Consider the following 72089-nt stretch of genomic DNA (forward strand, 5'->3'; position numbering starts at 1 on the left):
CCAGTCCTCTGCGCATCAAGGGGACTTATGCATAAATCCTAATAGAGAGGGTGGATGGTAGATTGGTTCTTAAAACAGTCAGTAGCTAACAAATTATCATCCTGGATGAAAAATGAGGTCATGAAGATTTAAATGTGGCAAGAAAGAAGAAGGTGCTGTCTGTGTAGGATAGATAGTGTGAACCCATCTGTGGTAATAGATTAATTGCCTTCATTAACAGAGATGTATAACTTACACCAACCATCAATAAATGTTTCAGATCTACTCAGGAGTGATTGCTCTGTTGATAAAAAAGATAAAGCTTATTCCCAAACAAAGGTAAAAGTAAATATATTTCTAAAATTTTCTGTGATATGAAACATAATTCTATAATAAAGAATAATTATGTATCAAGTAAAAAAATGGATGACAACAGAATTGCCTTAATAAACTACATCACCTCTAATGAATACTTTTTATCTAGCTCTACAGTAGTATAGGAGGTATTTCTGGTTGGCAAAAACTATCTTTACTGACCAGAGTTTTTGCTTTGGCCTTTAAGATAATCAGACTATTTTAAAAAATCATTTAATGCAGTTATTCTCCATTTTAGCTCATAGTATTTTTGCCTCGTGTTCAAAGAGATGACTCCTGCCTTTCATTCTTCCATTAGTGTATCATTATTATGTATGATTTGTCATAGGAAATAATACCTTATAAACACTTTAAAAACTTTAATTTTTCCTTAAATGATGCAAAAGTAGGTAGTAGTGGATTTGGAAATTAATTAGGGAATAATATCCATATAGTGTGTAGAATATTTTACATAATTATTGATATATAATAGCAATCTAAAGCAGTCAGAGGGAGAAGGCTATCAGGACTCCAGGTTAACTATAATTGAATTCATTTGTGCCTTTGCTAACTGCAAACATTTCATATCTCATAGACTTTTATTATAACCCAACAGATACTTTGTAGTCAAGAAAAAGAATCTGTCTTCAGTAGTTGAAGTGTTAACTATAATAGAATAAGAACATGAAGTATCATCAATTCTTTTTTTTTTTTTTTTTTTTGAGAGAGAGAGTGCACATATATGCAAGTGAGGGAGGGGCAGAGAGAGCGGGGAGACAGAGGATCCAAAGTGGGCCTCACACTGACAGCAGAGAGCCAGATGCGGGGCTCAACCTCACAAACTGTGAGAACATGACCTGAGGCAAAGTTGTATGCTTAACTGACTTAGCCACCCTGGCACCCCATGAACATGAAGTATCATCTTAAATCATAACATACACAAGTCTCCATGATTCATTCATTCATTCAAAAATATTTATTGAGCACTTAGAACGTTGCAGGCAAAGCAGTTTCTGGAGATAAATTGATGAACAAAAGATACAAAACATTACTTTTGTAATAGAATTTACATTCTAGTTGGAGAAAAGTTAAAAAGTAAGTTGTATATGGGCCACCTAGGTGGTGCAGTTGGTTGAGCATCCGACTCTTAACTTCAGCTCAGGTCATGATCAGACAGGTCATGGGATTGGGCCCTGCGTCAGGCTCCTAGCTGAGTATGGAGCCTGCTTAAGACTTTTTTTCTCTATTCCTCTGACCCTGTCCCCCATTCACGTTCTCTCTCTCTCTCTCATTCTCTCTCAAAATAAAATAAAAGTTTAAAAGTAAAAAGTAACTTGCATAAAATACTTGAAAGCATTAAGTGTGATGGGGGAAAATTAGCAGTGTTAGGGAGACTGAGAATATGGTGGTAGTGAGTGGCAATTTAAGTGGGCTGACCCTTGTGAATCTCCCTAAAAAATGCTTGAATAAAAACTTGGTAGAGGTGAGGAAGGGTGCCACATGGGTATATGAGCGAAGACCATTCTAAAAAGAAGGAACAACCAATGCAAAGACCAGGAAGTAGGACTATACTAGTCATGGCCAATTTGCAGTAAAGCCACTCTGGGTAGACCAGAGTTAATTATGGAAAGAGTAGAAAGAGATATGATCTGGACTTTGTACTATTGAACTTATGAATAGATTCACACATAAATGCATACATGTATAATATACACATTGCTGGATTTTAATTACTTTACAGTTAAATAAATATCCTATTGGAGCACCTGAATGGCTCAGTCAGTTAAGTGTCCAACTCTTGGTTTCTGTTCTCATCATGATCTCAAGGTAATGAGTTGGAGCCCTGCATCGGGCTCCGCGCTGACAGCGCAGATCCTGGTTGAGATTCTCTGTCTGCCTCTCTCTCTGCCCCTCCCTTACACTCACTTGCTCTCTCTCAAAATTAATTAATTAATTAATTAATTAAAATTATCCTATCATTTAAAATGACATTAAAACAAGCCTTACTCATTTTGTTCTTGCTTTAAAAGAAAGGAAAAGGAAATGGAAATGAAGATAATTTTCAATGAATGTGAATGTACAGGACTTGTTTTTACGATGGCAGATTTCCTTTAAACTATTATTTTAATTGTTTTTCAAAAACCATTGCTTTAATAATTTGATTTTACGACTTTTTAGAATTTCATCTCACCATTTCTTCTGTGTTGTTTTGAAAATCACAAGTACATTTCTCTTTCAGAAATGTCAAAAAGTCACTCCGTATATGAAACACTGTTCCTATCTTATTCTGTCTCAGAGGGTCTAAAATGACCAATGTCTGTCTGTATTTTGTGTTAAGGCATTGAAACCTCCTATCATATGCATATATTCTCTGGAAATGGTGAGACATTAAGTAATCATTAGTATAATAGGTTGAATTTATCAGAGAGCAACATTTTACATTTTACAGCACTTTATAGCACTTTAAAGCATTTTCACATAATTAAATTATTTCAGTCCTTTGGCATATTATCATACCTGTTTTGCAGATCAAGAAAGTAAAGCTTATAGAAGTTAGTGACATGAACTTAATCATTTTAGTTAGTAAATAGGAAAACCCAACCCACATTTCAGATATTCTGATTCCAAGTGAACTTCCTTATTTTACGAAATATAATGGGAGGAAAAAAGTAATTCACAAGGATTCCCTCCTTGCCTAAACTTCAGTCAGATTCCTTTTTAGGCAGGTTTTATCTTCTCTGACCGCAAATATTTAAATTAAGTCTTGCCCATTAATCTTTACCACAATACCCTGACTGCTGCTTGTTGATTAGTGTCAGTAATAATTCATTTACTCATTTTGGTCTGCCTCTTTAATTAGAATACAAATGCCACTAGGTCAGAGACTGTGTTGTCTTATTTACCACCTAGTGTTATCTAGAGCTCTCAGCACAATGCAGGTAGCTAGTCTGCACTCAGATGACTGTTGAATGAATGAGTCCTGTGAGATGCTAACTGGGACATGTTGACTTGCTAAAAATGCATCAAGCTGTGATTTAGGACTTTTGATTAGAGGGTTGGGACTTTGTCCCCACCCCCAGACCTCCATGCTGGGAAGAGGGGCTGGAGGTTGAATTTAGTCACCAAATGGCCAGTTTTTAATCAATCATGCCTATTTAATGAAGCTTCCATAAAAATTCCTAGCTTTGGAGACCTGGGTTGGCGAACAGGTAGAGGTGCTGAGAGGCTGGCACACTTGGAGACGGCGTGGAAGCTCCACTCCCCTTCCCACATACCTTGCCTTGTGCCTCTCTCCTGCGTAGCTATTCCTGAGTTGTGTCATTTTATACATAATAACCCAGTAATGTAGAAAGTCAACTGTTTTCCTGAGTTTGGGGAGCTGCTCTCCCAAATTATCGAAACCTAAGAAAGGTTCACAGGGAGTCTCTGATTCAGAGTTGGTCATTCAGAAGTACTGGTGACAACCTTCACTGATGGTTGGCATCTGAAGTAGAGGCGGCCGGGAGCAGTTTTATGGAAATGAGTACTCAGGTAAATAGCGTCCGAATTAAATTGAATTACAATTCTCTAGCTGGTGTTAGAGATCACCCACACATGTGGTGATCAGAAGTGAAATATTGAGAGGAGACACAGGAGAGTTTATTCTTTTTTTTTTTTTTTTTTTTTTTTTTTTTGTTTTTTATTTTTTTTATTTTTTTATTTTTTAATATATGAAATTTACTGTCAAATTTGTTTCCATACAACACCCAGTGCTCATCCCAAAAGGTGCCCTCCTCAATACCCATCACCCACCCTGCCCTCCCTCCCACCCTGCCCTCCCTCCCACCCCCCATCAACCCTCAGTTTGTTCTCAGTTTTTAACAGTCTCTAATGCTTTGGCTCTCTCCCACTCTAACCTCTTTTTTTTTTTTTTCCTTCCCCTCCCCCATGGGTTTCTGTTATGTTTCTCAGGATCCACATAAGAGTGAAACCATATGGTATCTGTCTTTCTCTGTATGGCTTATTTCACTTAGCATCACACTCTCCAGTTCCATCCATGTTGCTACAAAAGGCCATATTTCATTTTTTCTCATTGCCACGTAGTATTCCATTGTGTATATAAACCACAATTTCTTTATCCATTCATCAGTTGATGGACATTTAGGCTCTTTCCATAATTTGGCTATTGTTGAGAGTGCCGCTATAAACATTGGGGTACAGGTGCCCCTATGCATCAGTACTCCTGTATCCCTTGGATAAATTCCTAGCAGTGCTATTGCTGGGTCATAGGGTAGGTCTATTTTTAATTTTCTGAGGAACCTCCACACTGCTTTCCAGAGCGGCTGCACCAATTTGCATTCCCACCAACAGTGCAAGAGGGTTCCTGTTTCTCCACATCCTCTCCAGCATCTATAGTCTCCTGATTTCTTCATTTTGGCCACTCTGACTGGCGTGAGGTGGTATCTGAGTGTGGTTTTGATTTGTATTTCCCTGATAAGGAGCGACGTTGAACATCTTTTCATGTGCCTGTTGGCCATCCGGATGTCTTCTTTAGAGAAGTGTCTATTCATGTTTTCTGCCCATTTCTTCACTGGGTTATTTGTTTTTCGGGTGTGGAGTTTGATGAGCTCTTTATAGATTTTGGATACTAGCCCTTTGTCCGATGTGTCATTTGCAAATATCTTTTCCCATTCCGTTGGTTGCCTTTTAGTTTTGTTGGTTGTTTCCTTTGCTGTGCAGAAGCTTTTTATCTTCATAAGGTCCCAGTAATTCACTTTTGCTTTTAATTCCCTTGCCTTTGGGGATGTGCCGAGTAAGAGATTGCTACGGCTGAGGTCAGAGAGGTCTTTTCCTGCTTTCTCCTCTAAGGTTTTGATGGTTTTCTGTCTCACATTCAGGTCCTTTATCCATTTTGAGTTTATTTTTGTGAATGGTGTGAGAAAGTGGTCTAGTTTCAACCTTCTGCATGTTGCTGTCCAGTTCTCCCAGCACCATTTGTTAAAGAGACTGTCTTTTTTCCATTGGATGTTCTTTCCTGCTTTGTCAAAGATGAGTTGGCCATACGTTTGTGGGTCTAGTTCTGGGGTTTCTAGTCTATTCCATTGGTCTATGTGTCTGTTTTTATGCCAATACCATGCTGTCTTGATGATGACAGCTTTGTAGTAGAGGCTAAAGTCTGGGATTGTGATGCCTCCTGCTTTGGTCTTCTTCTTCAAAATTACTTTGGCTATTCGGGGCCTTTTGTGGTTCCATATGAATTTTAGGATTGCTTGTTCTAGTTTCGAGAAGAATGCTGGTGCAATTTTGATTGGGATTGCATTGAATGTGTAGATAGCTTTGGGTAGTATTGACATTTTGACAATATTTATTCTTCCAATCCATGAGCAGGGAATGTCTTTCCATTTCTTTATATCTTCTTCAATTACCTGCATAAGCTTTCTATAGTTTTCAGCATACAGATCTTTTACATCTTTGGTTAGATTTATTCCTAGGTATTTTATGCTTCTTGGTGCAATTGTGAATGGGATCAGTTTCTTCATTTGTCTTTCTGTTGCTTCATTGTTAGTGTATAAGAATGCAACTGATTTCTGCACATTGATTTTGTATCCTGCAACTTTGCTGAATTCATGTATCAGTTCTAGCAGACTTTTGGTGGAGTCTATCGGATTTTCCATGTATAATATCATGTCATCTGCAAAAAGCGAAAGCTTGACTTCATCTTTGCCAATTTTGATGCCTTTGATTTCCTTTTGTTGTCTGATTGCTGATGCTAGAACTTCCAGCACTATATTGAACAGCAGCGGTGACAGTGGGCATCCCTGTCGTGTTCCTGATCTCAGGGAAAAAGCTCTCAGTTTTTCCCCGTTGAGGATGATGTTAGCTGTGGGCTTTTCATAAATGGCCTTTATGATCTTTAAGTATGTTCCTTCTATCCCGACTTTCTCAAGGGTTTTTATTAAGAAAGGGTGCTGGATTTTGTCAAAGGCCTTTTCTGCATCGATTGACAGGATCATATGGTTCTTCTCTTTTTTTTTGTTAATGTGATGTATCACGTTGATCGATTTGCGAATGTTGAACCAGCCCTGCATCCCAGGAATGAATCCCACTTGATCATGGTGAATAATTCTTTTTATATGCTGTTGAATTCGATTTGCTAGTATCTTATTAAGAATTTTTGCATCCATATTCATCAGGGATATTGGCCTGTAGTTCTCTTTTTTTACTGGGTCTCTGTCTGGTTTAGGAATCAAAGTAATACTGGCTTCATAGAATGAGTCTGGAAGTTTTCCTTCCCTTTCTATTTCTTGGAATAGCTTGAGAAGGATAGGTATTATCTCTGCTTTAAATGTCTGGTAGAACTCCCCTGGGAAGCCATCTGGTCCTGGACTCTTATTTGTTGGGAGATTTTTGATAACCGATTCAATTTCTTCGCTGGTTATGGGTCTGTTCAAGCTTTCTATTTCCTCCTGATTGAGTTTTGGAAGAGTGTGGGTGTTTAGAAATTTGTCCATTTCTTCCAGGTTGTCCAATTTGCTGGCATATAATTTTTCATAGTATTCCCTGATAATTGTTTGTATCTCTGAGGGATTGGTTGTAATCATTCCATTTTCATTCATGATTTTATCTATTTGGGTCATCTCCCTTTTCTTTTTGAGAAGCCTGGCTAGAGGTTTGTCAATTTTGTTTATTTTTTCAAAAAACCAACTCTTGGTTTCGTTGATCTGCTCTACAGTTTTTTTAGATTCTATATTGTTTATTTCTGCTCTGATCTTTATTATTTCTCTTCTTCTGCTGGGTTTAGGCTGCCTTTGCTGTTCTGCTTCTATTTCCTTTAGGTGTGCTGTTAGATTTTGTATTTGGGATTTTTCTTGTTTCTTGAGATAGGCCTGGATTGCAATGTATTTTCCTCTCAGGACTGCCTTCGCTGCATCCCAAAGCGTTTGGATTGTTGTATTTTCATTTTCGTTTGTTTCCATATATGTTTTAATTTCTTCTCTAATTGCCTGGTTGACCCACTCATTCGTTAGTAGGGTGTTCTTTAACCTCCATGCTTTTGGAGGTTTTCCAGACTTTTTCCTGTGGTTGATTTCAAGCTTCATAGCATTGTGGTCTGAAAGTATGCATGGTATAATTTCAATTCTTGTAAACTTATGAAGGGCTGTTTTGTGACCCAGTATATGATCTATCTTGGAGAATGTTCCATGTGCACTCGAGAAGAAAGTATATTCTGTTGCTTTGGGATGCAGAGTTCTAAATATATCTGTCAAGTCCATCTGATCCAATGTATCATTCAGGGCCCTTGTTTCTTTATTGACTGTGTGTCTAGATGATCTATCCATTTCTGTAAGTGGGGTGTTAAAGTCCCCTGCAATGACCACATTCTTATCAATAAGGTTGCTTATGTTTATGAGTAATTGTTTTATATATCTGGGGGCTCGGGTATTTGGCGCATAGACATTTATAATAGTTAGCTCTTCCTGGTGGATAGACCCTGTGATTATTATATAATGCCCTTCTTCATCTCTTGTTACAGCCTTTAATTTAAAGTCTAGTTTGTCTGATATAAGTATGGCTACTCCAGCTTTCTTTTGGCTTCCAGGAGCATGATAAATAGTTCTCCATCCCCTCACTTTCAATCTAAAGGTGTCCTCAGATCTAAAATGAGTCTCTTGTAGACAGCAAATAGATGGGTCTTGTTTTTTTATCCATTCTGATACCCTATGTCTTTTAGTTGGCGCATTTAATCCATTTACATTCAGTGTTATTATAGAAAGATATGGGTTTAGAGTCATTGTGATGTCTGTATGTTTTATGCTTGTAGTGATGTCTCTGGTACTTTGTCTCACAGGATCCCCCTTAGGATCTCTTGTAGGGCTGGTTTCGTGGTGACAAATTCCTTCAGTTTTTGTTTGTTTGGGAAGACCTTTATCTCTCCTTCTATTCTAAATGACAGACTTGCTGGATAAAGGATTCTCGGCTGCATATTTTTGCTGTTTAGCACACTGTAGATATCGTGCCAAGCCTTTCTGGCCTGCCAAGTTTCAAAGGAGAGATCAGTCACGAGTCTTATAGGTCTCCCTTTATATGTGAGGGCACGTTTATCCCTTGCTGCTTTCAGAATTTTCTCTTTATCCTTGTATTTTGCCAGTTTCACTATGATATGTCGTGCAGAAGATCGATTCAAGTTACGTCTGAAGGGAGTTCTCTGTGCCTCTTGGATTTCAATGCCTTTTTCCTTCCCCAGTTCAGGGAAGTTCTCAGCTATAATTTGTTCAAGTACCCCTTCAGCACCCTTCCCTCTCTCTTCCTCCTCTGGGATACCAATTATGCGTATATTATTTTTTTTTAGTGTATCACTTAGTTCTCTAATTTTCCCCTCATACTCCTGGATTTTTTTATCTCTCTTTCTTTCAGCTTCCTCTTTCTCCATAACTTTATCTTCTAGTTCACCTATTCTCTCCTCTGCCTCTTCAAGCCGAGCCATCGTGGATTCCATTTTGTTTTGCAATTCGTTTAAAGCGTTTTTCAACTCCTCGTGACTGTTCCTTAGTCCCTCGATCTTTGTGGCAAGAGATTCTCTGCTGTCCTGTATACTGTTTTCAAGCCCAGCGATTAATTTTATGACTATTATTCTAAATTCACTTTCTGTTATATTATTTAAATCCTTTTTGATCAGTTCATTAGCTGTTGTTATTTCCTGGAGATTCTTCTGAGGGGAATTCTTCCGTTTGGTCATTTTGGAGAGTCCCTGGCGTGGTGAGGACCTGCAGTGCACTTCCCCTGTGCTGTGGTGTATAACTGGAGTTGGTGGGCGGGGCCGCAGTCCGACCCGATGTCTGCCCCCAGCCCACCGCTGGGGCCACAGTCAGACTGGTGTGTGCCTTCTCTTCCCCTCTCGTAGGGGCGGATTCACTGTGGGGAGGCGTGTCCCGTCTGGGCTACTTGCACACTGCCAGGCTTGTGTTGCTGGGGATCTGGCGTATTAGCTGGGGTGGGTAGGCAAGGTGCACGGGGGGTGGAGGGGCAGGCTTAGCTCGCTTCTCCTTAGGTGATCCACTTCAGGAGGAGCCCTGTGGCAGCGGGAGGGAGTCAGATCCGCTGCCGGAGGTTTGGCTCCGCAGAAGCACAGAGTTGGGTGTTTGCGCGGAGCGAGCAAGTTCCCTGGCAGGAACTGGTTCCCTTTGGGATTTTGGCTGGGGGATAGGCGGGGGAGATGGCGCTGGCGCCTTTGTTCCCCGCCAAGCTGAGCTCTGCCGTCAGGGGGCTCAGCAGCTCTCCCTCCCTTTGTCCTCCAGCCTTCCCGCTTTCCGAGCAGAGCTGTTAACTTATGACCTCCCAGACGCTAAGTTGCGCTTGCTGTCGGAACACAGTCTGTCCGGCCCCTCCGCTTTTGCCAGCCAGACTCGGGGGCTCTGCTTGGCCGGCGAGCCGCCCCTCCGCCCCGGCTCCCTCCCGCCAGTCCGTGGAGCGCGCACCGCCTCACCGCCCTTCCTACCCTCTACCGTGGGCCTCTCGTCTGCGCTTGACTCCGGAGACTCCCTTCTGCTAATCCTCTGGCGGTTTTCTGGGTTCTTTAGGCAGGTGTAGGTGGAATCTAAGTGATCGGCAGGACGCGCTGTGAGCCCCGCGTCCTCCTACGCCGCCATCTTCCGGACTCTCCCAGGAGAGTTTATTCTTTTCATGATTAAATGGGTAGCATATTTAAACTGCCTAGTGTAATTTTTGGCCCATGGTAGGAATTCAATAAAAGATGGAGAGGCACCCTTTTTATTCTCTTTTCCTATTAATAGCCAATTCCAGCATGTTTTCTTCAAACACCAAATATAGCTGAATTGTTAGCCAGAATCAAGCCCACACTAATGACAATATGTTGCATAATGAAGGCCCTATTTCAGAATAAGGTGAAATCATTTAATATATATGCTGTAATTCACCAAAGTGACTGCATGTACCATTAATTAGTAGTGATTTTTATTGAATCTCTCCAACACTTTTTCATTTTAGTTAAGAATGTACAATTTAGTGTAAAATGAGAGAACACATTTGAGACTTTTCCTAATGGGTATTAGGACTTATACAAAAATGTTCTGTGAACTAAAAATATGTAAACATTTTGAACTTGAATCTCTGAGAAATTAAACAAATTCAAAATTTTTAGAGTTTAAATATAATATTCCACCCCTTATAGCCTTTTTGCCATGAAATAGTGAACTGTACTGAGTCATGACCATGTTTATAGCTGTGGAATAATGGAGCCGTCTTAGTAGAGTACTGTACAGAAAACACAAAAATCTAAAATTCACCAATAGGAATTTAGAGAATAAATCAGGATAAAATATCCTAGTATTATTATGTAGGCAGTACTTATTAAAAACCATAAGGAAATGAATGAGCTGAATAATGCAGGTGTCTGGGAATGGAGTATTCTCAACAGAGGCATAAGCAAATGCAGCACAAGCTTGCTTGGGTTGTTTGTGATTAAGAAAGTAGCAAAGAGCCAGTGTGTTTGGCACAGAATGATGTCAGAGTGGGGGGAGTGGTAGGAATTGAGAAGAACATCTGTGCCTGCTCTTTCCATCCTATCCTCCTTCATGGGCAGATTTGGTCTTCTCTGACCGCAAGTATTTAAGTTTTGCCTGTTAATCTGTATCATGGTACCCTGACTATTTCTTATTTATTAAGATCATTAATAATTTGTTTGTTTTGGTACATCTCTTTAAAATACACAAAGCCAGAGACTGTGGTGTCTTATTTATCGTGTCAGTTTTATCTTTAGCACTCAGCACAGTGCCAGGTACCTAGATGACACTCAAATAGCTATTGAATGAATGAGTGACTGTTCTGTGAGGTGGTAACTGGGACATGCTGACTTGCTAAAAATGTATGAAGCTGTGATTTAGGATTTGTGAACTTTTCTATAGGCACATTGTATTTCAGTAAAAATCCCTCCAATAGTGCAGAATAAAAATATACACAATGAAAATTTAACAAACTTGGGGAAGTGATGATAAAAACAAAAAAGAACAAACCCAGAAACAGATAGTGAACTGGACCAGAACAGTATGCAGCAATCTATAGCTGTTTGGGTAGCCTTATACCCATGTCCCTAAAATGACTTTGAAGTAGCTAGGAACTTCCCACTCCATCTGGACCCTTTCTCTTGCTTCTGAAGAATTAAAATCCTACTCTAGTTTTTTACCAAAACAGCAGATACCATTTTAATTGGTATATCGAGCACTGCTATAGTTCAGTTATGTTTTCACTTAAATCACCTTTTGGCAACATATGGGGAACTAATACCATTTAATTGACTGGAAACAGTAAAAGCAGAAGGCATAATTCCACATCACTGACTCTTCCTAAGTCCAACTATTGCATATAATAAATGTTTAAAATAAGTATTTTAAAAGTAAGGTATTTTAATTAATTCATTCAATGTTAAATATTGGTCAGAACAAAGATGTGCCTTCCGACCCCACTGAAGTTACAGGTATATTCCAGAAGCCAACTTCTTCCCTCTTGCTTGTGTTTAATCCATGCACAGCAGGTTTTAATAAATTAATAGTATACAACATATGGAAAAACTCGGTTCCTTCAAAATAAATAAAGCAACAATTAGGTTGCCCATTTGAAGAATTCCAAGAGGCACACTGAAATTTCATATGTACACAAGTTTTATATAAAACTTTTTCATCTCATACAATTCCATTTACTGGACAACCTCCTTGTTCTAATCAATAAAAATAATTTGAAAATTTATTATAATTAAATATTAAAATTCTTCTCCAAGTTACATAACAAGTGGTTTAAAAACATTTTCAATAGAGGTCTTGTCTGGAAACCATTGTTGAGATATTTGGGCTCTCCTTCAGGAGGATAGAAAATCCAGTGGCTTATGACTCCTGGGAAATACATAAAACCTTCCTTTCCTCTTCACCTCATTCTCCAGTAATATACCATCAAGTATCTTTAGACTTGGATAACCTTAGTATGATAGGCAGTATGATGGTATGATAGGCAGATAGGTAGATAAATGCATCACTATCTTTTTTTCTGATCCCATTAATTAAAAAAAAAAATGGAAAGGTGATTACCTCAGAGAAAGTATATACATTTTTTATTAGCATCAGCCCTTCTTGTTGACTGATTATTTGGACCCTGTTATTGACTTATATAATTCAAATGGTATGGGGGAGATACAGAACTTGAATTAACATGTTTACTCTCTGTTTATGTGAGAGAGGATAGCTTTTGTTCCAAGGGCTGAGCTTTTATCTTGGAGAGCTTACGTGTCCATTACCATTTGTTGATTAATTTGCAAAATAGACTTATCTTTCGTACAGATCTCAGTCATTAAAGGTTTAATTGACTTGTTACTTGGCAATTGGACCAGACTTGTCCTTCACACCCTAAACTTGAAGGATGGAGTGGTCTTCCTAGACAACTGTCACACTGTGGTATGACAAGCAAGTGGCAACAACCTTAGACAAAATTTTGAGCCTTCACAAATTAATCTTTCTACTAAAATTACATTTTCTGCATTTAAAATTATTATTGGGAATATTTTTATTGATCATTGTGTCTCCTTAGGTACTATGGTATGATAGTCATTCCATGGCTTCTCTAAAATACCCTGATTGTAAAATGGACAACTGGGGGGCACCTGGGTGGCTCAGTTGGTTAAGCATCCAACTCTTGATTTTGGCTCAGGCCATGATCTCATGGTTCATGCGATTGAGCCATACATCAGCCTCTGCACTGATGGCATGGAAACTTGCTTGGGATTCTCTCTCCTCTCTCTTTGCTCCTCCCCCAGCTCATGCACACACACACACACACACACACACACACACACACACACACACTCTCTCTCTCTCTCTCTTTCTTTCTGTCTCAAAATTAAGGTAGATTAAACAAAGTTGCATGTCCTCTAATTCCACATATTCATTCATTTACTTATTCCTTCATTTATTCATCCATCTAATATTTATTTAATATCACCTTGTTTTTAAGGTCAGCAATCAGGTATTGGAAATGCAGCCATAAAAAAAGAGGTGGCTCTAGGCATCCATGAGTTTATCACTTAATGGGAAGAGACATCATGCAAAGTGCAGGTCATAGGGCTATAAAAGCAGCCCATAAAAGGCAAAATTTTATTTAATTTATAGGAAATATTAATGCTAGAGATTTGTAGCTTTGGTAAAAATTCAACCTAGTATAATTTTAATATAGTTCATGTTCTTTATTATAAAAATATTACCTTCTGCATTCCTTTTACTGTAAGTCTGGTAGTCATCCTACAAAATAAAACAGATTTCGATTAAAATACATTTGAAAAACTTGAAGGAGAGCAATTGTGTGAATAACCTTTATGCTATTAGTGCCCTGGGCTCCTTTGACAGCAATAGCAGGAAAATTATTTTAATTAGATTTTCTCAGGTTCTATAGAATGATTTGCTTCTGAAAAATTGTAACATGGAGACAAGGAGAGAAGTCCATTTCCTGAACTTCATATCAGCTGATATTGTGGTTGCCAAGTGTCTGCAACTAACCACAATAAAAGTGCTAAAGTAAATATATATATTTATGCTAATGGGGTGAGGCAGAATTAGAGTTTTACTGATCTGCTGTCTGCATATTTTTATGTAGTACTTAGGTGTCTATGACTTTTCTATTGATAGTATTTTATTGCCTTTTATACAAAAACAAATCTTACAATGTTTAATTCATTAAAATATTCAAATTAGAAATATATACAGTATAAATAAATAGAGAACTGAATTTTCATTGTTAAACAGAAACATAGTTGGGGGCACCTGGGTGGCTTATTTGGTTGAGCATCTGACTCTTGATTTTGGCTCTGGTCATGATTTCACAGTACAGAGCTTCACATCATGCTCTGTACTGACAGTGTGAGGCTGCTTGGGATCGTGTCTCTCTCTGCCCCTCACCTGCTCACACACACACACACACACACACACACACACACACTCTCTCTCTCTCTCTCTCTCTCTCTCAGATAAATAAATAAACATTAAAAAAAGAAACATAGTTTTACTGACTTTAGTTTTGTATAGAAAATGTTTCATATATTTTAATCTGTAAAATCTACCTTCAAGAGAAATTTTTATGTAAACCTGAAAATTCAGCAGATCCCAAACCTTGTATCCATTTTGTACAAATAACCTCAACCTCACACATGTAATCTCTTCAGGAGTACTAAACTCCACAATTTAAGGACATAATCAAAGCATTGTTGTCAAAGTATTCATTGTTGTTGTCAGAGCACTCATTGCCTCTGAGGGCTACAATAGGTGGCTGAAGGAAACAGGATCCTGGAGCCACGAAACATGTTAAGATTGGCTGCCCAATGAGTCTGGCTCATTGAGTCAGAAAAATCAGAGTACACCCATGGCAGAGGGCATAAGTTTTATGGCTAACTTCCATTAAAAAGAACTTGTCTTGTCCCCATGCTTCCTTCAAAGGACGTTGCCCTACCAGTAGTTTCATTGCTTGGATGCCACAGGAACTTAGTACCCAATTTTCTACAGAAACTCCCACCAAAGTCCTGACATCTCAGGAATACGATGTGGAAAACTCTCCCAGTTTTTGCCACTCCTGTAACACTATAAACTCACCTACTCCTTGTATCAATGAACATATTTTCCAAAGCCACCACCCTCATCACCAAGAAGTGGCATCTCCATCATCTCTCTTTTTTTGAAATCTCAGTCCTTCCAAAGCAAAGGCTTATAAATATGATTTTAAGGGAGGCTATATCCCTAATTGGAATGTCTCTTATTGAGATGGAAAGAATGTCATCTTTTTTTCTTCTTTACCAAAGGGACACCAGAAAGTAAAAATAAGAAAGGCCTAGACAAATACATGTCTCAATCATCTTCCTAAAAAATAATGCCATTGTCAAATGTGGTGTGTGTGTGGGGGGTGCGTATTCTCTGAATATTATAGCCAAGGCATCTGAACAAGTTGAGATACTATACTTTCAGTTGTAATACCGACCGACTTTCCTCCCTAGATCTCTTGGCATAAACCTCCAGGTCTTTTGACTCATAGACTTTCTAGCTGCTGTGTTCTGAGCAGGACCCATGCTATCAAGGACAAAGAAATCAGGCAAATGCCCAGGATAACCTATCTTTGAAGGGTGGATCTAATTCTCCATAATTCCCGGGTAATGTGCTGCTCCTAGCCTAGGCTGCCATAGGACTCTGGCAAGTCCCTTGATTACAAGTTGTATATTCTGTAATTCTTGAAAACCCACTTCATTTCTGAAGACTTTTAGCCAGTTTGTTGCCCACTTATCATGAGATGAGCATATAGGCAATTCACTAAGAAGTTTTGATGAACCTGGAAGTTAGTGAAGTTTATTTTCCTGAGAATAGAAGCTTTTTCTTAGGCAAAGCTGAGATATACATCACTGGGTAACACGGTGAACCCTATAAAAATAAGACTTTTTACAGGTAATAATTAAATGTTCAAGGGTTAGGAATTCTGCCTTCCTTTTTTGCAGTGGCCAACCTTTGACTTTTATCCCAGTTCTAGAAACTAGGACCCCTGTCTTAATATGTCACACATGGGTTCTCATCTTGTTTTTTGTGTTTTCCTGGGATTGTAAAGTAAGATTTTCTTTTGTTTATAGACTTAGTTAATGTACTTCATGGAGTCTAGAGTGCAATCTCTGAACATTTCTTGTAGTTGGAATAACATTAGACCTCCTGGATATTATTTTTATTTTATTTTATTTTATTTTATTTTATTTTATTTTACTCTTGGTTTGGTTTGGTTCCTTGAATTAGCTGACAGATTTTTGTCGGATAAAGATCTATACTATAATGGATTTGCTGCCCTACATGGAAAGTTTATCTCAGTTCTTAGTTTTCCCTGGTCTAGCCTGTTCTGATCTCAGGCAGGTGCCATTTCTGGTGATTTGAAGAAACAGATGACTGATGTTTTCCTGTTGGCAAGAATCTCAACTTGTAGGCCTTAATTCTTGTGACTAGAGAATAAGAGAAAAGAAGGAGGCTAGTATAGGGAACGCTTTTTATGTACTAGATTTATGCTAGGTAACTGTGTATATGTATTATCCTTTGGATGTTCAATTTCTTGGGATCTGGAAACAAGGCTTTTTTTTAAAATGCAGAATCTAGCAAAGGATCTGGCATCTCATTAATAAATACTTCATAATATAGGCTCATATTTTCCTTTCACATATAATTTACAAGAAAGATTTCATGACCATATTACAGATACAAAATTGACATTCGGAGAAATTAGGCAATTTGCCCAATAACATTAAAAAAAAAATTTTAATCTTTATTTATTTTTGAGAGAAAGACAGAGCATGAACAGGGGAGGAGCAGAGAGAGAGGGAGACAGAATTCGAAGCAGGCTCCAGGCCCTGAGCTGTCAGCACAGAGCCTGACGTGTGGCTCAAACTCATGCTCAACCGATTGAGCCACCCAGGCACTGCTGCCCAATAACATTTTAAATGACATCCAGCATTCTAATCTGGGATCACTCTAAAATATATATTCTTTAGTCTATTTGATTATTACTATATGATTTCACTATGTATATAAATTATAAAAACTTACTTAAAAAGAGTTGAGGCAACTTGAATATTAACAGGTATATAAAGATAGATTTTTAAAATTTCAGAAACTTACTGAAGTACTAATTATATATTAAATATATATAATTATTATACGTTAACTAATTATATATTAAAATAACAAAATTATATATTAAAAAAATTGAAATAAGCTATTTGTTTTCATAAAGGGAGCTGTCCAGAAGAACAGGTACAGGAGGATGCAATGAATTATAGAGTTTTATTTTTTTAACAAATGAAAGTCCATGTTGTTTTTACTAGTATAAATGTTTCTCATGATGAACATAAAAGGAGAAAAAAGTGAGACTAAACTTTCCTTGGAACTAACTGGACCTCTAGCATTAATAGAAAGGTTAGGTAATTAATAGTAAGTAAAAGTTGTGTTAGTTTTGCTTATGATTCCATTGATAAGCTAGTGGAATCATCCAAATGACAGTAACAATGCTAAGGGTTCACTTGACCACTCATTTTATATATTTGTAGAGCTCCTGATATAGGAATTCGTGAATATACAGTAGTCATCAGGGAAAGAAACCTTACATTCTTGAATTTATGTATTCAATTTTCTTAAGATATTATTTTCTGATATCACTGTAAAGAAGTTCATCCCAAAGGAGACAGATTCCAAAATGTTATAAGCAGCTGTTTTAAGATAATTATCAGTTGTGAAAACTACCTAAGAAGCAATAATTATTGCAAATACATAGGATGTGCACTAACTGGCACATACATGCTAAATATTTCACAGAGAGTAAATTCTCTGAACCTCCCCACAACCTGTGAAGTAGATACTATTACTATCCCTACTTTCCGGATAACTAAACTTGGATAAAGAAAGATGAAGTCATTTTCCCAGAGTTACAGGGCTATTAGGCAGTAGAAGTAGGATTTGACACCAGAGAGATCAGCAAAAGAATTTACAAACCTAACCCATATACCATGTTTAAATAATGAAAGCTTCATTTGGTCAAGTAATCTTTGTTTTAGTCTCTGACTTATTCCAAATGCAGGAATAGTGTGTAACTCATTGTGGACTTTCAAAAAATGTTTGCAAAATTCATGCTTCCACTTTCTTTTTGTCAAATATATACCATTATATCTGTGTTTTTTTCCAAAATCCAGTTCCTTAATAATCCTGTTGATTATTATTATTTATAATTCTTATACAAAGCCACTGATCACTGTTTACTGAATAATCTGACATGACTCTAAGAAAGTCCACACTATTTCCTCTCCATAAAATTTTAGTTATATTCCTGAAAACCTTCACAGTAAAGTAATTTGCATCTGAAGAATATTAAGGTTTATGAAAAAAGTATGCTAAAATGCTTAAGGTCACAAATGAATTATAAAACCTTGTATAAATATTTTGTTTATTAAAATAAAACAAATCCAATTAATTTTCATTAATAGTCTTTCAAGATACTTATCCTCCTCAATATTAAGATTCTTGAGAATCTGTTGTTTTGTTGTAGATAATGTAAGTATGCATAGAAAGAGTCTTTTAACCCCCATACCTAATCCTCATGAATTCAGTTCTGATTTTGTGGTTTGGAATTTTATACTCTGATTTCAGAAAACTCATCTGAGGATCTTGGGATTCAGAATATTTTTATAGCTGAACAGCAATGTAAGAAAAGGTGAATATTTCCTCAAATCAATACAACCAAGAACTTATGTTGAAACTCTCTCCATATACACTGTTACCGAGCCTTAGTACTATTTGTGATGACTTAATTCCAGCACACGTAAGCATGACGGTACACTAAAACACTCTAGCTCGAATTTTTAAATAACTACAAAATTTCACAAACTGAGCACCTTCATTTAAACAGTACCCAGATAGGGGCGCCTGGGTGGCTCAGTCGGTTAAGCGTCCGACTTCGGCTCAGGTCATGATCTCACGGTCCGTGAGTTCAAGCCCCGCGTCAGGCTCTGTGCTGACTGCTCAGAGCCTGGAGCCTGTTTCAGATTCTGTGTCTTCCTCTCTCTCTGTCCCTCCCCCATTTATGCTCTGTCTCTCTCTGTCTCAAAAATAAATAAACGTTAAAAAAATTAAAAAAAAAAATAAACAGTACCCAGATCAAGAAACAGAAAAATACCAGCAGCCTGGATCTCCTCCTTCCCTTGCTACCTTTTTTTTATTTCTATTACCACCCTACCCCTGTAACAGTAACTGGTACCCACATCTCTTACAGTGTAGGTTAGCCTTACTTGTCTTGGTACTTTATATATAGAATCATATAGTACAAACTTTTTTATTTAAGTCTGACTTCTTTCTCTCAATATAAAGCTTGTGAGAGCCACACGTAATGTAGTATCTATAGAAATATTCATTATCCTTCATGTGCATGTCTTTTGATCAATACTTGTTTATATTTTTGTCAAATGTGTACCTGTAACAATCCTGCATCATGTTTAAGTTTTTTTTTCAATATTTAATTTTGAGACAGAGATAGAGTGCAAGCAGGGAAGGAACAGAGAGAGGGAGACACTGAATCTGAAGCAGGCTCCCGGCTCTGAGCTGTCAGCACAGAGCCCGACACGGGGCTTGAACTCACGGACTGAGAGATCATGACCTGAGCCAAAGTTGGACACTTAACCAACTGAGCCACCCAGGAGGCCCTGTATGTGTTTAGTTTTAACAGACACTTAACACTTTTCTAAAGTGACTATAGCAATTTTCAGACCCAAAGGTAGTTTATAAAATTTCTGTTGCTCCATATCTCATCAGTGGTGCATTTTTCTTTTCTTATTTTAGCAATTCTGAAGATTATTTAGTTATATCAAATTGTGGTTTTACTGCATATTTCTCTGATGACTAAGTTGCTCATTTTTTACATTTTTATTGACAAGTTGCATATTATTTTTTGGTTGAGTCCCACTTTTTTTTTTTTTTGCCAATTCTTATGTTTTAAAAATATATTCTGGTAATGAATCCTTTCTCAGATACATGTATGGCAAATATCTTTTCTCACACTGTTGGTTACCTATTAATGTCATCTTTTGATGAATGAAAGTTCATAATTATAATATATTCCAATTTATTTATTTTATGGTTAGTATTTTGTGCCTCATTTAAGAAAACCTTGCCTAGCTCAAGGTCATTTACCTTAATTTACTTCCAAAAGCTTTGTTGTTTTGACTGTCATACATTTAGATCTTTAGTTTATCTGGAATTGATTTTTATACCTTGCACAAGCAGGAGTCAAAATACAATTTGTTTTCTTTATAGATATCTAACTATCCCAGCACCATTTATTGAAAATGCTATCCTTTCCCCACTGACACTCTGACTTAACTTTATATTACCTCTTTTCTTCTTGGCAGCCACACTTTCCATTTGATACACATGTTCTTTTCTCCCACCTACTTACACTTCTTTTATTATGTGTAGCTTAAAACCAGTTTATGTCCAGTTTTAAGAAAAAGATGTACATGTATGACTTTTATATAGACAGGTTTTTTTTAATTTTTTTATTATCATTAAATTTTTTTTGATGTTTATTTTTGAGAGATAGAGTGAAAGCAGGGGAGGGGCAGAGAGAGGGAGACACAGAATCTGAAGCAGGCTCCAGGCTCTGAGCTGTCAACACAGAGTCCGACGCGGGACTAGAACTCACAAACCGCGAGATCATGACCTGAGCTGAAGTTGGACGTTTAACCAACTGAGCCACCCAGGAACCCAGTTTTTTAATTTTTTTTTTAAGTTTATTTATTTTGAAAGACACAGAGACAGTGTGAGTGGAAGAGGGGCAGAGAGAGAGAGAGAGAGAGAGAGAGAGAGAGAAAAGGAGACAGAGAATCCCAAGCAGGCTCCATGCTGTCATCACAGAGCCCAACCAGGCTTGAACTCAAGAAACTGCACTATCATGACCTAAGCCGAAACCAAGAGTCAGATGCGTAACCAACTGAGCCACCCAGGTGCCCCAACAGTTTTTGGGTTTTCTTGTTTGTTTTTAGTGGACTTTGCTGTGAGAGAGTATAGAACACTGTGCTATCACAACTATGATTATAAAACAGTTGGCTCAACCATTCCCAGTGGGGGCAGGTGTGTCATCGGTAGAGTGGGAATAGTGAACAGCATCTGCTCCACACTCCTTGCATCCTTTCCTGTTCTGTGAGGTCAGGATCTGCAGAAACCAAATAAAACAACATCAATCTCTTTTCCACTTTCCCTGAGAACTAAGATTCTGTATGTTGATATGCTGTATTCATACAAGACTGGAAAGACTAAAATTAGTAGAAGATTTGTTCTTGTGGCTTCAGCTATTTCTGTTCTGATGTTCCACTGTGGAGACACTCACAGTTTGTACAGCAGTACTCAGCACCCAGTCTTATTTGAGGGTATTAAGAAATAGTTATGTCTTCTTCCTGATTCCTAGCCCAAAGATTAATTAGGTGTCTTTACAGATTGAAGTCTTATTTGTCAACTTTCTGTTTGTGATAGAAGTTAATAGTTTCAATTAACGTTACCTGTAGTTCATTCTGGTAGCTTTGCCTGGAGATCTAGACTAGAGCATGGCTTTTCAGTATTTCTAACACTTGTGTAAGTAAGCATCATGTTTCCTACAGTAAATCTCTTAGTACCTAAATAACTAGAACAGCTTATATCCTGCAACTGTGCCCTTTTGAATAAAGGGACTACAACATTTGACTGAAGAATGAAGTACTTAAGGAAAGGAGGGCAAATTGCCAGTTGGAACAACTGGCTGCACCATAGAATTCTGACTCTCAGAGGCAAGGCAATGACAGGACAATACTGGTAGTAAAGAAGTTATACCGCTAAAATAAAATAAACTTATTACGTAATCATATAGTATAATTTGATAAAAGCCTTCAGAGAAGAGAAAGCATGCTTCCTCAGCTTATTAATTGTCAATTTCTCTCATGTATTTACTAATTGTTTTTCCCTACTTGCCATTAACCAAGACAGGATGAGTTCATAATGAATACAGCTGGAATTTGATCGCCAGCTGTGCTGCATGATGCAGTTTTACTAATCCAAATTTTCAATTCGTTACAGATATTCCTCGGCTTACAGTGAGGTTGTGTCCCAATAAGCCCATTGTAAGTTGAAAATGTCGTAAGTTGAAGATGCATCGAATACACCTAAACTACCAAATATCATAGCTTAGCTTACCTGCAACGTGCTCGGAACAGTCATGTTAACCTACAGTTGGGCAAAATCATCTGGCACAGAGCATATTTTATTACAAAGTGTTGACTATCTCATATAATTTATTGAATACCATATGAAAGTGAAAACCAGAAAGGTCGTATAGATACAGAATGGTTGTAAGCCTATCAACTGTTTACCCTCATGATCGTTCCACTGCTGGGGAAGTGTGCCTCACTGTGCCACCTAGCATCCTAAGAGAGTATCTCACTGCATATCAGCCTGGGATTTCTACTGAATATGTATCACTTTTGTATCTTCATAAAGTTGAAAAATCCCATGATAAATTTGGTACTGTCTGTATTTGCCATAGAGATGTTAACCCAGAGGAAATGAAAAGAAGTAATTGATTCTTTTTCCTATGTTATTACTCTTAACCCACCTAAATCCATAAAGGATCTGAGGTAAATTATGTCATAAATCATTAAAATAATACTAAAATACGATGATTTATATAAAATAGAAAATAATACTTGTGCCAAAATAGAAACATGAGGCTAGCAATACAGCAGCTGGTACAGAGTTGGATTTTAAGCGTCCTAGAAACTGAGATCAAATAGATAATATGTTTTTAAATAATCTATTACCTAAGAAAAGATAAAATTCCAGCCTATCTATATAAACAAAGGTTTTCCAAATATAAACTGTGAGAAAAACTTAGACTTGCCACACTCTGTTAATATGTGGTAAATTATAATACAACTTATAAAGTAATAATATAAAGCTTAATGAAACACATTTTCATGTGGAACCATGAGGAAGATTAATGGTAGACACACTAACAGATCAAAATATATTAAATGCTATTTTGGTCTTTCAATCACATACAATATTAATCATTTAAAAAATAAAGTAGATAGTAAACTTAGCATGTTTTTTTTTAAATTGTGTTATGTATAGAAACTTAATAAAATATGATATGTTGCATTTTTCATAGGGAATATTGCTTTACTGACACCAGTGATTTATTTGAAAATAAATATGTATTTGAAAATAGAAAAAGAGAGATAGAGTTGAAAATAAATAGAAACAAATTTTTTATTAGCTTTTAATTTTGACTTTCTTAGCTTTCCTTCAAGAAATCCTTACTGAGAACCTATTTTGTGTGGGGTCTACGGAAGTACTGGTAGTATAAAAGGCGTTTAAGTTATTACACTTGCCTGATCCATTCTTATTCACATGCTCTGATTACTGTGTTAACATGGGTGAAGCAGAACAAATTAAACACAGTTCTAACATTTCTATTTCCCTCTTCTGATATCATTATTATTATTTTTTAAGCTTCCAACAGCCATCTTAGCTCTGTATCCTGGGGTTGTTGGGTTTTCTCCCCTTGGGGTTTTTGCTCTGTATCCTGGGGTTCTTGCTATTAAAGCTTTATTATAGGAGATTACTTCCATATTGATAAACTCTCACTTATCGCATTTATGTTTTTCATCCTCAAATTCCAGCCTGAGACACATGCTCTTTGTTCCTGCCAGCCCATGTTGTCTCGTTTTGCAGCTTCTTTGATGTATATATTTTCTTTTTGCTGTGAAGCTGAACTGATTGGGATTTAACCCTCATTATTTGCTGGATTGTCAGAAAAGGATTATTTTATAAGGTGTCTGTCTTGTATGTTGCTTCTCTGTTGTGTTCAGGCATGGTGAGTTATAATCTTCTAATAGCAAAGAGTGAAGGGCCAGATCTGTAAACCCAGTGGGTACGGAGGAATCTAGGATTTCAAATTTCAAAACTGTACTTAACCGTGTTTCTTCATCTCCACTTGTGGGTCTACTTCTTTACCATTATGGCCTTGACCTTGGTTTAGACCTCCTGGGGCCTGAGAATTCAACATTTTCTGTAGCTCCTTAATTACAGTTAAGCCCTAACCTGATTCTCTGCTCTATCTGCCTTTGAGATACAAATGATCAGGATTTCTATAAATGTTGCCAAGGAGACACCAGCTTTCACTTTGTGCTTTGAATTAGTGATTAATCATTCTAACCCTGTCATTACCTATCTTCTACAAATCAATGGAAGTAAGCAGCACTTAATTTCATGGCATTTATGATTGACTATCCTGTCATACTTCTCTAGTAGCAAAGATACCGTACCAGTTGTGTTACCCCTTTCCATTGATATCCCATTTCAGTTAACATTTGGTGGAAGTTTTAACAATCATGTTGTTATAACATGTCAGAGGTTATGCATACTCCAACTTTACCAGTTATGGCTGCTCGATGCCAGCTAGCTGGCAAGTGATCCATTTCCCAAATCCCATATTAAAGTATGCTTCCTCAAACTACCCTTGGTCATGGCTGTCTTCAACTGTTTTTCCTGGAAATAAAACTCTGAGACAGAGAGTTGTACCAGAAGATTTGGTGAAAAGTAATCTTGGGGAACACACCTACAAGAAAGACAAAATCAGATGGAGAAAGAATCTGTGCACAATGTTGTTGGGAATGAGGCCTCCAATAGTTCTATGGGGGACCTCTGGAGTTAAATTGTCTTTCACAATTGTCCTGAATTGAAACAAAGGAGCTGGAACTTGTATGCCTGCATCAGACAATCACTGGCTGCAGATTGAAAGCTGTGCAAGGAAATAACTTTATATGAAGATGTTTCCAATGGTAATTTCCAGTGGAGGGTACACAGTATGAGCCATCAGCTGGCCAACATTCCTAGCAACTAGGGGATACATGCATTGATCCTAGAGAGAAAAGTGGAGTTATCTAGGCAGAACATCATAGTATTCATTATAACCTGAAAAAAAGTGTGTGATACAATTTATTGCCCCAGGATATTATAATCTACTAGAAAGAGGAGGCTGACATTCTTCAAACAATGAAAAGGACATTTGTGCATTTAATTATGTTGTGAAGTGGCCTATGAACCTATACAGGTGGAACCAATTGTAAGAGATTTTAGAAAGTAAACACAGGTCAAACTTGTTCACTGGGTTTTACATTTTCTTCCTGCCTGTACTCATAAATTTGCAACTTCCCTCATTGGTGACCTCTCTTAGAATTACTAGTGACTAGGCTTCTAACATCGTCTCAAGGTCTTTATTTATCTATTCTTAGGAATAAATAAAAACTTCGGATTGTGAGACAGTGAGAACTTTGCATCCTTTGGGTTCTCAGAGCCTATTGGGAGGTTTTGCTTCTCCATGACCTGGACTCTTGTCAATTGTGTTTGTTTTACAACTTTCTGCCCCGAAAAAGGAATGGTTTTCTCACTGCTGCCTTCTTCACTCACCACTTCCTTAAGAGAGCACTGACAAATATCATACATCACACGGCCCATCATCGAGTGTTCCAAGTTATACTCTGGCTGCCTGATAGCATTCTCTTTCTTCCTACACAGATAATCCCATCTTGCTCTGCTTCCACAATACTTTATGCATATCTATTTTTCTCTGCACTGAAATGATTAGTTTTCCTGTCTGATACCACTTGTTTGCGTCTTTCATGCAGCATCCCGCAGAAGCATGACTGCATTTTCTTCATTCGTTAATCAAATGATCAGTCTTCTGACAAGGCACTAGGAGATACTTAGATACTTAAGACAAACCTCAGTGAAATTACAGTCTATTAAGGCAAAGTAAACTATAACAAATACATTACAATGTAGCATGAAAATGTTCTTACAATTTATGTCTTTATATGTAAGCGCTGAATCTGGTACATTTTGAACTATTTGGTGATCCCTGAACGTAGCACCTTTGATATGAACTTTGCTTTTGCTTAGGCAATTTCTCTTGCCTGAATTGTGGTTCCTTCATGTAACTAAATATTATTCATCCTTCAAGACCATTTGAATTAGGTCATCCTACTTTGAGAAGTTCTCGAAAGGTGCAACCTAATGTATTTAAGTCTTGGTTAGGTGAACTTTCTCTATAATTTCATAGAAAAAAATCAAACTTTATTACGGTACTTATTAACTAATGCCATTATTTGATAATAGTTGCTATTATTTATTAATAGCGGCTATTTATTGCCTATCTACTATGTGCTGGAATACTATCCTACATACTTTGCATGCGTTTTTACACTAATTATTGTCCATGCAATCGTAGGAAGTAAATATTCTTTTCATTTTATTGAAAGTAATATAATAATCATTGTGACTCAAAGGCAGTTTACTGGTGCCTCAGAATGATTAACTGTTGTCTACAACCACAAAGTCTTCTTCCTCTTGATAAAAACTGAAAATCTCTTGTACCTTACCTGTTGAGAGAAATTTCTGGTGGAGATAAGTGAAAAAGTATATCTAAGATATCCTCAGATACTCAGAAACAGTGCTATTTTTCCAAGTAGTGACCTTGTGTCCCTGGCCACCTAGATTGTCTCATTGGTATTGATTTTTACATTGTAGAACACGGTAAAATTTCACAAAAATATTCATTAGGATATGGAGATGATATTGTAAGATTTTAGGAACGTTAACTTTATAGAAAGATTATGTGCATCAAATCTGGGCAAATAATTCCCTCTTATTTACTTTCTAAAGTATTTCCATCTTATCTTTTTGGGAGTATCATCCTTAGCCCTGAGGTAATTTCAGTCTCTTACAGATGTTCACCTGCCTCATTTAATTTACTCACAAAGAAAGAAAATAAAAGTGGCCTAACATGAAAAATGCTTCCTCAGAAAGTCTGTGATTTCTCATTTAGGCCCATAGAGCATTATTAAATGAAAATCCAAACAGAAAAGAAAGTGTGTGTGTGTGTGTGTGTGTGTGTGTGTGTGTGTGTATGGAAAATGGAAAATGTACAGTATGTACTGGAAAAGAGTATATATACACACATATATAGCATATATACAGAGTTTATGTATGTATGTGTGCAATTGTTTGTGTGTGTGTGCGTGTGTGTGTGTGTGTGTGTGTGTGTGTGTATGTGCAAAAATAACCTGGAAATGTATGTCTTTCCAGTAAGAGTTACCTGAAATTTAAAGCAATGTTTTAGAAATGTGGGTCTTAATGTATTCTTCCAGTTAAAAAAGAAGATTTTTTTGGACCTTAACTCTTTACCATACTGTGTTTTCTTTATTATTATTATTTTTGTAGCTATTTTCTTTTAAGTATTATATTTGTATATATAGATTTTTATCATAGTGGCTAATGTAAATAATTTCCCGATTACTCTAACAGACCAAATGTTTTGCTCTCATTACAGTCTTTTCATATCACAACTTTTTCCCCCTGAATTTTCAATACATGTGGCTATTAGTTGATGGAAATCATTTCATGCTCATTGAAAAGCAAAATACATTTAATGCTCATAGCAGTCAAAGAGCCACTGGAAATAGATCTCAATTTGCCTTTATAGCATCCATTTCTCTTTGTGAGTCAAAGAAGTCACACTGAGAGAAAAACAGGTGCTTGGAAGCCAGGAAGCCTGGAAGCCTGCTCTTACTAGAGACCAAGAGCCTCAGGAAATGTTAAGTGTTAAGAAATATTTTCTTTTTCTTGCTTGTTGCTCAGGTACAGCTTTCTTTCCATTTACCTTGTCAAATGCCTCTGTCTATCCACATCTTATGTCTCTAATTTCTTATAATTGAAAGACTGAGGATGAAATCCTAGTATGCTACAACCTATAGCTCAAGATTTATTAAGGAAAAAAATTAGGTTGCTGAGCTGATTTTCTTCTGAAGTATTATAATTTTCTTTGTGAAAAGCAAATACCATTTTTCTGACAGGTCACTGGTTTCAAGTAATATTGTATTTAACCTAAGGGTCCACCTCCTTTTAAAATGAAAAAAAAAAAAACAACCTATTAAATTATTCCTTATTTTGAAGAGGCAGAAACAAATCTTTGTTGAAACTCTTGTTTATGAGAACATTAGGCAAAAAGAATGAAGAAACTAAATGTGTTTTTCCTATAAAATTGCTGTTACAATAATCATTAAAGTGGAATTATTATAGGGAAAGTTCAATCTGCCTATAAATATCAAGTGTGTCTTGTGAAACCATAATTATATACTATTCAGGTATATTTCAAACATAAAGAGGTCTAGGTTTGGTCTAAACCCCCAAAGAAGTGTTATTAAAAGGAATAATGTTATCTTTTACTTACTAGAAATCAAAGAGCTGTTTGAAACAAAATAACATATATTCTTCCAGCTTCAAAACAGAATAATAATAAAAAGGATCTCAGACAATTTGTCCAGCAAATATTTTCTTGTGGCTCAGCTGTGTTTGAAGCAGTTGAAAAGCAGTGACTAGTGAAAAGCAAAAAAAAAAATGACCTATTTTAGAGTTACAATTTGTTTTAAATAGTTCTTCAAAACCCATTTTATTTTGTTTAAATTTCTATTTCAGATTGATAAGTCATAATAACTTGTTGTTGAAATATCTTAGCATGGAAAATAAGAATGTTTGTTGCTTATTTGCTACATATCATGCCAATTTACCAAAAGAAATGCATCCATGCACACTGTCTGGACTGATTTACTGAATGTTGATCATTCGTGAAACATAATTGGATCTAAGAGCCAAACAGTCACTGTGTAGGGGGCAACTAGATTTAAAAATTGATTACTTAAGAGTAGGTCTTTGGGCAGGAATGTTTATTGAATGCTTCTATCTACAAATGATGATTTATAGGTATATTTATGTTTATTTAAATTTAAAAACATCTGTCTATATCTTCCTTGCATTACCTTTATTGTTCTAAATATAAATCCAAGTCCAAACTAATATTTGTAATATTGATACTTTTAGTATTTTCTTGCTTTAGAAAGATGACTTTAGTCTTCCTTTTCATAATTGAAAATGTCAGAGTAAAAAAAGATGTTGGATTAGATGTTAGGAAACCTGTGTTTAAGACTAATTTGTCACAATCGTCTGGGACTCAGTCTGTCTGGGATTTAGTTTTCCTACCTCTGTAACCAAAGAAATGTCCAGTGTTCTCCTATTTTCACTCAAGGTGGAAAGCAAATGCTTGAGGTTATAGTGCTTATATTTTACCCTGTTTACCAATGTCAAAACAAAATGTAGAGAATATTTTATTCTTCTTTTCCTTGTTTTTTTCTTTTCTATAATTGTGTTTCCTTTAAGAAGACGTGAATTTGAGGGGTGCCTGGGTGGTTCGGTCGGTTAAGCATCCGACTTTCATTCAGGTCATGATTTCAAGGTTCATGAGTTCAAGCCCCACATCAGGGTCTCTGCTGTCTGCACAGAGCCTACTTTGAATCCTCTGTTTCATCCGCCTGCTCTCTCTCTCTCTGTCTCTCAAAATAAATAAATTAACTTAAAAAGAAAAAGAAGCGCATTTGAATTCACTTGGAAATCTCTAAGTCTCCTTGTCTTATGTGACTTCCAAACAAGTAAGTAAAATCTGACTCTAACGCAGGATCACAGAGCTGAGAATTTAAGGAAGCAAAAACAAAAGTAATGTCATCATCCAATGGAGTAAATCTAATCTGTATACTTAGATGTATCTTGAGCTAATATACCTTTCCCTTAATTCCCAGGCCATTTCTGTGTATGATTAATAAACAGTGATAATAATCATTAATGATTGAACTCTATGTTGTAGCACGTATGTTTTATCTCAGTCATAAGAGTCTAAAGAAATTGATTTCTGTCTATTTAACATTGTTGCAAACAATTTAGTCATTTTTATGCAGGGTTACAACCTTTCCTAAATTTACTGCATATCACTCTATGTATTTTTTTTCGGTATCATTTGACCACTTCTTATTTATTTGATTTTTTAAAATTTATACATCAGTTATTTTAAACATGATTTATTTGATAGTTAAAATTTTCTAGTACATATTAACACAAATTCAAAACTATTGAGGTAAAAAAATGACTACTTATTAACTATGGCGAGTCTTCTGAGATGACTCCTGTGGTACATGTACTGCATTATGGAAAACTCTTTAATGTTCACTTAAAAGACAGTTTCTTGATAATTTCTTTTAGGAGATAAAAATGACATCTCTCACAAGGGATGAGAACTTTAGGTTCTTTTGGCTTTCAGAGATTCCATATTTTATTTTTTAATCATACTGGGGAAAAAAACCTTCCCTCACTTTTATAGGTGTGAGATACAGTTGTTTATTTTTTTCCCCTGATTTGGACATACATTAAAAAGATGTGACAGAATGTATTAAGTACTGAAATTTCAGTTGAACTGAGTGGAAAAGATGAAATAAACATTGTTTCAAGGAAATGAAAAGGATTTTGCAGTTATCTTGATGAAGCATAGTGAAGAATGACAGGGAGCATGAGGAGTATTTCATTCTAAAGAGATGGAGTTTAGTTATCAGGTAGGAAAACCACAATAAACCTAAACTCTTTGCAACAGAAAGGGTACTTCCCAAGGAAAGGGCAGAGTTAAGACATTATGCAAAACATAAATAAATAACTAATGCTAAAGAAAAGTTCTTGAGCTAGGCTAATAATTCTAACTACTATACCAAATTTCATGTTTTCTGAATTTAGCATTTAATAATATTCTTTTCAATTCAAAGCATCACCTTTAAATATCTAGAGTTTTGTTTTTATATTTCAAATTTATATTAAACATAATTTTAGAAGCAATGATTTTATTTAAATGTTTTTCAAGAGTTGAAATAATACCCTGTCTTCATTAAAAATTTTAATCTCCTATAATTTGACCTACCAGACACATTTATTTAGATTTTCTGTAAAAAATAATATATTCAGGTTCACAAATAATTTGAAATATTTGCTGTCAAAGGCAAACTCTTATTTTCTTAATATTATTTCCCATATTTATTACCTGTAGTCAAAATTGCAATGTTATCTACTTGTGAAATACATGCAGAAAAATATCACTGAGATGGAAATGATTGACCCCTCGGCCTTTTTTCTACATTCTAAGATTCTGTCTCACCATATTTCCTTATTACATGCCTCAGGTCCCTAGAATATTGAAATTTCATTACTCCTCTGCCATGTTCAATTTTTTGAGTTGTACTTTGACAAATATCATTTCCATCTGCCCCAAAAGACTGACTCCCATTTCTTCGCATATACTCATAGTCATTCTTCCAGAATTAGTTCAAACCTTTGTGAACCGTATCCTACTTGTAAATGCAGAGATTTTTGCTTGTTTTCAATATCTTGTGTTTCCATAAAATTATGTTCATATCCAGAAATGGCAATTATTTTGTGTTGAGATTTTTCTATTTGCATTTCGGGGTCTCTCATTTGTGCAGGCTAAGGTAGAGATAGCATCCTATTCATCTTGCATCACCTGGCTGGCACAATTCCTGAATTTTAATCTGCATTCACTAAATGTGTTGAAAGGATGATTAAATAAGTCACACTTATGCAATACTACAGAAAACAGTCCAGGTTTTATTCACTGAAAACAGAAGTTAGGCAGATGATGCTGACTAAATTTTTCTTCTACACTTGAATATTTGGACACCATAAAGACATTGAATTAGAGAGGAGGAGAAATTACTAGGAGCAATAAAATGTTTTATTTCTTGGACAGATTTATCTTGCAGTAGTGTGGAAAATAGACTAGAAACAAGAAAATGATTGGCATAAGAAATAAGTGAGAAAGCTATAACAATAATATAATTATGAAAAGATGCTGAAGAAGTAAACTTGAGCAGGAAAATGTAAAATATTTTTGAGGTAGGAAAACAGTATTTAGGGATAACTGGTTATATTCAAATGGCAATAGAGTGGTTTCAGATGGCAAGGTTTATTGTTTGGATGACATTCATAAAAATATGAAGTGAAGGAGAATGAAATGATTTTATCTGTTCTGTTTATAGTTTGGGAGATGAGAGTAAGGGATATAATTACTTAAGTTTTCAACATATTGTCATTGGAGTCCTAATGGACAATTTAGATAGAGACAGCCAGAAGTGAATACTTTTACTGAGTATGTTCTCAATGATAGTCGTTTTAACAGGTGTTAGGTGATATTTCACTGTAGTTTTGATTTACATTTTTCTGATGATTAGTGATGTTGAACATGCTTTCATGTACCTGTGGGATCTTTGGATGTCTTCTCTGAAGAATGTCTATTTAGCTCCTCTGCCCATTTTTAAAATTGGAATTTTTTTAAAAAGTACAAAATTTTTAATATATTTTAAATGTGATATATGGTTTGAAAATTTTTTCTTTAGAAATTCTGCAGGTTTCATTTTCATTTTGTTTTGCTGTGAAAAGGCCTTTATATTTAATGTAGTCCATGGGGCTCCTGGGTGGCTCAGTTGGTTAAGCATCTGACTTCAACTCAGGTCATGATCTCATGGTCCATGAGTTTGAGTCCTGCATCAGGCTCTGTGCTGACTGCTCAGAACCTGGATCCTGCTTTGGATTCTGTGTCTCCATCTCTCTCTGCCCCTACCCACTCATGCTCTGTGTCAAAATGAATAAAAGTTATTTTTTTTTAATTTAATATAGTCTCACTTGTCTAATTTTGCTTTTGTTGCCTGTGCTTTTGGTGTCATATTCATAAAATCATTGGCAGGACTAAAGCTTCTCTATGAAGCTTTTCTGTTACATTTTATTTTTGGAATTTTATAGTTTTCAAGTCATATATTAGTCTATAATCCATTTTGAGGGTTTTTTTTGTTTGTTTGTTTTTTTGTGAGAGAGAGCATGAGCGAGCAGGGGAGGGCCAGAGAGAGAGAGAGAAAGAGAGAGAGAGAGAGAGAGAAACCCAAGCAGGCTCTGCAGTGATGGTGCAGGGCTTGAACCCATGAACTATGAGATCATGATCTGAGCCAAAATCAAGAGTCCATGCTTAACCAATTGAACCATTCAGGGGCCTGCTGAGTTGTTTTTTGTGAATGGTATAAAATAGGGGTCCAGTTTCATTCTTTTGCATGTGGAAAGCTAATTTTTCCAGCACCGTTTGTTGAAGAGGGTATCCTTTCCTAATTTGTATTTGTTGCACCCTTGTCAAAGATCAGTTCACCACGTATGCATGGATTTATTTCTGGGTTCTCTATTCTGTTCCATTCCATTCCATTCCATTTCACTCCATTCCATTCCATTTCACTCCACTCCACTCCACTCCACTCCACTCCATTCCATTCCTCCATGTATCTGTTTTTATAGCAGTATTGTACTGTTTTGATTACTATAGTTTTCTAGTATATTTTGAAATGAGAAAGTGTGATGTCTCCAGCTTTGTTTTTCTTTGTCAGGATTGATAGTTATTTATGATCTTCTGTGGTTCCACTTGAATTATAGAATTATTTTTTTCTATTTTTGAAAAAAAATACCATTGGTATTTTTAATAGGGATTTTCACTGAATCTATAGATTGCTTTGAGTGGTATGGACATTTTAACAATATTAACTTGTCCAATCCATACAAACAAGATGTCTTTCCATGTGTTTGTTTAGTTTAATTGCTTTGATCAGTGTTTTGTACTGTTTGGTATACAAGTCTTTCACCTTCTTAGTTAAGTTTCTTCCTAAGCATTTTATTCTTTCTGGTGCTACTGTAAATGGGATTGTCTTCCTAATATCTTATTCAAATAGTTCATTTTTAGTGTATAGAAACACAACTGATTTTTGTATGTTTATTTTGTATCCTGCAACTTTACTAAATTTGTTTATTTGTCCTAACAGTTTTTAGTGGAATCTTTAAGGTTTTCTGTATATAAGATCATGTCATCTACAAACAGGGACAATTTTATTTGTTAAATTTCCTTTCAATTTGAATGCTTTTTATTTCTTTTTCTTGTCTAATTACTTTGGCTAGGACTTCCAGTACTTCATTGAATAGAAATGGTGAGATTGGGCATCCTTGCTTTGTTATCGATTTTAGAGGAAAAGCTTTAAATTTAGCTGTGGGTTTGTCATGTATTGGCTTTATTGCAATGAAGTATGTTTCATTTATGACGCATTTTAAAAATCTAACAATATATTAAATAGGCGATTGGATACAGGTAAAAATTAAACACTAGGGTAACACATTTTGGAGGTATAAGCAAATATTTAAAGCAATTGGGTAGGCTGAGAAACAATAAGAAAAGAGTAGCAAGGAGGATCCCTTATTATAATGTGGTGGGCTAAATAATTTGAGCTAAACCTTGTTGAGGTCAATTGGAAAAGATGGACAAAAACATTTGTAAAAATCTGTTTAAAGTCAGTGAGGAGTAAAGAAGTCAATGAAGAATGATGGGGGCATGAACAAAAGTAAATCAAAATGTAAACTAAATGAAAATGCAAGTACACTAGATCATGAATTTTGAAATACAGCTAAAGCAGTACTTAGAGGAAAACCTAAGGCATTAAATGCTATATATTAGGAAAGAAGAAAGATCTAAAATCAATTACCTCAACTTCCAAATTAAGAAACTAGAAAGTGAAATAAAGTTAAACCTAAAGTAATCAAAGAAAATAATTAAAATGGAAATAAACAAGACAGGAAACTAAAAACAAAAAAACAAACAAAAAACAATGAGATACTTAACAAACCCAAAAGTAGACTCTTTGAAATTGAAATTATCAATAAAATTAATCAGTCTACAGTATCTGATCAGAATACCAATATCAGGAATGAAGCAGGTGACATTGTTAATTCTAATGATATTGAAAGGATAAGAAGGGCATACTGGAAGGAATTTTATGCCAGTAATTTTGCCATTGATAAAATAGACAAAGATAGATGGACAAATTCTTTGACACAAAATTTCAACATTCTGGAAGAAACAGCACTAATAGATTCATAATGAGTAACTACTAATTTGTAATTAAAAACTTTCCTACAATTAAAAATTCCAGGGTAAATTTGCTTTATTGGGAAAGTCTACCTAACATTTAAGAAAAAAGTAACGTGACTTTTCACACAAACTGTTGCAGCAAATTGAAGACAAAGGAATACTTCTCAATTTCTATCATGAGGCCAACATTACCTAATACCCAACTTGATACGGATATTAAGAAAAAAGACAACTAGGGAAAACGTGAGGTTGTCTGTTTCCCCCAACTGGAGCATAATGGTGCAGGTGTGTGGGTTGGTGAGACAGGATAACAAGAACCGGTGAATCAAATTTCCACATTTGGAAGCAGTCATGGTTGGGCATGGCCCAGAGACCAAGATTATTGACAAGAAATATAGCAAGTACAGTTGAAAGCAGAGTGTAACAAAGGATATGTCAAGGTAAAGCAGGTAGGGGTCAATCCCACGAGCACGGACTCCTCAGTCATATTTGGGAAGGACCAAGAGATGAAGTTTCAGCCCGCTAGGTTCTCCACATGGTGAAGGAACTTTATTGATATTCTGTAGCATTTGAGGAAGATGCAGAGAGCCCTGGCCTGGAAACACACAAGAAGAGAAAAAGGTCAGGCAACAACGATTCTATAGAAATTGATGCTGCTCAGGAAGCTGAGTACTGCATAGGACTGGAACCTGGGCATGACCCTAGCCAATGCCTTATAACCCCAAAGAAGGGGAAAGGAACATCTGCCAAAAAGGAATGATTGGGTCACTGGAGCTTGGAACTTTATTTTTATGTTTTAATTTTAGAGAGCACCAAGATGTCCTTCATTAAGGAACGGAAAAATAAACTGTGGCACCTCCAGACAACAGAATATTAAAGGAAATGAACTCTCAAGCCATGAAAAGACATAGAGGAATCTTAAACGCATATTACTAAGTGAAATAAACCATTTGAAAGGCTACTGTATAATTATAACTAGATGACATTCTGTGAAAGTAGTAACTGGAGATAGTACGAAGATCAGAGATTGCCAGAGGTTGGGGAGGGAGGGAGGAATAGGCAGAGCACAGAGGATTTTTAGTGCACTGAAACTATTATGTTTGATACTTTAACGGTCAGTACATGTAATTGTACATTTGTGCAAACTCATAGCAAGGCTAAGAGAGAGCCCCAATGAATACTATGGATTTTGGATGATAAAAATGTGTCAATGTTGTTTTATTAATAACATTGACATTAATGACATAATAACATTAATGATAAATGTAACATTCAGGTGTAAGATATTGATAGCAGTAAAGGCTGTGCATGCATGCTTCAATAAGGTAGGCAAGTATAACCTAGAGAACAACATTGCATGAAAGGGAAAATATAAGCTAGTATCTTTCATGCTTCAATTTATTTTATTTTATTTTTTTACAATTTAAAGAAAGGAAATACCTTCTTCAATGGGAAAACTCAATATTGTAAAAATGTCTCTTCACCCCAAATTGATCTATAGATTCAGTACAGTCTTATGTCAAATGCAAATGTAATTTATTGGAAATTTACAAACCAATTTATATGAATACATGAGACCAAAATTAGCCAGCTTAAACTTGAAGAAGAATATGAGAGTACAGGATCCACAGTATATCAAAACTTATTGTAAAATTACAGCAATATAATCAGTGCTATATTTCTGTAAGAATAGTCAAATAGACCAGTGGAAGTGAGCCCTATGATTTGTGTAAGTCAGCTTTGACAATTCTACCTTGCTTTTCAAACCCATACATCTTTAGGGCTATGGTACATGTTTTAAGAGTGGAAGGGGAGCAAAAGTACTAGGATTATTTAATGGAGGGATGATGCTTTCTTTATCCTTAGTATTGATTGGCAGAAGCCTGGAGACAGAATATGAATAACAAATCTTACCATGCGATTTAAAGGAAATAGATTTAGACCTAAAGGAATTAACTAAGTGAATAGAATGAGAATGTGAAGCAGAACAGTTAACATCAGCTTTGGTGAAAACTGGACCTTTAAAGGAGAATAAACAAGAATATTAACAGATAATGAATTAAGATCATATTTTCTGGTTGCTGAAATTCTTCCACTGCTTCAGTGGCCACTTTAACCCACATATTTACTGGAAAGTAAATCACTTATAACCACTGATTTCCTGCAGGCTGTGGAATCCAGAGGGTATTCTGTTAAAGGCCATTTTGTGAAGAAAACGGTAGAAGACTAATCCTTGCCAGCATGAATTCTCAGAACAAACCAGTTTGGGGAGGGTGGGTCACATCACTAATACTAGATAATGCTGATTTAAAGGGATTATTTGCGTTGTGGACTGATCCTAAGTGGCTGCAAGCTTTTGTGAGCAGACCATTATGGGTGATATGAAAACTAATCTGTCACAGTGGGTTTCCACACTTACCCAAGAGGGGAAACTGTCCTTCCCCATATCTAGCAACTAGAATCCATTTTCTGAAGAAGTAGAAGTATCACAGTTGCTGGTACCCCCAAATTGGCTGTATGATCTTAAGGATACACGTCTAAACTAAGGTTGTTAACACAGACCATGATAGATGCTGTCATAAAGCTCCCTGCTTCTCCACCAATTGTGGGATCCTTGTGTAGATAACTCTGCTAATAAGTGTCAAGAAAATGTTCAAGAGGCAGAAACTCATTTGCTAGTTTAGTTATTCTGCCTGAAAGAAAGGAGTGTGTATGATAGGAATATTTACTATTCATACAGTGAAGACGTTAAAAAGTTATTGAAAACTAAAAAGGGAAAATTAATTGTATTGCCAATAGAAAGCACATTATCAGATTCAGGACATAAGAGAGAGGTTTCTTCCAACTGTAGCCGTCAGTTCTGGTGGCTATAACACATTACCATAGACTGAGTAGCTTAGAAAACAGACATCTATTTCTCATATTTTGGGAGCCTAGAAAGTTCAAGATCAAGGTTCCTGGTAAGGGCTTTCTTCCTGATTTATAGACAGCTGCCTTGTTTTATTATCACATGGGGAGAGAGAGAAGAAGCAAGAGCCTCTGTCTTATTAGGGCACTAATCCCATCATGAGGACTCTACTCTTATGACCTATTACCTTCCAAAGACCCATCTTCCAAAGACCCAGCTGTAAAACTGGGAATTAGGGTTTCAGCATATGAATTTTGGGATGATACAAGCATTTAGTCCATAGTATCCCATACATGGTCCCCCAAATGACACACTCATACTCCTTAAGTGATCCATCAAGTTAACTCTATAGAGTCAAGGTTTTAAGAATTTAAATCCTGTTAAAAGGGTTGTAATTTAGAATAGAAAATATGTGAACATGGTGGCAAATTTACTCTCTTAGATAAAGAAATAAAATGTACAATGATTGAAGAAAGGTTATGATCTGATCCTGCATATCCTAGCAGGGGATCCAAGGCCTTTCACAGTTGCATGGATGAGATAGTCTGGAAGTAGTGTAAATTTCTGGTAATTACTAGTGGGCAGTGATCCCACAGGAGAAGAAGAGAATGCTCTTATGGGGCCATATGTGAAACCTACATGTCACATAGAGGTGGAGCTATAGATTTCAAATCTACAGCTATAGATTTGAAAATGTGACTGGAGAATATATTCCAAGGTTCTGTTGCCCTTACTTGAATGTGAACTTGGAATTGATATTATGTGCAAAAGGGACGCTATCTAGTTTTAATTGGACATGCTGGATGGGAATCTTTGTATTGCCTAAGCACTTTTCTGTAATAAAATTAAGCAGTGTAGAATTCTAAAAGTACAAGAACATTGTTCTTATGAAGGAAATGATCAAAGTAGGAACATTACATCCAATTCATTTACGGGATATGAGAATAGCTATTGGAGGATATAACAAGGTGGTTCTCCTCATTGTTTATACCATAGTCAATATAGTAAAGACTGTAAAAGAAGTGTAACTGGCCAAAGATGATTGGTATGCCATAATAGATTTGGCTAATGCTTTCTTTTTAATATCTTTTTGGAATCCAGTATAACACTATTTTCATTTTAGTGAAATTGTTTTCAACATACATGTATGGATTTTCCACAGGAATATTTAAATTCAAAGCATATATAATAATTTAATGTAGTGACCTCTGAACTTTGATAACCATCAGGAGCAAATTGGTTCTTTGTACTGATGATATCATAATTTCCTTCTAGACAGAAAGAATGCAGGAGAATTTATGTCTTTCATATGACAAGAAATGTCTTTCTGATAAACACAGCTGAAATATAAAGCTGTTCCAATGTGTTGAAATTTGAGGAATAAAATTGCATGGAGAAAGAGATATCCTGCAAATGGTGAGAAATGAATGACTATCTCTATTGATTTTGCCACTAAACCGAAAGCCCAAAGACAGGTGGATCTTTTGGGTTTTTGTGAAATCACATCCCCCCCCCCCCTTTAAAGATTTTATTAATCCCAATTCACAGAGACACCAGAAATAAAGTGAATTTGAATGGAGCTCTGAACAAAAACAAACACTAAAAGATCCACTTGAAACTTCTCACCTGATAGCCAGCTGGTTTAGTAATGTCTGCAAGTAGGATATGCTCTCTGGTGACTTTAGCAGAAACTGGATGTTGTGATCAGCAGAGATCACTAGGGATTTGTGTTCAAAAGCTGCAGATATCTCAAAAGATGCTGAGGCTTTTTCAGACCTTTTGAAAGACAATTGCCAGCTTGTTACCATGGACATTTGTGAAAAGTTACACTAACAATGAATAACAACTGGGACCGGCAATACCTTTCCTGTTTTGGGTAATATTAGGAAGCATAGAGGAGTCACCCAGCAGAAGTCACTGATGAAATGGGAATATTATATTCAACTACATGTGACAAGAAGAAATTCAGGAGACATAATGTACATATATGAGTAGCTTATTTCGCTGGCTCCAAGGCCAATAATAGAGCCCTTTGCTGATCGCCTACCTCTCTATTTCCATATTACCTATTTCTATATGCACTGATTTGCTTGCTTTGCTGATGGGAGTTCTTAAATCTAGGATTGCATAGCAACTGGACTTTGGCCACAATACATCTGTTTAAAAAGTAAAAGTAAATCTGCAGAAGGGGCAGAACTGAGAGCTATTTAATTAGGAATAAACAGGAGGAAGAACTAGGCTTGGACTTGAGTATATATTCTTGTGCCAGAGTTAATGGCATTTCCACGTAATCTTAAACATTTGAATAATAACCACACCCCTTTTCTAAATATAGAATACTTAGTGTCTACGAGATTTTGGATGAGGCAGAATTAAGGTAGGCTAAATAAGATGCCCACCAAAAAGATGGGGACACCATGCTGGGGCAAGTGCCTTAAGCAGAACTCTAAAGCTAGCTCTCGGGATTCATGAAGTAAATTGGCAGGGTGCGGAGAGTGGGATGCCTGACCAGACACATTTGAAGTAAGGAGAATACATTTCTTTCATATCTGACTGTGCCAATAATGTGGGAAGGACCTCTACTCACTTCCAATTGGGGAAAAGTTATACTTGAAGATGGACCTACCCAGAATTACCAACTTGGCACTCGACTCCTATCACGATCATTGTAGGGCTACCAATGTATATTGACTAGGTAACATTATTTTATTCTAGGTGTTGCCTATTTTGAAAAACAAGGAACTTCAGAGATACAAGGAAAACTTAGAAATGACAAATAGTTGGGGCACCTGGGTGGCTCATTTGGTTAAACGTCTGACTCCAGACTAGGTCATGATTTTGTGGTTCGTGAGTTCCAGCACCACATCGGACTCTGTGCTGACAGTTCAGAGCCTGGAGCCTGCTTTGGATTCTGTGTCTCCCTCTCCCTCTTCCCCTCCCCCACTCATTCTCTGTTTCTCTCTCTCTCAAAAATATATAAACATTAAAAATAAAAAGAAATGACAACTAGTTGATCATTTTTGTGCACATGAATGTATTTCCTCTGATAAAAGTTTATACTTCATGCCAAAAATAGGATATGAAAAATAATGTTACATAGACTTATCACCTAACATATAACCCTCAGAGTAGTATTCTTATTAGGAAATGGAATTAGCAATTAAAATATCTGATACTTAAAACTCAAGATGGAGATTTTGATGTTGGTAAGGCAATGGAGCAACATAATCTCTCAAATAGTTGAGGAATTGAAATTTGTGCTACTCTTTTTTAAAAATTGACTTCTTATTTTTAAGAAGTAAATATAGACCCATTCTCTGTCTCAGCAATTTTATTTCAGTAGAAGTGCATGTATACATGCACAATGAGACATATGCAGGAAGGATCATTACAGCATTATTCACGATAGCTCAAAACTGGAAACAGAGATTTCCACTAATAGTAAAATAGCTGGTGAGTGGCAGACCAATGATTTAGACTTAGTCAATTAATTATAAAATCCACATTGTATCTACCACACAACAATCTTTCCAAACTAAAAATCCTTCTATAATAGGTCATTTTCATGTTTCTAGAATGCCATATAATTACAACATAAGTAATCCAGTCTTAAATTTTGCATTTTAGAGCATGTATGTATTTCTGCTGGTGGCTGGCCTTGAATCTCTCCATTCAGCCTCTCCATATAGCTAACCTGATCTTCCTTACATTATGGTAGTCTTTTAAGTAAATGCCAGGCTGGGCTTCTGTAGGCCTACATTTTTAAAAACTTTTGCACAAACTCTGTCCTGATTGATTTTGACCTTCAGTTATCCTTCTCCAGGAAATGATCGTTCAACATTTCCTTTTATGTATTTCACCTGTCACTGGTCAACATATTTCTCCTTACAAATTTTGTTAGCAAAATAAAAATTAAACTATTTCTGTTTAATACGTCATTACAAAATATAATGGTATAAAGCAAAAGTACATTATCATCTTTCATGATTTTGTGCTTTGACTAGGTTCGGTGGGGCTGTGCTTTTGCTCTAGGTTTCTCATGTGTTTGCAGACAAAGTGTGATGAGTTTCAGTAATCTGAGTGTTTAATTAGATAACTAGATTTGCAAATTGTTTCTTCCCTTACAGTTCTGGCGACTAGGACAACTAGAGGTGGCCATTTATCTTTTCATGTAAACTCTCTACATAGCTAACTTGAGTTTCTTCATTTCATGATAGTCTTAGAGTAAGGAGACTTCCTGCATGTTGGTAAGCTTCCCTGACAATATTCCAAGAGACCACAGTAGAGTTTTCAAAACTTCCTCTAACCTAACGCCAGTCATGAATTGCCACTCCTGTTATTTTAATCTGGGCCAATCCAGATTTAAAGAGAGGGAACACCTACACAAAGCTGTAAAGATACACACTACACAGAGATGTTCATTGGAAGGTGATTGAGGACTAGCTGTCATGGTACACCTCTGATTTGCAATCATTTACACCACTCCTACATGTAAGAGTTGAAAGTCCCCAAAGCATTTTCCTATTATAGCATGAGGCTCAGGATTTAAATCTAGAATGTCATTGTCCAAATAAGATTCAGGCATGGGAGAGTTTTCTCAGGCAGAATTCTTTGAATAAAATTTATCTCACATAACACCTGGAAAGTAAGGGGATGAATTTTATACGACATATATAATGGTGATACATGGATATCATAGACTATGAAAATGAGACATCCGTAGGGAGCTTTGAAAAGCTCAGGGCCATCTGGGTGGCTCAGTCAGTTAAGCATCTGACTTGGCTCCAGTCATAATCTCACATTTTAGGGGTTTGAGCCCCATGTTGGCTCCGTGCTGACAGCTCAGAGCCTGGAGCCTGCTTCGGATTCTGTGTCTCCCTCTCTTTTTGCCCCTCCTCTGCTTGTGCTCTCTCTGTCTCTCAAAAATAAATAAATGTTAAAAAACGATTTTTAAAAAGTGCCCACATATTCTTGGGTATCTATAAGGTCACACACGTGTGTAAGACAGCCCACATACCCAGGCCAGTACACATGCTCAGTGTAGACCTAAAAAGGTCCTGTGGTCTCACTTCCAGATGACCTTATGGTTGGGAATGAACAGGAAGTACAGACTAAGTCAGAGTTGTATACTTTTTGGTCAAGTGTGTAAGGGATTTCACTGTATATATACCCAGCACCTCAGCAGAGACTGGGCACTTAACAAAATCTCTGTCCACTAAGACATTAGCTGACCACTTATCTTTTTATGTAGCTGACCACTAAGTTAACAGAGAATTCAATGGCCACTCAGGACAAAGAAGAGACTTCAGAGATTTAATGCAGAAAAGTCACAAGACAAACAACTACTACAAAAAATAGCAGCAAAAACAAAACCCTGGAAAGGGAGAGAATCTGATTTCCCACTTAGTCATGGTATATAAACCTTTTTTTTTATGTTGCTGTATTTGCATTACTAGCATTTTGTTGAGGGTGTCTGCATCTATGTTTATAAGAGATACTGGTCTGTAGTTTCTTTTCTTGTGCTATGTTTGTCTGGTTTGGTATAAGTGTAATGAATGACCTCTTAGAGATGGAAAGTGTGTACTTCTCTGTTTTAGAAGAATTTTTGGTAAATTATGTTCCTTGTTATATACCCAGGAGAAATGAAAACATATCCATGCAAAACTTGTTCAGGAATAGCAGCACTGTTGACAGTAGCCCACAGGTGGAAACAACCCAAATACATGAACTGATGAGTGGATAAACAAAATACCTTATATTCATGCAATGTGATATTTTTCAACCATGAAAAGGAATGAAGCACTGATATATGATATATGATATATGATATATGGTATATGATAAAACACAGGTGGACATTGAAAGTGTGTTAAGGAACAGAAGTCAACACAAAAAGCCACACATTATATGATTTATAAGAAATGTCCACAAGAGGCGAATAGAAAGCACATAGAAAGCAGATTAGGTGTTGCCAAGGAATAGTTTAGGGGGATGAGAAGTATCTGCTGACGGATGTGGGATGTGGATATGGGGTTTATTTTTGTGGCTATGAAAATGTGCTGAAATTAGGTAATTACTTATACAACTTTGTGAATATACTAAAACCTCTGAATTATACCCTTTAAAATGTTGACTTCATGGCATATAAATTCTATATTAAAAATCCTTGTAAGTACTTCTGTCTATCTTAAATGTTGTATGTTCCATCTTAGACCTTTCTGAAGTAGTAACAAAGGTGGACCACATAGCTCCATCTGGGATTTGATTTTTGCTCTGGACGCATTTCATACTTTGCAAATATTTGGTGAGGAGAGACTGTGAGGAGAAACAATCTTATTTTTCAACTTAGGAAACCATATTTCTTTATATTTACTTCGCATACTTTTCAAAATTGAACATTTTATCATTTAGTTCATAATTCATTTTCAAAAATATTTTATTATAGACATATGAAAGATCCTAGACATTATAATTCTGTATTTTTCTGGAAAATCTCCATAGGTCCGTGAATTTATTAGACATTCATGTGAAGTGACAGTATTGCCACACTTCCTGCCATTACATGGAATGTGTTATTTTGCCATTTCTGATAGCATTGTCTTATCTGTCCTTCAAGTTCTAATGAACCATTTTCTTCAGGCTCATCCAGTTGACATTAAAAGCTATCTTCAGGCTTTTGTAGCTCATACTTACTACTCAGTTTAAAACTCAATGCTAAATGTTTTAGGTTTTGATACATGGACTGCCCATTTCCAGGCATCAGATTTTATCTTAGTTTATCTATTACTGTGTAACAAAAATGTGTACAGCTAAAAATAACAAACAACACTTTGGAGTATGAGGAATTCAGGTAGGGATTGGCTAGGTGAATCACTTGTTCCATGTGTCAACTGAGACCATTCACTGGTACTTTTTAGGCTGTCTGGAGGGTCCAAGATGGAAGAAAAGCTTGGCTGGTTGGGCAGTTTTTTGAATGAAAGCATCTCCATGAGGTAGCTTGGACTTGCTCACAATGTGAGTAATGACACGGTAATCAAACTTTTTTTCATGGTGTCTGGCCTCCAGTGGGATTCTAAGAGACTAGGGCAGAAACTGTAATATATTTTTTCTGAATTGGCCTCATAGGTCACATGCTATCACTTGTAAACAGATTGTATTCTTTGTAAGAAAATCATAGACAAACCCAGATTTAAAGGTTAAGGATGAGAAGAGTCTGTGAATACTGGGAACTGTGTTTCATTTGGGGAAATGGGCAGATTTGTGGAGACAAAGTTTTTCCATATTTAAAATTCCATGCTATTATCTTATGGATATATATGCAGATAGATATATAAGTTCCTAGAGCTAAACTTGCAGCTTCCTTTACTTTTAGCAGCTGGCCTACCTTTGGTTCCTTTGAACCATCTACACCCTACCCAATTTTTTTTTTCATATTTCTGGTGTGATAGGGATTAATCAAAAAATAAAGTAACCTCACGTCATTGATTTCATTCCAAGCTGTAGGTTCTCTTTAACATCTAAGTAACAGTTTTGTTTTTGTTTTGTTTTGTTTTTTGTTTTTTGGGTTTTTTTAGATCAGCCTTAATGGGAAAAAACATTAGTTAGCTTCCTAAATGTGCAAAATCCTGTAAGATAGTTACCATTCATTTGAAAGATTCTCTTTTACACCAATATTAAGTGTAGCAAATTTTCTTTGTTATAAATAGTGTAACAAAATATAGTTTCAGTGAAATCCATTTAATCAAATAGCCTTTCACATTGTAGTTTTGGTACAAAATAAAATACATTATGTCATCATTTGAAAAAAAGGTCACTGGTCTTATACACGGTGATTTTCTGTTGTTTGGACATTTTCTTATTTTCATTGTCACACCTGACCTTTAGCTTAGAGGTAGCTTTCAGCCTTTTGCTGCTGCTTTTCCACTAAACACCTTTAGAAATAAAATGGAAGTATATTGCAAAAGCTGGCATATTTAGGGAAGTGCAGGAATACCAATGCAATGTAAAAAATGTAGAAGAGAAAGAAAATAAGGTGATTATGTATTGTCTTACCTTCTAAACATCTCAGGATGACAGAAGGTATAAAAAATAAAACTAATTGAATGTTTCTTTCAGATCTTTGTGCTCACAATTTTGTGAGGTGTTGTTGTTGTTGGCTTTGTTTTATTTTGTAAGAGAAATGCAGTGCTTTCAAAACCTTTGATAGGGAAGGAAAGCTGCGAGGAGAATATATCTGCATGTGAGTAGCTATTACTATATGCAACCACTAACTTTCCTTCACAAGTATATAATACCCCAAAGGGTAGGTGGACAGATTTCACAAGTCCCAATTGTTATAAAAGAGAGGAAAGAGATGACTAACTTTTATTAAGAGACAGATGTCAGCTAAAGATAAAGACATAAGAGGTAGGTAAAATAGGTTAAATGGGCCTTAATATGTAGATTTTTTGAGCCACTAACAGAAACTTACACATCTTACACAAACTGGACTTTTGAATAAACATTAAAAAAAAAAAAAGCTAGTGTGGGAAAGTAAATCTATGGGTTATAAAATTTTTGGTCTGAAAATATTACTTCTAAATTAAAAAAAAACACAAGCAACAGTTGTATCTTCATTGATATCTATCATCTTTAAATCATATCTTTACATACTGTTGTAACAAATTGCCTGCAAACTTAGTATCTTAAACAAAAGTCCATTATCCGACATGTTAGGTGAGTCAGAAATTTAAGAATGGTTAGCTGGGTGGTTTAGTTCAGGGTCTCTCATGGAGTTATAATCAAGACACTGGTCAGTGTTGCAGACTTGATTGGAGGTGGAGGATTTCACCCTCACTTGCATGGTTACTGGCAGATGTCTTGGTTGCCCACCAGATGGACCTGCCCACAATATAAAAAGGCACCCGGCTTCTTCTAGAAGGAGGGAGTGAGTGAGAAGGTGGGTAGGACATTACACAAAAGGGAAACTGCAGCATTTTTTAATAATCTAATTCACAAATGACGTACAATTATTATGCCATTTTCTATTGGTGGACATACACAGACCAACCATGATGAAATGTGGGAGAAGACTATAGAAGCTATGAGTACAAGGTGGGAGTGGGTCATTGGGAGCCATCTCGAGGTTAGCTACTATAATCCCAAATAAGATATTTAAACCACAGTACCTCTTAAAACAGACTAAAATGTCTTTCTAAAATCTCTATTTTATTCAATTTATTTTTCTGTAAATATGATAAATAACGATGCATTATGGTGGTAAGTGTAAGTCAAATGTATGAATATATATATATATATATATATATATATATATATATATATTTGTATGTGTGTTTGTGTATGTTATATGCTATTCATTCTATATTCTTTATGTAGTTTCCTCTTTCTTTTGTTCATGAAAAGAAACAGGAAGTTCTTGCTGTATAAATTTTTACATCTGAATAGAAAGTCATAAACTATTACTTGATCAGTAATTACACTTTATGAAAATCATTCCTTAAAATTAAACAATTTTTTAAGAATGATATTATATATTTATATTATTTTCTGAGTGAAGAGACAAATAGTCTCTTGAATTTTCCCCGGGCATGCATAAAAATACTCTAATACAACATCATTGTAAATAACATGTATTTTAATATGCAGTTATATTTTAAAAGATAATCTTCTCTTCTATTAATCCAAACAGTGATTGACAGAACATTCATCATGGACAATCAGACACATGTATTTTTAGGCTCTATTCAACAATTAACCACTTAATAGTACCTCTTAATTTAAAAATATCATGGAGATAAATACAGTGTTTTCTTTGAGGGATGATTCTGTGCAATTTTGTTGAATTGTAGGGTATGACAAATTAATTTTAAGCTAGCATATGTCTGAGTTGATTAGCTTATACATTATATCACTGCATTTTAAATATTTTAATTAGCCATAAAATGCCAATAACTCACAGATTTTCTTAATTTTCAAATAGTTTACAGGTGGCATTTAAAAAGTATCTTATTAAAGAGTGTTTTTTCTTTTTCATGAAATCAGTTCTTGTGCACTTTTTTTGTTTTTGCAAATTATTGTATAGCAATAATTGAAATCTGAAAATTCCAGTAGAAAGTTAAGACTTAAATCTTAGCTATGTTAGGTATGATTTAGCTTTTATCACACATATTATCATACCCTTCCTCAAATTTGATAAGACTGATTTAAGTTTTAACTGGGATTATTTATTCTCTGTCATTACTGAGAGGGTAATTGTTGAAATAAACTCTTGGTGCAGTTTCCATGTGCTGCTTCTTCTCTCATATTGAGCACCATTTTATGGAGATAAGAATAATATTTGTACTACTGACTCATACTCTTTCTTTGTGAAAATATACCTGAGTAGCAAGTTTGCTATTTGTATATAAGTGTATAATGAGTTAGAATTTGTATTATTTATTTGCATATTTACCCATTTAAGGAGTAAAAATTAATTGCAGAATTTCATTAAGTAAAGATGTTATTTTTAGAATTAATTTTCATTTTCTCCAAAATATTTCTTTAAGAAAATTAAGATACATCCAATAACCAAATAAGTCACTTTGAATGTTACTGGATGGTGCCCAAACAAAAAGTTTAATTAGATAAGTATATAATTTTTAGTACACATGTATAAATACCTGTCTAATCCATATTGAAATTTATTTATTCAAATAAGGACATTTATATTTCCAAAGACTATTAAGTTAAACTAAATTGTCAGCCACTTAGAAAATTGCCTTATGTCAACTCCAAACATTTCTGAGGTAAATATTATTTTTTTTATTTTTTTTATTTATTATTTTTAGTTACTTTTAATATTATTTTCAGTAGACAAAATGACTTACTCAAGGCCATGCCGAAAAGAAATGGTAGAGACAGAAATGGTTGTTCTAACTTTTTGCAGGGTTTTCAAAACATCCAGAATACCTATAGTAGAAATGTCTCCAGTGGGAGAAAATAATGCATTTTCCAGTTTGAAATTACTTCTACTCATACTAATCCATCAAACTTACTCTCATGAAAGTCAAACAGACATTTTTCATTCTTTATCTTATCTGACCTTCTCTTCCAATGAGGTGCCTCCTTCCTTCTTGAGACTCTTAGTATCCATATTGCAACTCTGGGTTTCCTTTGCTAATAAAGTCTTTTCTTCATCTTTTTCACTTTCAGTTTTACAAGTTGTTGTTTTGAGAAAAGGCCCATTTAATTTTCTCTTGCAATTCTATAAGGAAACTGGCTTTTTGTCAACTTCTAATTTTCTGTCCACCGTATTACTATCCTTGCATTCTGATCCTTCTCAGTTTAGAATAGGAAAAGAAAGAAATTGTTTTATGCTCCATGAAATGTGGCAGGATTTTAAAGATGGCGTATATTCGGTCATTTTATGATTTCTTTGGAGACAACCCGTCCTGGGGATGCCATGCTTCCTCATGGCAAACATCTGTATCTCTTTTGACTGGACTTCATCCACAGCCCTGGACATCCAGTGATCTTCCACCCTTTACCTTATAAGACCTCTTTACCTTTCTAGGAAGCCTTTTGCACACAACACAAGAGAAGCCTAAGCTGTTTGTTTCCTAGGTAGCCTGTGTCTGATTCAGGGAAATGTGCCAGCTTCCTTGCTTCAACCATCTCTGTGAATGGAGTACTTTCCAGGCCTTTTGTCTGGTGCCACAGTTGTTTCAGCCTATTGCTCTTTAGATTCCTCTGACACTGTTCCACCTCTCTCCACACTGAAAGAGAAACATACCAAGTCCTTCAAGTAATCGCATTAAACTCTTTTGTCAGAAATTCTTTAGGGAGGCAACACTCCTTCCTTTTCCTCTGGAAGCCTAGACTCAGAGTTAAATTCTTGCTAAAGAAATATTCTTTAAAAATATTATCTCCCCTCACCCTTTCATACCATTTGGACATGTGGCATTTCTATGGTTATTTAAAATCTAGTTTACCTTCTCTTAGACTTTTTTGTGTCTTGCAATATAACTTATTTAGAATGTGCCTCATCCAATATCTTTATTTTACATTTGATTATAGTAAATAAAAAGAAATTTATGAGTAAAGGAATATCTCAATTTATTTCCCAATTCCTTCTTATGTGAAAGTTCTTCCATCCTTTCTGTTTATGAGGCAGTGAACAAAAGGATTTTCTGTTAATGCTAATGTTTTTCAGAATTTGTTAATCTCTTTGAAGACAAAAGCTACAGTAGTAAACTCAAAGACACTCGGGAGCAACGTTTGAAGTGGGGTTGTTGATACAGAGTCAGGAACACCTATAAGAAATTCAGGAGTCCCTGAGGTAACATGAAAGAGCACAGAATTTGTATTCATAGACTATCCCCACTTTTATCTTTTCACAATTAATACTTAACTTGTCTATGATATAAAAATATTTCAAGAAAATTTAGAAAATACATTTTAATGAGTACTTTTATATTTTAAAGTTAAAGTAAACATCAATGAAGCATAACAGTTGTAACCAAGTATAGGTTATTAGGTAACTAGTCTCCAATATTATTATTAACATCATCATCATTGTCCCAATTTGCATTGGACATACAAGTATTAGAATATACTAGATGCAACAACAAGAGTTAATATATCAGGAACAGACATCTGTTTATTTAGTTTTGTCCCTAATAGCATTATTAGAATACTTCAGTTCATTCATAGTTCCATTTACTCATGTTTTTTTTTTAAAGGAAACAGATTTAACTCCTGTTAGATAACTCCTGTTATCTAATTAGTATGGCCGTATATTTAAATAAAAATAATGAAAAGAAAGTTCCCAAATATGTAGCCAAGATTGCCAGTAAGGCTGTCATTCAGGAGAGGTAAAGAGATAAACAGTTTCCAAAACAAGCAAAAACTAAAGGAGTTCATGAACATTAAACCATGTCTGCAAGAATTATTGAAGGGGAAACTTTGAATGGGTAAGAGTGATCAAAAGCAAAAAAGACTAGAAAGGAACAGAGAAAATATACAGGAACAGCAAATTTATAGGTAAACAATGGCACTAAATTCATATCTATTGATAATTACTCTGAAGGTAAATGGACTAAAGGCTCCATTCAAAAGACATAGGGTATTAGAATGTATATGAAAACGAGACCCATCTATATGCTACTTACAAGAGACTCATTTTAGGCCTAAAGACACCTGCATATTGAAAATAAGGTGGTAGAGAACCATCTACCATGGTCACAGATGTCAAAAGAAAGCCAGAGTAGCCATACATACATCAGACAAACTAGATTTTAAACCAAAGACTCTAATAGGAGATGAAAAAGGCACTATATCATAATAAAGGGGTCTATCCAACAAGAGGATCTAACAATTGTAAATATTTATGCTCCCAACTTGGAAGAAGCTAAATATATAAATCCATTAATAACAGACTTAAAGAAAATCATTGATAAAAATACAGCAATAGTAGGGGTGTTTAGCACTCTACTTACAACAATGGACAGATTATCTAAGCAGAAGATCAACGAGGAAACAATGGCTTTGAATGACACACTGGGCCAAATGGACTTAACAGATGGATGTATTGCAAGATTTCTTCCTAAAGCAGTAGAAAACACATTCTTTTCAAGTATACATGGAACATTCTCCAGAACAGATCACATATGCAGTCACACATCAGGCCTCAACCAGTAGAAAAAGACTGAGATTATACCATGCATATTTTCAGACCAGAATACTATGAAACTTGAAGTCAACCACAAAAAAAAAAAAAATTTGGAATGACCACAAATACATGGAGGTTAAAGAACATCCTACTAAAGAATGAATGTGTTAATCAGGAAATTAAATAAGAAATAAAAAATATATTTATGTATATATATGGAAGCAAATGAAAATGAAAACACAATAGTCCAAAACCTTTGGGATATAGCAAAGGCAGTCATAAGAGGTCATATATAGAAGTACAGGTCTTCCTCAAGAAGCAAGGAGAGGCTCAAATACACAATCTAATCTGAAACCGAGGGAGCTGAAAAAAGTATAGTAAATAAGGTGCAAAACCAACAGAAGAAGGGAAATAATAAAGATTAGTGCATAAATCAATGATATCAAAAATAAATAAAAAAAACCAGTAGGATGTTCAGTGATATTAAGAGCTAGTGCTTTGAAAGAGTAACAAAATTTGTAAACACCTAGCCAGACTTAACAAAAAGAAAAGAGAAAGGACACATATAAAAAAACCACAAATGAAGGAAGAGAGATCACAAATAACATCAGAGAAATTCAGGCCATTGTGAGAGAATATTATGAGCAGTTATATGCCAAAAAATGTACAATCTTGAAGAAATGTATAAATTCCTGGAAACATAGAAACTACCAAAACTAAAACAGGAAGAAATAGAAAATTTGAACATACCCATAACCAGTAAAGAAATTGAATCAGTAATCAAAAAATCTCCCAATAAATAAGAGTCCAGGGCTGGATGGCTTCCCAGGGAATTCTACCATACATTTAAAGAAAAATTAATAACTACTCTTCTGAAACTGTTCAAAAAAATATAGAAATGGAAGAAAAACTACCAAACTCATTCTATGAGGCCAGCATTACCTTGATTCCAAAATCAAAGATCCCACTAAAAAGGAGAATTACAGACCAATATCCCTGATGAACATGTATGCAAAAATTCTCAACAAGATACTAGCAAATTGAATCCAATAGTACATTAAAAAAATTATTCACCATGAACAAATGGGATTTATACCTGAGCTGCAGGGCTGTTTCAATATCCACAAAACAATCAATATGATATACCATATTAATAAAAGAAAGAATAGGAAGTATATGATCCTCTCAATAGAAGCAGAAAAAATCTTTGACAAAATACAGCATCCTTTCTTGATAAAAACCATGAAAAATGTAGTGATAAAAGGACCTCAACATCATAAAGGCCATATATTAAAGACCCACAGCTAATCACCCTCAATGAGGAAAAACTGAGAGCCTTTCCCCCAAGGAGAGGAACACAGCAGGGATGTCCACAGTCATCACTGTTGTTTAACATAGTACTGGAAGTCCTAGCCTAGCAATCAGACAATGAAAAGAATTAAAAGACATTCAAATTGGCAAGGAATAAGTCAAATTTTCACTCTTTGCAGATGACATAATACTCTGTAGAAAACCTGAAAGACTCCACTAAAAAATTTCTAGAACTGATACGTGAATTCAGCAAAGTCACAGGATATGTCAATGTACAGAAATCTCTTGAATTTCTATACACCAATAATGAAGCAACAGAAAGGAAAATGAAGGAATTGATCCCATTTACAATTGCACCAAAACCATAAGATACCTAGGAATAAACCTAATGAAAGAGGTAAAATATCTGTACACTAATAACTATAGAACACTTATGAAAGAAATTGGGACAACACCAAGAAATGGAAGACCATTCCCAGCTCATGGATTAGAAGAACAAATTATTGTTGGAATGTCTATACTACCCAAAGCAATCTACACATTCAGTGCGATCCCTATCAAAATAACACCAACATGCTTCACAGAGCTAGATCAAACAATTATAAAATTAATATGGAACCAGAAAAGACCCCAAATAGCCAAAGTCATTTTGAAAAGCTGAAGGCATCACAATTCTGGACTTTGTGCTATATTACAATGCTGTAATCATCAAGACAGTATGGTACTGGCACCAAAACAGATGCATAGACCAATGAAACAGAATAGAGAACCCAGAAATGGACCCAAAACTATATGGTCAGCTCATCTTCAACAAAGCAGGAAAGAATATCCAATGGGAAAAAGACAGTCTCTTCAACAAATGGTGCAGGGAAAACTGGACAGTGACATGCAGAAGAATGAAACTTGGCTACATTCTTACACCCTACACAAAATAAATTCAAAATGGATGGAAGATCTAGATGTGAAGAAACCATTAAGATTCTAGAGGAGAACGAAGGCAGCAACCTCTTTGACCTCAGCTGGAACAGCTTCTTAACTAGACACATCTCCAGAGGCAAGGGAAACAAAAGAAAAAAATGAATGACTAGAACTTCAACAAGATAAAAAAAACTCCTGCACAGTGAAGGAAACAATCAACAGAACTAAAAGCAGCCTGAAAAATGGGAGAAGATATTTGCAAATGACATATCTGATAAAGGGCTAGTATCCAAAATCTAGTAAGAACTTATCAAACTCAATACTCAAAAAGCCAATAATCCAGTGAAGAAATGGGCAGAAGACGTGGACAAACATTTCTCCAAAGAAGACATCCAGATGGTTAATAGACACATGAAAAGATGCTCAGCATCACTCATCATTAAGGAAATACAAATCAAAACCACAATGACATACCACCTCATACCTGTAAGAATTAACAGCTCAGAAAATAACAGATTTTAATGAGGATGCAGCAAAAGGGGAACCCTCTTGCATTGCTAGTGGGAATGCAAACTGGTGCAGCCACTCTGGAAAACAGTATGGAGGTTCTTCAGAGAGTTAAAAATAGAGCTACCCTTCAACCCAGCAGCTGCAACTCAGTATTTATCCAAAGGATGCAAAAATACTGATTTTAATGGGCATATGCACTCTAATGTTTACAGCACTACTATGAACAATAGCTAAATTATGGAATAATTTGTAATAATATAATAATTGTATATATATATACATACACACACTATTAGCGATCAAAAAGAATAAAATCTTGCCATTTTTAATGATGTGGAGGGAACTAGAGTGTATCATGCTAGGCAAAATAAGTCAGAGAGAGACAAATACCATATGATTTCACTCATATGTGGAATTTAGAAAACAAAACTGATGAACATAGGGGAAGGGAAGGAAAAAATAAGATAAAAACACAGAGGGAGGCAAACTGTAAAAGACTCTTAACTATAGAGAACAAACTGAGGGTTGCTGGAGGGGAGGTGAGTGGGTGATGCACCAAATGGGTGATGGGCATTAAGGAGGGTACTTGTTGGGATGAGCACTGGGTGTTACACCTAAGTGATAAGTCATTAAATTCTACTCCTGAAACCAATGCTATACTATATGTTAACTAACTTGAATTTAAATGACATCTCAGGGGAAAAAATAGCTTCCTGTTATTGATCCCATGTCAGGTACTCACCTAAGAGCTTTGACTGCATCTCCCCATCTAATTCCAGAAATCAATAAGATAGTTACTAGTACTATTTCCATTTTACATGAGGAAACTGAGGCTTACTGAGTTTAGCACATTGTTGAAGATTACACATATGGTTGAATGGGGAAGTAGGATCTCATGCTTGTTTTATATGTGGGCACAGCACATTTAGTAACTACAAAACTCTGAATATAATTCCCTATAACATGTGTTGTTATTTCAGAAACACTTCATATATTTTTTGAATATTTCTTTATTTTGAGAGAGAGAGAGAGAACCCATGCATGTGCATGAGCAGGGGAGGGGCAGAGAGAGAGAGAGACAGAGACAGAGACAGAGAATACCATGCAAGCTTCATGCTGTCAGCATAGAGCCCAACACAGGGCTCAAACTCACAAACTGTTGGATCATGACCTGAGCCGAAACCAAGAGTTGGATGCCTAACTGACTGAGCCGCCCTGGCACCTGACACTTCATATTAATGTCAGGGTGTTTGTTGTAAGGATATTTTTAAAAGTTGAATTTATACTAAATTATCTTACCGAATTATGCAGATAATTTTTGCTTTTTAGCACAAAGGAAAATTTAATCAGACATCTACCTATATGTTTATACACATAGTTGTAGGAAAACAGGTCCTGCCAATATATTTCATTCATTTTTTAAAATTCAAGATAAAGTTGAATTGATATTTTTCAAGGTGTAATAAGTATACTTATTAATCAAATACCCAAATTATTCTGTGATTATACACACACACACACACACACACACACACACACACACACACACACATACATTGGTCCATTAACATGAATGAGAAATAGAAGTCTGGGGAAATATGACTTAGTCAACATTGTGCAAATGAAAAATTAGGTTCTGTTTCAATCACTTGAGCTGAAAGAGTTTACAGAGTTCTAATAATACCTGCAACATTTACATCTGATCTGAATCATGTTTAGTTCTGGTGTATAAAGCAGGGAAGCTAATGTGACACTGTAGGGGGAAAATCCACATAATGAGTGATCAGAGAGCCTAAAGGGCTCCTATTATATGTCTTAGATTTCATTTTACTTCTCATTTATGTGTAGCAATGAGGTGTGAAAATTGTTCTTTGGTTGTCTTAAGTATCTGTAAACTGCATCACACCACACTTCTTTACTACTTAATGGGAATGAGTGAGATTCACTTTACAATTAATTCCTGCATTTAAATGAAAAAAAGGTGATACCCAAATGATGTTAAACTTCCTGTTCAAGTGAGGTTTTCCAGTGAATGATTCATTAGTTCTTTCAAGTCTAGTTAGCAATAACTTCTTTTTTGTAAGATTCTTTTTTTTTTCTTTTTTTTACATTGAAGAGCTTTCCAAGTACACAGTTGTACAAATTATACCCAGTAAAGATGAAATCATCTAATCGAATATATTTCACTGGAGTGATAGGTAGTCAGACCAATATCCAGTGATAATGTTTCTAGATCTAGTTTAGGGGCAATGTGAAATTCTCACCCAATAAAGAACTAAAAAACATGCAGTTTTTACTGTTGCTATTACTAAATAAAGTCCTTTGCCATGTCTAATCTCTAGAATTCATTCATAGGTATTAAATTTGTGGCTTATTGACTCTTTTCATTTCAAAAGAGATTAATAAATTTTTGCTGAATCACTGAGTTCTTGATCCTAAGAAAATGAGGATTTCAATCCCTTTACAGATGGTCAGTATTATGGATTGCCTCCAAGTTTAAAGGTATAATGAGAAATGTTTGTAAGGCTTTAAAGCGATAACATAAATTTAAATGATGTTTGGAATTACTGCCCTTTTCATCCCACTGCTCCATATCTTCTCATGATTATGCCAAAAATTACTTTATTTAAAAGAATAATACCTTGTCAAAGAAGTGACTTTGTCAAGTGTCAAAGAAGTATGTTCTTCTTTTTTATTTTTTAAGCTTGTTTATTTATTTTGAGAAAGAGTAACAGAGGATACAAGCAAGGAGAGGCAGACAGAGAGAGAGAGAGAGAGGGAGAGAGAGAGAATGAGAATGAGAATATCCCAAGCAGGCTCCATAGCTGTTAACACACAGAGCCTAACCCAGGGCTTGAACCCATGAACCGTGAGGTCATGTGTATTACAATCCTAAATTATATAAAATGCTGTTAAATAAATACTCTTTCTCAAAACATGTGGGAGTCCATCTTTAAAAAGTCTGAAGACCTTAATAAAAAATATGTATATTTGAACAATCTTTACTAATAAGAATTGAGAAATGTTTATAAAAAGTTTTTTCTCAATTGCTCCAAAGGCAATTTTTTGTTAATTTAGAGTAATAAATATTACATTTTAAAATACTAAACGATTTTTTCACAAAGATATTCAGAAATAAATATGTGCTCTCATCTTCATCAAAATGCATATTTACAGTAAACTTACCCTTCTTTTAGACAGAGCTTGGGAATAACACAGTAAAGGACACATTGCCCCACTGTTTTGTTAGGAAGACAAAGAAAACCCTGGATTTTTTCCTCAACTTCCGAAACACAGGTTCATTTAATGAATCTATGTCTTTGAATAGGCCATCTCCTAAATTCAAACTGTGCAGTTTTTCTCTAAATATTAATCTATTGTCTGTAATATGCTAATTATGCTATGCCAATATTTGCAAGTAATTTGGGGGAATTATAAAATGCACTCTGCTAGCTAGTTAAAATATGTTCTCCAAGACTTCCTATTTGGTGGCATTTTCTTTTCCATCACAATTATTCAAGAACCTATTTCATAATATTTTGCCACCTTCTCTTCCAGTCACCACAGTTATCCAAATATTATACTTTTTCTCCCTGTAGACATGATAAATACCCTTTTCTTTGTAGATGAGTTGTTTCCATCCTCTGTCCCTTCCTCTTATATTTTGTAGGCTTAATATTCCGTCTAAACTATTCATAGGTGATAATGAAAGTGCATAGCATGTAATGATTTGTAGTTTTGCTGAAATCTAGTATGAATCATGTGCATTGTGAACTGATACAGTGGAGCACATCTTTGGGCTAGTTACAGTAGTTAATGGAGTCCTCAGTAACTGACTTTCGCGTACTGTTTTTGTTTCTTCTTTAAACTAGTCTTCCTAAAGTTATTTTTTTTAAGAAGGGAGGGAACTTTGATTCTTTCTTAATATGGCCATAAAATGAGAGCTAAAAATTATTTCCATAAACTGTAGGCATTTTTTAAATCATTTACGTTAACTCCCATAAACCATCAAGGTAGAGTCCTATTTTAGTTCTCTAGAAAATAGTATTTAATTTAGTTCAGTACTGTAGCTCAGTCCTTACAAAAACAGGAGATTTTCCTTTTTTTTCCCTTTTTTTTAGGGTTCACTTCAGATGAAAATGCTCTCCTTATGGCCATCTAATAAGTGAGCCACACCTCTGTATTCTGGATGGTCTCTAAGAGAGCCCTTCAAAGAGCCTTTATTGTGATTCTGAGCAGATAGCCCATCCATCAATTGCTTTCTTATCTTTGTTGACATGATCAACGTTCCTCTTCCTTTTCCTGAAAAAGTATTTTTTTAGTAATTTTCTTTCAATAATTAATTTATTTCATCATGAGATTAACTGTATACTGCAATTGATTCTGAGTATATTATTTTAAAGTGGATTCAGTGGAGCTGAGGAAATGCCTGAAACAAAAATGGACAAGGGACATAAAGTTATTGCTTCTGGAGAATAAATTATTTTTCCTTTTGCCTCTACACGGTTTAAAAATAAATGTGTAAAAAAATTGTCCCAGACAGAAAATTTTGGTGATTAGAAAAGAGAGGCTGGGGCACCTGAGTGGCTCAGTCAATTTGGGCTCAGGTTATGTGAGATTGAGCCCCACCTTGCATTCTGTGCTGGTTGTGGAGCCTGTTTGAGATTTAATCTCTCTCTCTCTCTCTCTTTCTCTCTCTCTTCACCCCCCACCCCATGCCCCTCTTCTCTGCTCCCACGTGCTTTCTCTCTCTCAAATTAAATAAACATTAAAAAACAAAAGAAAAGAGAGGCTTCTACTTGGAAACTTCTGTGGAATATGTCCCATTTTCATGCCTCCATAGGTGAACAAATCTAGTATCTGTAAAAAATAAGCAATAGTGGGGGCGCCTGGGTGGCGCAGTCGGTTAAGCGTCCGACTTCAGCCAGGTCACGATCTCGCGGTCCGTGAGTTCGAGCCCCGCGTCAGGCTCTGGGCTGATGGCTCGGAGCCTGGAGCCTGTTTCCGATTCTGTGTCTCCCTCTCTCTCTGCCCCTCCCCCGTTCATGCTCTGTCTCTCTCTATCCCAAAAATAAATAAAAAACGTTGAAAAAAAAAAAAAAATTAAAAAAAAAAAAAAAAAAAAGCAATAGTGATAGTGGAGATATACAGTAATAACACAGTTCATGAGTTGTATGAAATTAAAAGCTAATGTTGTTGGCAGAATCATCCCTGTGGATATAAAAAAAAATTGTGAGCCATTAGTAATACTAAGATTTTCCCACAAGTCAGCATAAAATTTTTGATACTAGTGATAAATATAATTAACAGCGAAGAACCATATAAACAAAATCGTCGTAACTTCTACTATTTATCTTCAAAACTTGAGATTGCAATATTAAAACATTTTCTATATCTGCTTTTAAAAGAATTGTGAATAATAATCAGAAACATTCCGTAAATGGGAAAATCACAGAAATACGGGGAAGGAAATAAATATTAACTACAAAAGGTTATCGTAGATACACAGTATTATTTTTGTTACAAAGTGATATTTTGAGTAAAAGAAGTCAATGCATATAATTGGAACTGTAATTCAGGGTTTGAATTAAATATAATCTATCTTACAGATACATACACAAATTTACCTCATTATGTTTCCTATCTTGTGCACTGTATTTCAAATACAATTCTAATTGTCTTGTTTGACTTATTGAAGTAAAATACATGTGCATACTCTTGAGTCACATATATGATATTATTTACTCACATGTGCAAAAGAGACAAAATTTGGACAAACACTTGCAAAATAATGGTTTTAAAATATTTTTGGCAGTGGAACTTTTTTTTTTTTTCAAATAAAAATCTGGCTTTTAAAATCCATATGCTAAAAAGAAAAACAAAACAAAACTATTTAAATACTGCCGATTCCACTTTCTCCTCTGATCTTCCTCCTCATGGTGGGGATCTCCTCAGAACTTTCAGATCTGAAACTTAACTTGAAAGCCCCTTCCCAGGTACATCCTTGAAGGTAGAATTGATCACAACTACAAAGGTGCAACAATTGACTTACTCATACAGAGCTTCGCTCTGAGCCCATTAATTAGTAAATATTTACTGAACCTTGGGTCCTTTAGTAGAATTCATAAAGGAGCAAGGAAGAAAGTACAAGTGAGTAACAGCATTAACTCCAACGGCATTGGGCATAGTATATTAGGTATTAGTCCTAATAAGATAAAAGTACCAAACAGAAATAAGGATAGAGAAAAAAAAAAGGCTTGAGGAAGAGGATGAAACAAAACAAAACAAAACAAAACAAAGCAGAGGTTCTTGAGTGCTATTTAGAGCATTTTAGACAGTGTGGTAAAAAATATAGAAATGTTTAAAGTATGAAATATGATGGAAGCTGAATTTGTAATGTAGTATGCATTTATGTATGCTAATGGAGGAGAAGCACTACGCTTCAGCCAGCCAACCAGACATCATTAAATGTCATTTATCTTGTTTGGCTTTTGGATTTCCACGGGACTCTCTAATTCAGTGCATTTTCGATTTTCCCCTGTTCTGCCAGTGTCCTTCTGAATTCGCCCTGAAATGAGGAAGCAAGTCCAGTGGGACACTGTGTGATATCCTGGTGGGCTTCACTGTGTATGAATGATCTTTTAATCTGTGGTGCATCCCTACTTAGCTTCTGTTGTGGAAGCTTCCTGACATAGCTGTTTTTTTTTTTTTTTTTTTTTTAAATTTGATTTTGCTATTCAGTGATTCCGTCACTCATGTGATTTACATTTTTGATGAGTAGACTCTTGGGAACTCTGCATACTTCAGCATTGAAGGAAGGAATGTTTGAACGTTTTTAATAGTGACTATTATACATAGCTGACAAACCAAGCAGAAAATGTACTTTATTGCTATACATCTCAGTTGCTATCATAGACATATTATTTAAGAAACAAGGGAGGCATTCTAGCTTGTATGGTGCCACAGCTCACTTGTAGGGTGGTCCTTGGTTGGGGAGGGAAAAAGCCTAGAGTCAGCAGCTGTGTGACATCAGGAAGCTTGAGCAGGAAATGTGATAGGGAGGAAATCACAAGCTAGTTTTAAAATGTGGGATTTTTATTGTGTTTTTCATTATACTTATCCTAATATTTTTAAATAGTGTGCATTTTCTTTTTTTAATTGCAAAAAAAAAATGCTAGGATTTTCTAAAAGGCAATGAGGACTTTTTAAAGGCCTTAGCACATGAAGTAATTTTATATTAATCATTGCTTAAGGAGTTTTTGGCAGAATTGCTGCTCAGGTTTTGATTCCTTTACAATTACAAGACTCATCTTATTTAAACTTCTAGATATTACTTAGAATTTTCATTGCCAGTTGCTGCTTATAACCGATTTGGTAGTGTAACCATAGTATAACATAATTTTCTTCAATTTCAAATATATTTTAGGAACTCTTAGAGACTATGCCATGCTTGTTACAATTTCAGATGGGTTCATGATGTCCTGAAATTTCCTCATTAATTTGTTTAATTTAATTGACTGTGCTTATGCTTCAAATGAACTGTATATAATCATGACCATAACCATAGTTAAGAATATAATTTAAATACTATAACATTTTTAAAAAGAAAATGAATATGTGATAATAAAAATCTCAAAAGTCAGACATTTTAAGATTCTTTTTTCTTATTGGAAAACTCCCTGAAAGTTAAAAAAAACAAGCCATATATTTCTAAAGTATTTAATGGAACCCAAATTTGCTAGGAACTTTAATAATTTATGTCACTTTTAATGGTTTAATAAAATACCACAGGGAAATTAAAGTTTCTCACAGGTCCTGAGGAGGTATGGCATGCTTAAAGAGGGCACATGGGAAGTGGGGTCCAGGCAGGAAAGGGCAATGGGACCTGGAGCATGTGGCTCTGTTAGGGTCCATGGTGGAGGCCTTTGAGATTCCTGAGCTAAAGCTGGATTGGTCAATTTAAACCAAAAAGAGAGGGAGGCAAACCATAAGAGACTCTTAACAATAGAGAACAAACTGAGGGCCTCTGGAGGGGAGGTGGGCAGGGGGTGAGGGCTAAATGGTGATGGCTATCAAAGAGGGCACTTGTTGGGATGAGCATTGAGTGTTGTATGTAAGTGATGAATCATTACATTCTACTCCTGAAACCATTATTACACTATATGTTAACTAGCTAGAGTGTAATTAAAAACTTGAAACAAAAAAATAGAACCAAAAGGAGTAGGGTTTTGGTAAGCTCCACAGGGATCTTTTCTAAGGGGCATACAAGGGGAAGACCCTAAGAGGCATGAGAGACTGTTGCTCACAAGGGGTGTTGGAGTAGTTGTGTCAGGAGCTCACATTTGCTGTGACTCTGTGGGCTGCTATCTTGGCATGCAATTATGGGATGGCTAGTCTTATTTCAAGACCTCTGTAGTCTGCGTGGCCACATAAATGGATGCTAAGGCAGCACTCTCATGGAGTGGTTTAACTAAACTCTGGACTCACACATTCACCCAGGTCAATAACAAGTGAAACTGGAGTACTTGAGTAAGACTGGTGAAGTGTATAAATATCAATATATCGGTTGTAATATAATACTATAGTTTTGCAAATTTCCTTGGTGGAAATAGGGTAAAATATACACAGGATCTCTTTGTATATTTCTTAGAGCTTTGTGTGAATCTAGAATTGTCTCAGTAAACATTTTAATTAACATGGTAAAAAAATACATGTTCATTATAAAATATTTAGAAAGTACAAATAAATCCAAAGAGGAAAGTTGCCTCTGAATACATATTTGTGTTCACTGTTTTCCTCATCCTCTTCAGGGCACTTTCCAGACAGTGAAATAGTGTGATCCAGTTTCCAAACACCTGTCCCAAATAAGATAACTGTGCTAGGGTCTAAGCAAATAATATTAACAGAGAAAGAGAAAGTGTGGACTATTAGAAATATTGTGAAATTATTATAGCTTTTTTTTAAATGACTGTTGGAAATACTTCCATATACATCATAATTTATGGGGGAAACTGTAACACTTTGGAGTTGGAATGCACCTCAGTAGTCCAACCGCTTTATTTCTCATATGGGGAAACAGGTGTACAGAAGTTCAGTGATTCTCCAAGAGTGCACAGCTGCTGAGCGGCAGAGGTGGGATCATCAGTGTGGCGGTCATCCTGTGACACCATACAACCCATAGTGGTATCTAACAGCATTTTTTTAATTTAAAAATATATGTATTTTTTGTTTTCAATATTTAATTTATTTAATTGTTTTGAGAGAGTGGAAGAGAGGGAGTGAGAGCAGGGGAGGGGCAGAGAGACGAAGAGAGAGAGAATCCCAAGCAGGCTCTACACTGTCAGTGCAGAGCCCAACACAGGACTCGAGCTCACCAACCCTGAGATGCTGACCTGAACTGAAACCAACAGTAAGATGCTCAACTGACTAAGCCACCCACAGGCCCCTACATAATAGCATTTAAAAAGCATTTTTTAGGGGCACATGGCTGGTTTAGTCAGTTGAGCATTTGACTCTTGGTTTCGGCTCAGGTCAGCATCTCAGGGTTGGTGAGTTCGAGCCCTGTGTTGGGCTCTGCCCTGACACTGTGGAGCCTGCTTGGAATTCAATAAATAAACAAATAAATAAATAAGCATTGTTTATACTTAATGATTGTGCAGTTCTTATATTTCAAAATTTCACTCTCGGGTTAAGAAACACACTTTTAAACCGGAGGCCTGTATTAAACTTCATTTTAGAACATATTAAATGATTCTGGAAATGTGTGTTCTGTTGAGATCTTCAAAGTTATCAGGAGTACAGCGGATGCTAGAGTTTGACATTAATTTCTCAGAATGAAATGGCAGTGTCTTATGATGGTGATGAACACTCATCACCTCATTCATAATTATTTTAAGGAGTTTGTTACTACTCATTTATTTTTCTTTTCACACAGTCTCTCATTTGAGCACTCACCTTCATGGTTTCATTCATCTGACACATCTTAGAATATTTCTCAGAATTCAGTAACTGTTTGTGAAGCTTTACAATTACTTAAAAACTATCTGTCAGTGTGTGATTAACATTAGTCAGCTATATCCTAGTCTGAGAAATTTCACTGTAAAAAGATCACATAATGTGAGGATTAAAGAAATAAGGGCATTTTTCTAAGCACAGCATGTGCTTTGCCGCATTAACATATATGCTCCCATTGCAATAAAATGGCTTATCCAAAAATGTTGACAGGTTTAGCAGAAAAACAAATTATAAATATATTAAAAGTATTAAAATACAAAACATTTAGAAAAATCAGTATTAAAAATATTTTTTAGATATATACAAAATTGAAATTTTAAATCATGGGAGAAACCTAGTATTCTTAATGCCCAGCCCCAGCCCCAAGTCTGTCTGCTTTTCTTCATTTCTATTGCCAGTTTTTACCTCTCACATTTCCTAATGCAAGAACTCTTTTTTTTAATTTTTATTTATTTTTTTTCAACATAATACTTTATTTTTTTTAATTTACATCCAAATTAGTTAGCATATAGTGCAATGATGATTTCAGGAGTAATTCCTTAGTGCCCCTTACCATTTAGCCCATTCCCCCCTCCCACACCCCCTCCAGTAACCCTCTGTTCTCCATATTTATAAGTCTCTTATGCTTTGTCCCCCTCCCTGTTTTTATATTATTTTTGTTTCCCTTCCCTTATGTTGATCTGTTTTGTTGCTTAAAGTCCTCATATGAGTGAAGTAATATGATTTTTGTCTTTCTCTGACTAGTTTCACAGCATAATACCCTCCAGTTCCATCCACGTAGTTGCAAATGGCAAGATTTCATTCTTTTTGATTGCTGAGTAATACTTCATTGTATATATATACCACCTCTTCTTTATCCATTCATCCATCGATGGACATTTGGGCTCTTTCCATACTTTGGCTCTTGTTGATAGTGCTGTATAAACATGGGGGTGCATGTGTCCCTTCGAAACAGCACACCTGTATCCCGTGGATAAATACCTAGTAGTGCAATTGCTGGGTAGTAGGGTAGTTCTATTTTTAATTTTTTGAGGACCCTCCATACTGTTTTCCAGAGTGGCTGCACCAGCTTGCATTCCCACCAACAATGCAAAAGAAACCCTCTTTCTCCGCATCCTCGCCAACATCTATTGTTGTCTGAGTTGTTAATGTGAGCCAATCTGACAGGTGTGAGGTGGAATCTCATTGTGGTTTTGATTTGTATTTCCCTGATGATGAGTGATGTTGAACATTTTTCATGTGTTGGTTGGCCTTCTGGATGTCTTCTTTGGAGAAGTGTCTATTCATATCTTTTGCCCATTTCTTCACTGGATTATCTGTTTTTTGGGTGTTGAATTTGGTAAGTTCTTAATAGATTTTGGATACTAACCCTTTATCTGATATGTTGCTTGCAAATATCTTCTGCCATTCTGTCGGTTGCCTTTTAGTTTTGCTGATTGTTTCTTTCACTTTGCAGAAGCTTTTTATTTTGTTGAGGTCCCAGTAGTTCATTTTTGCTTTTGTTTCCCTTGCCTCCGGAGACGTGTTGAGTAAGAAGTTGCTGCAGCCAACATCAAGATCATTTTTGCCTGCTTTCTCCTCGAAGATTTTGATGGCTTCCTGTCTTACATTTAGGTCTTTCATCCATTTTGAGTTTATGTTTGTGTATGGTGTAAAAGAGTTGTCCAGGCTCATTCTTCTCCATGTCGCTGTCCAGTTTTCCCAGCACCATTTGCTGAAGAGACTGTCTTTATTCCATTGGATATTCTTTCCTGCTTTGTCAAAGATTAGTTGGCCATACGTTTGTGGGTCCATTTCCGGGTTCTCTATTCTGTTCCATTGATCTGAGTGTCTGTTCTTGTGCAAGTACCATACTGTCTTGATGATGACAGCTTTGTAATATAGCTTGAAGTCTGGGATTGTGATGTCTTTCTGTTTTTTGTTTTTTTTTTTCAAGATCGCTTGGGCTATTTGGGGTCTTTTCTGGTTCCATACAAATTTGAGGATTGTTTGTTCTAGCTCTGTGAAGAATGCTGGTGTTCTTTTGATAGGGATTGCATTGAATATGTAGATTGCTTTGGGTAGAGATTTTAACAATATTTGTTCTTCGTATCCAGGAGCATGGAATCTTTCTCCATTTTTTTATGTTTTCTTCAATTTCTTTCATAAACTTTCTACAGTTTCAGTGTATAGATTTTCCACCTCTTTGGTTAGATTTATTCCTAGGTATTTTATGGTTTTAGGTGTAACTGTAAATGGGACCTTCCTGTCGCTTCATTGTTGGTGTATAGGAATGCAACCGATTTCTGTGTGTTGATTTTCTATCCTGCAACTTTGCTGAATTTATGAATCAATTCTAGAAGTTTTTGGTGGAATCTTTTGGGTTTTCCATATAGAGTACCATGTCATCTGCAAAGAGTGAAAGTCTGACCCATTCCTGGCTGATTTAGATGCCTTTTATTTCTTTGTGTTGTCTGATTGCGGAGGCTAAGACTTCCAATACTATGTTGAATAACAGGGGTGAGAGTGGACATACTGTCTTGTTTCTGACCTTAGGGGAAAAGCTCTCAGTTTTTCCCATTGAGGATGATATTAGCGTTGGGTCGTTCATATATGGCTTTTATGATCTCGAGGTATGCTCCTTCTATCCCTACTTTCCTGAGGGTTTTTATCAAGAAAAGATGTTGTATTTTGTCAAATTCTTTCTCTGCATCTATTGAGAGGATCATGTGGTTCTTGTCATTTCTTTTATTGTTGTGATGTATCATATAGATTGTTTTGCAGATATTGAACCAGTCCTGCATCCCAGCTATAAATCCCATTTGGTCGTGGAGGATAATTTTTTTAATGTATTGTTGGATCCAGTTGGCTAATTTCTTGCTGAGGATTTTTGCACCCATGTTCATCAGGGAAATTGGTCTATAGTTCTCCTTTTTAGTGGAGTCTCTGTCTGGTTTTGGAATCGAGGTAATTCTGGCCTCATAGAAAGAGTTTGGAAGTTTTCCTTCCATTTCTATTTTTTTGGAACAGCTTCAAGAGAATAGGTGTTAACCCTTCCTTAAATGTTTGGTATAATTCCCCTGGAAAGCCATCTGGCCTGGGACTCTTGTTTTTTGGGAGATTTTTGATTACTAATTTGATTTCCTTACTGGTCATGGGTCTGTTCAAATTTTCTATTTCTTCCTGTTTCAGTTTTGGTAGTGTATATGTTTCTAGGAATTTGTCCATTTCTTCCAGATTGCCCTTTTTATTAGCATATAATTGCTCATAATATTCTCTTATTATTGTTTGTATTTCTGCTGTGTTGGTTGTGATCTCCCCTCTTTCATCCTTGATTTTATTTATTTGGATCCTTTCCTTTTTCTTTTTGATCAAACTGGTAATGGTTTATCAATTTTGTTAATTCTTTCAAAGAACCAGCTTCTGGTTTCATTGATCTGTTCTGTTTTTTTGGTTTCGATAGCATTAATTTCTGCTCTAATCTTTATTATTTCCTGTCTTCTGCTGTTTTTGGGTTTTATTTGCTGTTCTTTTTCCAGCTCTTTAAGGCATAAGGTTAGGTTGTATATATGAGATCTTCCTTCTTTAGGAAGACTTGGATTGCTATATACTTTCCTCTTATGACTGCTTTTGCTGCGTCCCAGAAGTTTTGGGTTGTGGTGTTATCATTTTCATTGGCTTCCATATAGTTTTTAATTTCCTCTTTAACTGCTTGGTTAGCCCATTCATTCTTTAGTAGGATGTTCTTCAGTCTCCAAGTATTTGTTATCTTTCCAAATATTTTCTTGTGGTTGATTTCGAGTTTCATAGCATTGTGGTCTGAAAATATGCACGGTATGATCTTGGTCTTTTTGTACTCATTGAGGGCTGATTTGTGTCCCAGTATGTGTTCTATTCTGGAGAACATTCCAAGTGTGCTGGAGAAGAATGTATATTCTGCTGCTTTAGGATGAAATGTTCTGAATATATCTGTTAAGTCCATCTGGTCCAGTGTGTCATTCAAAGCCATTATTTCCTCGTTGATTTTTTTATTAGATGATCTGTACATTGCTGTGAGTGGGGTCTTGAAGTCTCCTATTATGGTATTACTATCGGTGAGTTTCTTTATGGTTGTGATTAATTGATTTATATAATTGGGTGCTCTCACATTTGGCGCATAAATGTTTACAATTATTAGGTCTTCTCGGTGGATAGACCCCTTAATTATGATATAATGCCCTTCTTCATCTCTTGTTAGAGTCTTTATTTTAAAGTCTAGATTGTCTGATATAAGTATGGTTACTCCAGCTTTATTTTGTTGACCATTAGCATGACAGATGGTCTCCATCCCCTTACGTTCAATCTGAACGTGTCTTTAGGTCTAAAGTGAGTCTCTTATAAACAGCATATAGATGGATCTTGTTTTCTTATCCGTTCTGTTACCCTATGTTTTTTTATTGGAGCATTGAGTCCATTGACATTTAGAGTGAGTACTGAAATATGTGAATTTATTGCCATGATATCGCTTGTAGATTGGAGTTTCTGGTGTTGTTCTCTTGTCCTTTCTAATCTTTTTTGCTTTTGATATATATGTATGTATATTTTTTTCATCTTTTCTCTCCTCAGAGAGTCCCCCTTAAAATTTCTTGCAGGGCTGGTTTAGTGGTCACAAACTCCTTTAATTTTTGTTTGTCTGGGAAACTTTTTGTCTCTCCTTCTATTTTGAATGACAGCCTTGCTGGATAAAGAATTCCTGGCTGCATATTTTTCTGATTCAGCACATTGAATATATCCTGCCACTCTTTTCTGGCCTGCCAAATTTCTGTGGATAGGTCTGCTGCAAATCTGATCTGTCTTCCCGTGTAGGTTAAGGATTTTTTTTTCCCTTGCTGCTTTCATGATTCTCTCCTTGCCTTAGTATTTTGTGAATTTGATTATGATAAGCCTTGCTGGTGGTTGGTTTTTGTGGAATCTCACGGGAGTTCTCTGTTCTTCCTGGATTTTGATGTCTGTGTCTTTCCGCAGGTTAGGAAAGTTTTCCACCATGATTTGTTCACATAACCCTTCTACCCCTATTTCTCTCTCTTCCTCTTCTGGGACCCCTATGATTCTGATGTTGTTCCTTTTTAATGAGTCACTGATTTCTCTAATTCTTAAATCGTACTCTTTTGCCTTAATCTCCATCTTTTTTTTCTGCTTTGTTATTCTCCATAAGTTTGTCCTCTATATCACTGATTCTCTATTCTGCCTCATCCATCCTTGCCACTGCAGCATCCATTTGTGATTACTGCTTAGTTATAGCATTTTTTATTTCATCCTGACTAGTTTTTACTTCTTTTATCTCCACAGAAAGGGATTCTAATCTATTTTTGACTACAGCTAGTATTCTTATTATTGTGATTCTAAATTCTGGTTCAGACATCTTGCTTGTATCTGTGTTGGTTAAGTCCCTGGCTGTCATTTCTTCCTGTCTTTTCTTCTGGGGTGAATTCCTTCATTTCATCATTTTGAAGGGAGAAAAGGGATTAATGATGTAGAAAAAATTAAAATTAAAAAATTAAAATTAAAAAAACATTAAAATTAAAAAAATAAAAAGACACACACACAAAATTGAATAAAGGATGTTAGATCCTAGGTGTGTTTTGGTCTGTGTGTTGAAAGTGGCTTGATAGATTAGAGAAAAAAAGGGGAAAGAAGAAAAAAAAAAAAGAATCCTTTGAAAATTTGAAAAAATGAATACCCTGGGGTAGAGTAAAACGAAATGATGGAAGTAAACTAGAATTTGCAAAAATTTACACAAAGTAAAAAATATAGTAGAAAAAATTAAAGAAAAATATTTTTAATAAAAATTAAAAATAAAGATGAATTTTTTCTCTTTCTGTATTCAAGAAGAAAAGAAATGAAAAAAAAGGAGAAAAAGAGAAAAAAGGGAAATCATTTGAAAATTTGAAAAAATGAATACACTGAAGTAGACTAAAATAAAATGATGGAAGTAAAATAGAATGAAGAAATTTACACCAAAGTAAAAAAATACAGTAAAAAAATTAAAGAAAAATATTTTTAATAAAAATTGAAAATAAAAATAAATTTGTTCTCTTTCTGTATTCTAGAAAAAGAAATGAAAAAGAGAAACAAAAAGAAAAAAAGAAAATTGAATAGATAGACCTGCTAACAGACTGAAATATGACTGAAATTAGTTCGTTTTCTCCTAGAAGTCAGACTATAAAGCACTTTATAGTCCATAAACTAAGCGGGCAGTGAGACTTCTGTTCTTGAAGGACTAGGTTTGCCTAGTTGGGCGGGGCTTAGTGTAATGACTCCATTCTCCACTAGATTGTGCTGCTAGCCTACTGGGGTGGATTGCTGTGCTGCTTGTAGGTGCATATGCGCATATGCGGGAGTGGTGAAAATGGCATCATTCATCTACCCAGTCTCTAGTATCGGAACTCTGTATTCCCAGGTCAGCAACCATGCACCCATCCTTTGTCTTCAGCTTTCATCCACTCCCCTCTTTCACGATGTCTGTGACCAAGCCTCAGGTAGTACCACTCTCCCAAATTTTGTCTCAAATGTGGCTGTTTTCACCGACCCCTTACTTCTGAAGGACTTCAGCTTTGACCCGTTCTGCCCCTCTGTGGGAGGGTCCCACCGAGCAATGGCCAAATGCCAGCCACATCCAGGAAAGTTTGCATTACTGTGCTGCTACCGAAGCCCAGAGACTGAGGCCAGGTGCCAGCCCGCCCCAGAAAAGGTTCATGAGATAGTGTAGCAGCAGCGTTTCAGGGATTATGGAAAATCACAACACACATCGGGGCCCAGGCTTCACCCTTAACAACCTTGTTACAGCACCAGCAAATGCAGCAGTTCTCTGGGGTCTGCCGGGCCCAGGTTGCCTCACAGCCACTTCCAAATGTCCTTCCAGCAGTGGGACCGCTTCTCCTCATGTGGCCTTAGAACCTCCCAGACTCCACTCTGCTCCTGGGTATTTACCCTTCCCACCAGAGCACCATCAGGTATTGAGCTGTGGAGTTGCAGACTCTGTGTACTCCCCCTGTTTACAGTCTTAATGGAATTTAAACCCTCTACTTTCTCTCCAGCTGCTTTTGAGGAGGGGTCCTTTTCCTGTATTCTCCCCACCGTCTCCATCCTCTCTCCCCACGCAAAAGCACCTCCCTGCCCTCTACAGCTTCTCTGTCCCCAAGTGCACCTCTCTGCGCCGTGTACCTGCTGTACCTGTGGTTCAGGTTGTGCAGATTGTTGTGTTAATCCTCAGATCAGTTTTCTAGGTGTGGAAGATGGTTTAGTGTTGGTCTGGCTGTATTTCATGGATGTGAGACACACAAAAAACTTCCATGCTGTTCTGCCATCTTGGCTCCCCCCCCCCCCCGCCGCCCATGCAAGAACTCTTAAGGGACCCTCCTTTTTCCACGATTATCCTGCCTGCCACTTTTTTTAATCCACTGTTCTCTTGGCATCTTGATTCACTTTTTATCTCTTTCATTAAAAAAAAAAATTAAAAAATAAGGAAACCAGGGGTAGAGGACCTGGGAGGTGTTGAATATGTTTTATATTGGTTGTGATGGTGGCATTATGGGTGTTTGCATATGTCCAAGTTCACCAAATTGTATACAGTAAATATGTGCATTTCTCTGTAAGAAACAAACAAAAAACTACTCCTGCATTCCCATTGTCCTGACAGTAAAATCCAGAATCGACCTTTTCACAAGGTACTGTATTAAGAAGCCCCATTTACTTTTCTGATTTCATCAAGTGCCCATTTTCCTGCCTTCACTATGGTCCAGACACACCAGCTTTCTTTTTGTTTTTTGTAAATGCCAAGTTGTTTCCCATTGTATGAACTTTGTACTGATACTCCTCAAGTTTTTTTTTTTTTTTTCTCATCACTCAGATCTGGGATTATATGTTTCCTCATGAGAGAGACCTCCTTGATCATTCTTTCTAAAGTCATTTGCATAAACTCTCACTTTATCTAAAATAGATATCTGTATCTAAAATATCTAAAAATATTTCTGTATC

At 35.9% G+C, this 72089-nt stretch overlaps 1 pseudogene; it reads left to right on the plus strand.

Annotated features, from left to right (window-relative positions):
- The first annotated feature begins 35031 nt into the window (after window positions 1–35031).
- LOC122230286 lies at window positions 35032–38721 on the plus strand (annotated as a pseudogene).
- Window positions 38722–72089: the final 33368 nt, after the last annotated feature.

The sequence above is a fragment of the Panthera leo genome, chromosome A1 (genome assembly GCF_018350215.1).
Source record: "Panthera leo isolate Ple1 chromosome A1, P.leo_Ple1_pat1.1, whole genome shotgun sequence".
Lineage (NCBI taxonomy): Eukaryota > Metazoa > Chordata > Mammalia > Carnivora > Felidae > Panthera > Panthera leo.